The sequence below is a fragment of the Saccostrea cucullata genome, unplaced genomic scaffold (assembly GCF_032062105.1).
Source record: "Saccostrea cucullata isolate Sc308-1 unplaced genomic scaffold, CSIRO_AGI_Scuc_v1 ctg28, whole genome shotgun sequence".
NCBI classification, from domain to species: domain Eukaryota; kingdom Metazoa; phylum Mollusca; class Bivalvia; order Ostreida; family Ostreidae; genus Saccostrea; species Saccostrea cuccullata.
In genome coordinates, this window is record NW_026939565.1 from 1 (window position 1) to 58,570 (window position 58,570).

A 58,570-nucleotide genomic window follows, 5' to 3' on the forward strand; every position below is an offset into this window, starting at 1 on the left:
AACGCTAAAAATCTGTAAATATGTAAAATATGGAGATAAATATTAAATGCAGTAAACTCGAAAATTTACTGAACAGGCAGAGATGATAATCTGATAAATTTCATTAATTAAAATAGTGATCAACTTAGTAAACACGCTGAATAAAAAATCGCAGCCGAATTTTTGGCAAATGAAATGTACTAACTTCAGTACGAATATTACTTCATTCTGAAATCGTGTAAAAAATGAAAAGAGAAAAAAAAAACGGTTTGAGAAAACATAGATATTTAGCGATTTTTAAAAAATGCCCCCCCCCCTCTAGAAAGCGATACAAATCAGCTGGTTAAAACTTTATAAGAAGTCTGCAAATTTAGATCTGTGTTATGTTTTTTTTTTAAATCTTAATCTACGGGATACATGCTTATTTGTATCTGAAAAAGGGTAAATAAATTAATAAAGTACATGTAAGTTTATAATCGTTGTTGTGGTGAAACCTGAAAGATGAATTTCGCATGATATCAGTTGAGTGTGTTATATGCTTGCTGTGGTCAGAGCTAAAGAATTTGAAAGGTGTGATAAACATACGGTGCCCCTGGCCCACCGGCAGAGACCCAATATATTTTTTAAACAGGTGTGAACTCGGAACTGACCATAAGATTGTTTCAAATCACAAAAGAAATTCTTTCCGCGTAAACAGACTTTCAAGGTCACCTAGCGTCAGGGGAATTTGATTGGCAGGTGATGCACGATGATTTTGTGCGTTCAGCATATACAAAGAACGAATTGATTGCATTAAATGGGTTGAATATGAACAAAAGTTGTGGCAATTAAATAGAATTATAGAATGATTAATTGTGACCTCCAAAACTTAAATAAATCGAAAAATTAAAAAAGAAATTACTATGTTAGAAAGGGATTGTATGAGTCTCTCTCTCTCTCTCTCTCTCTCTCTCTCTGATTTGATTTGAACATATTTTATTATGTAAAATACATAATAGGATTGGGCAGCAGGCATAGCCTATTAAAGCCCTCTTCATATGTACAAGGTTAATTAATACACATATAGTAACAGGTTTATATATGACCAATAAGTTGTATACAGACACAAATTTAAATAGAACATAGGGGAAAGAAAGATACATGAGTAAAGATAGAAAAGGAAAAAAAAAAAACAACATATGAATACCGGTTTATAAATGTGGAAATGAATTGAATCGAAAAAATGAGAACTACAGCAATTTATAAACATACAATGAATGTGTATTTAACTTAAAACATAAACTGGAATAAGTATTACATTGTTACACTTCATTTATGAAACCTTTTGGTTTGTGATATATAATTGTGAACACAATCAAATAATTTCATATTTTTTGCATATGAAATACTACTATCACCAAATAATAAAAGATTAAGGGAAATAGGAATAGGATTTTGCAGGTCTATACTAGATATACAGTGAAAAAGAGTGTTTCTTTGCTCAACATAACATGGGCATTCAAAGAAAAAATGATATGCATTTTCTATATGAAAATCACAATTTTCACATTTTGAGCTATCACTTATATAATCTTTCTGTAAATCAGCATTTAAACTACTAGCATTATTTCTTAGTTGACAATGAATAATATTTTGACTACGATTTCCATGATTAAAAAGTTTATTGGGTGTTCTATAATGAGTCTTTTTAATAGCATTAATGAAAGAAGATAGTGTTGGTAAACTCCTAATATGGTACGGTAAACTATTCCATAATTTAATTGTAGAAGGGAAATAACTATTCATATATGATGTGGTCCTCGTCTGAGGAATAAGAAAAGTAAGACCGTCATTGTTTCTTAATGAATATGTGGTTTGGGGTGGAATACAAGGTCTTAGAAGATCTTGAAGGTACCGTGGTGCTAACCCATACACAATTTTGTAAAATAATATTAATTTATGTACTTTCCTTCTGTCAGACAATGTATTCCAACCCAATTCATCATATAAAAGTGATCTTGATGAGTTCACTCTCATTCCTGTAATAATTCTTGCAGCAGTAATTTGAACTTCTTCCAATAGAGATGACTCCTTTTCATTACAATTATCCCAAACAACATCACCATATTCTAAAACTGGTCTAATAAATGACATATATATTTTTATTAGCGCGTCTCGACAAAGGGAATGTTTTAACATTCGTAGAACATTTAACCGTTTACATGCTTTTTCATAAGTAATTTGTATGTGAGATTTCCAATTTGCATCACACTGAAAATTTAGTCCCAAATGTGTGTGATTTTCCGATGGCTCAATTAAGGGGCCATTTAAACCAAATTTAACATTGGGATGAGAAAACTGCTTTCTGGAAAAATTTACATTCACTGTTTTCTTGGGGTTAAAATCAACTTTCCATTGTTTTGACCACTGATCCAACTTTTCTAAATCATTTGTTAATGAGTTTGCAGCACTAACAATGTCATTATCAACAATAATGTAGAGTGAAGTATCATCAGCAAATAAGCGGACATTATTTGTTAAATTTGAAGAAATATCATTAATATATAATAAGAATAAGAAAGGACCTAGAACAGATCCTTGGGGGACACCTGCACTAATTGGTCTAAGAGTTGATGTATAACCATCAAGGACCACTCTTTGTCTTCTGTTTACTAAGTAGTTTTTGACCCAATTTAGGATTTGATCTGATATTCCAATTTCCTTTAATTTAAATATAATTCCTTCATGCCAGACCCTATCAAATGCTTTAGAAATATCACAAAACACAAACCGTACATCTCGGCCTTTATCAAGATTGGATATAATAGTATTATAGATTTCCACCAACTGATTACTGGTTGAGTCGCCAGTTTGAAAAGCAGACTGGAACTTATATAGTATATCGTTCTCAAGTATATAGTTGTGCAGATGCTTGACAATAATTTTTTCTAATAATTTGCAAACAACAGATGTTACTGATATTGGTCTATAGTTATTGACATCATCTGCATTTCCTTTATTTTTATAAACAGGAGTAACTTGGGCAATTTTCCAAATATTAGGAAGAGTTCCATTGTTTAGTGATATATTAAATAATTTTGTCAGTGGTTTGTAGATTGATTGTGCAGTAGATTTTAAAATTCGAGGTGAAACACCATCAGGACCTGATGGCTTACATGTATTGATGATTTGTAACTGGTCTAAGACTTCATTTTCTGTAATTCTAATTGTTTCCATATGATGTAAGGGGGGACCTGGTCCCTGGGGTGGTAAATCAGGCTCATCGTTAATGCAAGAGATATTTGTAAAGAATTTGTTTATAGCATTGGCCTTGTCTATGGGATGAAACAGTGTTTGGCCATCGACCTTAAGAGGAGGTGTTGGCTTATGTTTATTGTTTAGTTTGGATAATGATTTCACTATTCTCCACCATTTACCAGGTGGTATTGTTTTATTTATCTGCTCTGTAAGTTTTTTGTTATAATTTTGCCGAGAAATTCTAATTTCATCAATGACCTGATTTCGCAGGTATCTATACTTTTCCCAGTGAAGTGGATTTTTTGATTTGACAGCTTTACGATGGATTCGATTTCGTTTTCTCATCAATTTTCTAATTGTACTATTCATAAATACTTTGTCCTTTGGTCGAATTGTAATTGCTTTTTTAGGGATGTGTTTATCTATGCCTTTGGTTAATACTTTTGTAAAATTAGAGTACATTTCATCTACATCAGTAGTATTGAAAACTTCTGAATCCCAATTTATATTTTCTAAATCATTATTGAGGTTATTGTAATCAGCATTACTATAATCAAAAATTTCTCTCTTATATGCATATTGTTTGTGTATATTGAATTTCAGGTCCAGTCCAACAAGGGAATGTGAACTACAAAATGGGGCTGAAACAAATGTACTATCAACCAAAGTTGGATTGCTAGTAATTATAAGATCTATGCAAGTACCCTCAGTTTTTGTAAAATTGGTTGGACAATCGATTAAATTTGTTAAATTTAATTTTTGTAGCATTAGTTTGAAACTGCTACTTTGATTTGACAAAACATTAACATTAAAATCTCCTAGTAGGAATATTGGGAGATTACATTCAAGTGCCTTTTCCAAATTTGAGCTAAATAAGTCCCAATAGCTAGCTAGTGAAGATGGGGGCCTATAAAGTACAGCTAATAAAATTTTTTTGTTGCCATTATGTATTTCTGACCAAAGAATTTCTAATCCATCAATTAACAAATCCATTCGAAAATGGTAAGCTAATTGGTCCGAAATGTATATAGCAACACCACCGCCATGTCTATTTCTATCTTTTCGAATAGGTGGGTGAAATCCTTCTATTGAAATATTTTCATTACTTATGCTATTATCTAAATGCGTTTCACTAAGGGTAATAATATCATATGTTGATAACTCTGAAGTTATGATATCTAATTTTGGTAGTAGACTACAAACATTGTTATGGACTATACTTAAAGGTTTGCTACTATGGCTACTTTTAATAAAACTGGGGCCAGGATTGGTCTCTATGCACCCTAATATTAACAGTATATATATAATAATACGACGAAAATGTAGATTTAAACATACACAAAAATCTAACTGATAGTTTATCCATGACATCCTAAAAGTAGTTATAATCACCTTAATCATTTGTGTCAAAAATCATTATATTTGATTTGGATGGCATGGATTCACACATCGGATATGCTGTGTATAAAAGTAAAAATGAAACCGGTATGGTTGGAATAAGACAAAACGCATAAGAAATGAATACGAACTGAACAAAAAACATATATACAAAAAACACAAATTTGACTTGTAAACACAAGAGTATCAGTAAACTGAGTATGAAAACGTAAGAACACATTTACAAAAAGGTACAGTATGGGATTTGGTGTATTAAGCCATACAAAAATATAGTGTTTAGGTAAACATCTATTTATAGAAAAGTATTTACCCTAGTATGGGAAAAACCCTTACTAAAAATAATACATTTAAGATATTGCAGAATAGACTTCTGAAACTTATGAAAGATGGAGTCCAGTTATATCCAAGTGAGAAGAGAGGTATGTGTGACACAAAGTTGTCCTATATTTATTTGAACACTGCCGCAGCTGGAGTAGAGGTTTGAGGGCCGCGCATAATGTTGCCCTCTAATTTTTCGATGTCCGAATATCGCGTGATCGTCCATCTTTTCCTGCTATGGGTTTTCGCAATGATTTTTCCATCGTACGTCCACACTGACTCGACAAGTTGGTCTTTGAGCAGTTTTTTTGTGCTTATTAATTTCTCTCTCTCTCTCTCTGGTATTGCTTTTTATACACTTTACAAGAAAAGAAAAACTTATTAGTATAAAGAAAATCTTTTTAAAATAATTACTTACACCGAAAGGATTTTAAAAACATAACGTAGTGAACACTACTCTATGAAAATAATATTTGCTGTTACGTGAAATACGCTTTGAAATTATTGCATTAATTTCCTGTTTCTGCTGACGATTTTCGCATCCACATTCAGAATAATTCAAGATGAACAAAATAAATGTATTTTAATAAGGAATATACATAATAATGCTTTGATCGTACACTAGTATTGTAAATGTTAAAACCATGAACATTAATACAGCTCGGATTTTATACTACATACAGTGTATGTGACATGAATGCAACTCGACGCCATTTCGTCTTCCTTTGTTACATGAACGCATAAAATTAAATTATTCATTTAAAATAAAATTCATAATTTTGATTTTGTAACGTGAATGAATAGTTTTACTAAAATATAAATTTCTAGACACACAGTTAATTCAGATGAAAATCATTCAATTTTTTTTTTACCGATATCCAATCTCAATAATCATGCGTGCCCTTCAGAGTCCAATATCTGGGAAAATGAAAATTATTATTATACATACATAAACCCAAAGTTATAAATTGTCATAAAAATTTATTATTAAATTGTTATCAGAAACAAACGATTTTGTCTGTAATACTATTTACACGGTGCAGCTTGGAGGAGAATTTTCTGGACACGCAATGCGACACGGAGCGAAATTTATGGACACGGTGCGACACGGAGGACATTAGCTGAGATTTTTCTAGACACGGTGCGGCCCGGTGTGCCTACCTGTATATTTCAAATCCACACACACCGTGCTACACCGTGTACACGGTGTAACACAGAGCGTTTCACACGGTGCTTTTTCCACCGAGCGATGCGGAAAACTCGTGGCCTGTACTGTATAGTTTGAAACATCATTGATTGGACTTTGGTTTTCAAAGGATTTATTTGGTTACTTAGGAAACAAATTCATTATCCAGGCCCAATCAAATTTGGTCACTGGATGGGGATTTGCCCTGGCTGAGTTATGTACTTGTATTCCATACATCCTTCCATCTGGCCTCAGGATAAACATATGTATATGGAATGAAATACCCTTATTTTGTTCAATTCATAACTTTCTCATATATCTAGAGCCTAACTGTTATCTGTCTGTTTGTGAGTGATTTTAATTTTGATGGAGACTGGTATTCACCGGTACATGTAAAAAAATCAATTGTGTCATAAACTGCCCACCGTAATATGATAAGTGAAAATAGGTTATGAGCTATAAAAAAAATCTCTAACGCAAAGAGATTTTTCATTTGTAACTAATAAGGATGGATTATGATTTGGTAGTGGATGGCGCACCAACCAAAGTGACGTTAGATGAAGAAAAAATTACGTTTAAATCACATGACACCACCAGTTGTAAGTATGACTAAGAACTCATTATTTTCCTATTCAGCTATTAAAATGTTTCTTTAGCATGTCAGACTAATCTAACAGTATTTGTTATTTTAAATTCAAGCCAGATGTATTTATCTAAACTTATAGATCTATAAATATTTAAATTTACAATAAACTATTATGCACATATGGTAGGCAACGAGTGCAATAAGCAAATGGAAAAAAAAATCTGTAATCGTGTTATTAGCAAAAATAATATTAAGATGTGTTTGTGAAACACTGACGTCCCAGTATGACAGCTTATGGCTAGGTTTTAAGTTTATCAAATGCAAGTCAAACTCCAGAGGTCAAGGTCAAAATAGTTGTTACTTAAAGGAAAGTCTTAATTGGCACAAGGAACACATCTGTGAAATATGAACGCTCTATTTCTTACTGCTCCAAAGTTGTTGACAAGGATAAAGATTTATAAAAGTGGGTCAAACTCTTAAGGTAAAGGTGAAAAATATTTATACCCATTGAAAGGTCTTGTGGCAAGAAATACACAAGTGAAGTATTAAAGCCCTAGCACAAACAGTTCAAAAGTTATGGCCGAGGTTAAAGTTTGGATTTCTTTGCGTTAAAGTGAACCGTTGTTTGTTATCTCCATCCTTTTTATTCACAGGTGTATTCATTATAATTTTTAAATTTTTAAAAATATATTTATTTAATATTTACGAAAATATGAAAGAAAATGCGCCATATCAGATGATTGTATTCATTACTCATTTCCAGTCAGCTACCAGTTAAATGACGTCATTGGTTGTGATGAGATAGTGACGGGTTGGTTTAGCAAGACTGACGTAACCCGAATTTGGTTTATCGAACACGGTCCTTCAAACTATTTTCTGAAGAAGTGCAAGACAGTATGTGGGGACCAAAGAAAACGTTTCCAACAAGATTTAACAGAAAAGACAATAAAATGTAAGTTATCATGATGTCATATTGTACAAAATCATAATAATATTATGAATATGGTAAAAAAAAAAGCGAGATTTCGGTCGGACTTGTTGTGCCTTTAAAATCTATAGACACCTAAAATGGTATTTATATTATCAATTGAGGTGCATTCTCTGAAATTTTGGATAATTTATCGTGTCTAATAAAAATTCTCAGAAGGGTGGAGGTGGATGATGATGGCCCATCTATTCATCGGTCATCAGGCACCTGTGCCTTGTATCTTAATCATCATAAAAGCATTATACTACTACGCTAACGAATCAAGTATTGTTCCTTCTTAAGGGGGATGTACGGCCACCTTTAGTGCAGTGAGAGCAAAATGTAAACATTTCTTCAAATGGCTAAAATACATTATATTTTGATCAAATCTTAAGTCTTTTTGATAAAGATACAATAAATATGCATAACCGAATGCATGTTGTGCATATATAATCTATACTTTTGCAGAAAAATGCTTTTGATATGCTCCTTAGAACTGCGCAGCTACAGAATTCAGCAGAGCCTTAAAAAATCCAAAAAAATATGCAACCTGTGCATTAATGTTCTCTCTACAACCATTTGTTGAGAAAATGTCTAAATTTTGCACTTTTAAATGATAATTTCAAGTTCAAAACAAGGTACCATTGTCTTCAAAAAGGGTGTAAAGAACCATGAAAGTAGTTCATGGATAGCAGCACGTGGTCTATTTTTAGCACAGAATCTTGTTTTCCAGACCTCTTCTTAATATGGAGTGGCATAACAATCTTTAAATGTAGAAGAGAATTACAGTTGCAAAATATTTCAAATAATATGAACACTTTTAAAAGAGGAAAGGTGTTATAGTGTGGCTTGAAGTAATTTATTTAGTTTGAACATAATTTTTTTTTTCTATTTGCCCATATTTTCAAAATTACAATTGTACAAAGTAAAGAGAAAAAATAAACCTATAAACATCTTTAAAATGATGTTTGGTGGTCCTCCCAACTCAGGGAAAAATTATTGGGTCCGTATTTATAGGTGAGAAAAAAAAACTTAAAATTTAAACAGAATTGTTTACGGAAGAAAAAGAAAAAAAATATCGTGTAATGGAATGTTAAAAAAATGAATCGGGCCATTTCTAGGCAGTAAATCGGGAGAGAGGGCAACCAAATATTTTTATAACAAGTGGTATTATAAGGCTAGTACATGTTCCATCACATACTTAGTAATGCAATTTTTTTTAATCTTTGACACTATTTTGAAAAACAAACAAAGGATTTTCGGGGGAGGGGGGGGGGTTAGCACTCACTTTTTTGCGATGATAGACATAGCATATGCAATGGACCTTTCATTGCAAACATTGTGCTAGCTTCTAAATTTCATAGAAACAACTCATTATATTTTATCAAGCTTCAATGAGCGAGAGCTTACAACGTTGTCAACATAATGAGACATGATGCGTAAATTGTGTCCAAACATGACCCCATACAATGTGTGGGTCATTGCAAACATTATAGCTATTTATGTGAGGTGCCTGAAGGAAATCCTATAAATGCCTATTTTTTCTATCTAACTTATAAACAAAATAGACATATGTACCGACTTTCGAATGTAATACATGTAATTACAATCTATTTTTCATGCACTGCGTATTGTTTAACATTTTCAAATTAAATGCTAAGCATCCTCCTTGCAGTGCCCCATTTGAAAATAACTTCTATCGCCACAGAAAAAAGACCCACCGTAAACACATATGCTTAGGACATTTTTATCTTTTTTCTTGAGTTTTAAAGAAACCAACAAATTATCAAGACTTGTTCCATGAAAAATTAAATATAATCATGGTAATAAACGGATTTATCCACAGCAGATATATGCACATGCCAACCATGTGCTTAGTGGAATAATTTTAGCGAGGAATTTCGAGTTGTAAACAGAACAGTTTTTCCCGATTTGCTGGAGTGAGGTTAAAATCGCGTTTTTTCATTAATCAGACGATGCGATGCAACAAATAAAAGTAGTAAGTAATATAACCTAATGATTATTACTTAGTAATTTCTTGTCTTGGTGTTATTATGGTCGCATTTATTCTAAAATCATTGTTATTCGAATTCTGTGTGACAGAGGAATGTCGGACGAAATAAACACATGGCCTCAGGAAGACACCCATATGAAAAATCAAATTTTCAAGAATTATGGATAATGACAAGAAAAAAACGAAACAAATGGTTGTAGCCATATTATCAATGAATCAAACTAACTCCATTTTCAATGCATTTTTCATCTCATGAATGCTGTAGCTGCGCAGTTCTAACTTGATTAATTTTCTTGTAATTAAGACAAAATAAACTTAATTGTTCACTAATTTTGGTCTCTAACAGTAGATAATTAGTGCATTAGCACTTTGAGTAACTCTGGGCTAGTTTAGTAGAGTATTAAGCGCATTCTTGGTATTTCTTAGTTTACACCAGACTAGATCCAATATGGCTTGTACATCCCCCTTAATAAAAATGGTTGTTTTGACCCTTGTTTAAAATATATACGCATGTATTAAAGCAATATGATATATATTATGTGTGCGTATTTTATTCGCCCGTTCTTTTTTGTTAACTGTAGAAGACCTCATGTTTACAGACACCCCCTTCTCTTTTATTGTAATGAATGCACATTTCGCTTTTATGTTTTGGATTCTAAATAAAATGACCTTGACCTTTATATCACAAGCCACTTCTTCCATACAATATTTTTTTTGTATTTTACAGACACAAAACGCCCGAAACGTTTGTTGGTGTTGATTAACCCAATCGGTGGCAGTGGCTCAGCAAAGAAGTATTTCAGAGACATAGTGCAGCCAGTATTTAAACTTGCAGGAATATCCTTGGATGTAATTTGTAAGTCAAGACGTCAAGTCGATCACTTCTTCGAGGGTTGACCCAACAGTGATGTTTCTAAAAGAAAGATTCCTTATTTTGAAATTAAGTGCGAAGTGAGATTTGTGTATTTTCGTCATAACGTTGAAGATGCAAGCACTACATATACATGCATGTTCAGAAATCATATCATGTACTATAGTTTTATAGATTTATATTATAGTATTGATTGTGAAGTTATAATATGGAAACTGATAATGATGTCATAAACTAATGAAACGTCTCAGATCTTGAGCAATCCGTTAAGTACTGATTACAACTGAATTTCTTTCCTTTTCAGTTACTGAACATGCGGGACATATGATTGATATTGCGAAAACTTATGACTTTTCCAATACCAGTGGGTAATATACATAAAGGAAATCATCTTTCATGGTAGAAAAGGTTTAAAATATTTCAGTTTGGGCCATCTGAAAGAGAAAAAACTACAGATTTTTATAAGAGTTATCTGTTTTATTTAATAAATCCAGTAGTCTCTAGCTAAAAAAAATATTGTATATTTAAGGAATCACTGTCTAGTTAGTATACTATATTAATATAAATGTAAGGCTAAATAGTGACAATCTAGAAAATCCGCGTAATTTTCTACCCGCGGATTAAACAGAAATTGAGATTCCGCGGAATTATGACCCCGTGGAAAAAAGTACATCTACAGCAGTATGCCAAGGCATCAACAATAGTGGGAAACATGGGATAATTTGCATAATTTGCGAAGCCCGTTATGCATAAATTATCCCATGTTTCCCACTATTGTTGATGTCCCTTGCATACTATACTAACTAGACAGTGATTCCTTATATTTCCATTTCATTGTGAAATAAATTTGTAGATTTAGACTTTAAAAATGCTGATATAGATTTAAATTGCACAATGATTCCCATCCCAATTTCAATAGTCCTCGCCCACTGACGTCAAACACAACGGCAGCCACACGAGATTTTCATGCATATTTGGCCTCCTTAGCGTCAGACTCAGAGACAGATACGCACGAGATTTGCATGAATATTAGACCTCCTTAGCTCCTGACCTATTGACCTGCCTAATTTACATTCCGGTAGAATTATCAAGAAATTAACTCCTCTAACTTTCAAAGCGTTATCATAGAGAGAACAACAAAGTTCGGAAAAAGCTATTTTTAACGTTAAGGTCATAGTCAAGGTCACAAGTACCAAATATGAAATCTCAATCTCTCATGGTTCAAACGTTATAGTAAGGGTTCAAAAAAGCTATTTTTAGCATATAGGTCACATTCAAGGTCAGAAGGTCATTCATCATTATATCATTGGAAAGAGCTTAATTAGTAGAGTATGGATACCAAATATGAAGTCTCCATCTTTCATGGTTCAAAAGCTATGAAGAAGGTAAAAGTTTGCAGAAAAAAGCTATTTTTAGCATATACGCCACAGTTAAGGTCACAAGGTCATTGACCTTGGTGTCTTTTGAAAGACCTTAATTAGTGAAGTATGCATACCAAATATGAAGTCTCTATCTTTCATGGTTCAAAAGTTATGGTGAAGGTTAAAGTTCGAGACAAACAAACAAACAGACAGACAGACAGGACAAAAACAATATACGCCCTGGATCTATCGATCCGGGCACATAAAAATTAGAAATGGAAATATTAAAAAAATGACTCTAGGGTAGCACTCCTTGGAGGAGACGGGTCGTATCATGAAGTGGTCAACGTGTTGATGAGAAGGAGACAAGAGGAACAAGGCGTGGATATCAACGATCAAAATGCAACGCTGTCTCCCGTGGACATTCCTATAACATTGATACCAACGGGTAACCGTCTTTAGCTAATCGCTGACTTTACTGGCAACAGTATGTTTACTCTATAAGGATAAATTTATATTTGTCTCATTTCAGGAACTGGATGTGGGTTAACAGAATACAATACAGGGTGTAAAGATATTTTGACTTCTTGTCTTCATGTAATAAAAGGTAAGATTTTTAAAAAAGCTGATTATTCGATTTCGTGAGAAAAAAATCTTTCTTGCAAGGTGATACTTTTCTTGATAACCAAATGCTCCACAAATAGCCATCTATAAAGTTGCTTTATTTGTAAATATATAGACATTATAATTAACCAAATGAATTGATAATGTATACTTCTAGGAAGGACTGTTCCGTGTCATTTACTGGCTCTATACAGCAGTGGTAAACTCCTGGGATTTGGCGGAACAGGATGTTCATACGGATTCATGACAGATAACCTGTACTACTCCGATAGAATGTTCCGCTGGCTCGGACGAATCCGCTACTTTGGTACATATATAAACAACCAACACTCTTGAATATTATTATTATTTTGATTTTTTATGAATACTCTAAAATGTAAACGTTTTTGGTTTTTGCGTTATTGAAAATTTCCCTGTTGTAGTTGTGCCAATTTGGCTGTTCCTTTTCAAATCTCAGAAGAATCGACCATTCGATGCCAAGGTCATGTGTTACGCATCGTAGGTATACTTAATTCTATAATGTGTGAAGGGGGGGGGGGGTTCCAATGACAGTATAGGCATCCAATAAAATTTACAATGCCATAGAGTCATTTATTGTTTTTTTTTTCTTTATGATCACTCTAAAATGTATCCAATCGTTCATCCCGTTTTTTTTCCCACATATCAGAGTCACAGAGCGACTTAACAGTGAAAACAACAAGACAGAGATCTTTGTCGAAGATAAAAAGCTATTGGGACATCACTCTTATACTTCTGATACAGGTAAAACCTTTACTAAAGCAGGCTTAACTGAAATTTTCATGACACCAGTAAAAAATTCGAGCCACCGATAATTTTTGAATGAATATCTCTTTACAGTGACCTTCAAGCGGAAGTTGTGGAACCTGATGGTCTTTAACATTAATGCCATGATAGATGGCAAAGTCGTGTTCGATGTCCCCGGAATGTATGTTCCAAAACCCGACACGTGTACCTCCTTCTTTTTCTACGGCGATGTATCGGCTCGTGCCATGTTCAGATTTCTTAAAAATATAGTTACCCGGGCACCTATGGTAAGACTGAAATGGTTTGCTTGCTAATTTGACGAGCAAGTAAGGCAAAAAAGCTCTTTAATAAGTGAATACATGTACTTGAAATACATGTTTAGCATTTAATTTTTTAATTATGTAGAAAAATTAGCAAAAATGCATTATAAATATATAAACCCTTTAAAACTGTGTTTCAAAGGATGTAACAAATAATGAACTGGAGGCAATAAATATCCAAGGGCTAAAGACGGAAGTGACAGACAGTTGTGACAGGCAGGAACGGGAAATGACGTTGCTAAAGCGACTCGTTCAACTGGATGGTGAAATGTATCAGCTGGATTCTCCATCGTTTCAGTTATGGTTCGGATATAACAATCTCTTTTAAAGCTCATTAATTGAAACCCATTATTTTGCCATAATTTCATTCTAGCTTTTATTTGTAATGCTTTTTTTTGTTTCAGGCACAAACTGAACGTTTTGCAGTTCTTTTCAAGTTATCGGTGAACAGTAAAGAAAGAAGAAATCCCATCATTTTTGTTTTTGGAATAAATGTACCTCAAAATCAAAGAATCTTTGATGTTTTCTTATTTATTACAAGGAACACCTGGCATTTCCTAAAACTATGTATACATTAAAATCTATGTTCAATATAATAAATTAAAAATGGTTGCTTTGAGTTTCATTATACATGTATATTATCTATTACTGCTCCTTTCTAAATGTATGAACAGTTTTAAATGTACACACAGTCTTGACTTCCATTTAGCCATGTTTTCTTTCCAAGTTGGAGAGATTTTAGAGTTTCTAATAATAGGAACAATATCCAGTAGGATAAGGTTCCAAACAATTTCATTTTTTTTAATTTGGAAATATTTAAAATAATTTATATCATTCATTTTGTTAAAACCCCTTAATTCTATATTTTTAAAAGTCTTGTGCTTTAAATTTCTTTTCAGAGTTTAATTTTATAAAATATTGAAAAGAAAACTAACAAAGTCTACATAATTTTTAATCAAATTTACAAAAAATAGACGAAAGAAAAACTGAAACAGTATATTCTTGAGAATAGCTGGTTGGATTTCTTACAATATCTGAAATGTTTTTGTGTCAGCACATACTGCCACACAGGACCTCGCTTTATACGGTCTCATCCAAAGGACCGGTCTCCACACGTCACACAGTGGGATTCGAACCCTAGATATAAGGATCAACTCCTTACTTCGCGACCCTAGAACAGACGCTCAAACCACTGCGCCACGCGTGCGACATGCAGATATCACACAGAAAACAAATAGAAATGGAAACATTCAACTATCAATTGCATGGGTGTTCATTTCTCCCGTTATTTTTGGTCTAAGAGAGTGCTCTGATTATGATCAATATATAAATTGGCTACTGACAAATAAAATAATCTTACCAGTATTTCAACAATCTCAGCATATTGAGTAAATTCTTCAACCGTTATTATGATCTTGTTAGTAAAAACAAACTATCTAAGATCGTATTTTGTCAGAAATTACATGAACTTTATGTTTTATTAATTGTTTAAAATTATTATTGTCTTCACCTATTTTATATAGATTAGATGATCATGACGTAAATATTTTAGAAGTCCCATACACGCAGCAGTACTGTAATGAATGATGTCTATTGAGATCATCATGTGGACTTATTTCTGACTTTATACACTAGCAAAACTCTTTGAATTAAAGATGGTGTATAATTTGGTTGTGGATGGTTCTGAGGCTACCGTGACTCTTTCTGGAGATAGAATAACGTTTAAATCAAGTGGCATAACAGACCGTAAGTCTAACGCAAATGTATCCATCCTTACTCCAATAACTAATTTTATTTACAGATCTTTGTATCGATGTATATAATATCCTTGTAAAACATGACTTCTAGCATAAATTTGAAATAAAAACATATACTTCTCTGCATCTAACATGTTATACTAATGTAAAAACATATATGGTTAACCATGTGCGACAAATTACAGATCTGTAATTTGTCATAACCCACGTATTATCTGATATAAACAATATGTGTTTTTGAAACACTGATGACCCCGTTTGGCAGCTCTAATCGAGGGTTGAAGATTCTAAAATACAAGTCAAAATCAAAGGTCAAAGAGAAAAGGTTAAAATTGTTGATACCAAAGGAAGTTCGTGTCACAGGGAATACACATGTAAAGTATGAACGCCATAGTACTAACGGTTTAAAAGTTATGTACAAGCTTAAATATATTTTGGATATTTTTGGTTAAAGGTCAAACTCCAATGTCAAGGTCACTAGGTCATATTTGGTGGTATCCCAAAAAAGGTTTTGTCAAAAGCAATACACCTGTAACATATTAAAGACATAGCTCCGCCCACTGGAAAGTTATGGCAAGGTTATAATTTTTGCGGACAGACAGATAGGACGAAAACTATATACACCCGAATCTTCGATTAAGGGCATAAAAATTCAAAGGATACTCTCACCCAGTATATTGTGGTTTGTTCATTAAACATTGATGCTTGTTTTTCTATTTTTCAGTCAGTTACCAGTTAGATGATGTCATAGGATGTGATGAGGTACTGATTGGGTGGTTTTACAAGACAGAAGTAACGCAAGTGTGGCTTATCGAACATGCTCCTTCAAACTTGCTGCTAAAAAAGTGCAAAATTATTTCTGGAGACCAAAGAAAACAATTTCAACACGATCTGACAGAAAAAATAACATGCAGTAAGAAACTTTTTTCCCATAAACTCCAAAAAAAGCTCTGAAATTAAGGTGATAAAATTGTTTTAAGATTCAAAATTTAGATATTTTGCTGAGTATACAAGTACTTGGTACCCCAGTAATAATGTGATTTGATACACAAGAGCATTTGAAGACATCATTCTTCAGGTTTTTGGTCGACACAATGACCTTATCATTAAATACAACGTATCCTTGTGTTAAAATTTAATGCTGACTGGCGTTTTTCATTCTAATTGATAGTCCATTTGAAACACAATACATAACACAATTACTTAGTAAAACTTTTGAGTAGAAAGTCGCAGGTTTCTCAGATGAGACCATGTGCCTCGATAGGCGTTAGTACAGTAAAGATTCCTCCTTGTTAAATGGTTTTGATTGCCAAAATAAAAGGGACAAATTTGAAGTCTGTCACCGGTATATATAGTGAAGTCCTGGTACAAGTGATTTTTTTTAAATTTAGGCGGAAAACCTCATACAATAGATGAAAAGATGACGATACCGAATAGTGATTATCAATCACTGAATCAACTTTTAATGTCCTTGTAGGTACAAAACGTCCCAAAAGAGTATTGGTGATGATTAACCCTAAAGGTGGAAATGGTACAGCAAAGAAGGACTTCATGGATATCGTACAGCCGGTTTTGAGACTCTCGGGAATATCTATGGATATAATTTGTGAATATAATCCTTTTTAAAGTAGAAATTGATCATGGCAAAAACTTTGGACATTATGTTTTAGTAAACTTGATGCATTTTTCTCATTATTTCAGTTACTGAGCGGCCTGGACATATGACGGATGTTGCAAAAACCTATGATTTTTGTAATACTGATGGGTAATGATTCAATTATATATATGTATTTTCAATATACATAAAGAAACTTAATTTACAAATGTATTTAACATAATTATGCCGTTTGGTTTAGTTGATGTTTGATATTTCTATTCTTTATTATCAATAAATTGCTCTATATATTGACCTTAGAATAGTTCTACTTGGAGGAGATGGGTCGTATCATGAAGTGGTCAACGTGTTGATGAGAAGGAGACAAGAGGAACAAGGCTTGGACGTCAACGATCAAAATGCAGCGTTGTCCCCTTTGAACATTCCCATAGCCATGATACCAACAGGTATCATGGTATTTGTTTTCCTTAAATGATCACAATATCGCTTACTCTGTTAACCAGCTTCTAAATTGTTCTTGTCATTTTAGGTACTGCTTGTGGGGTGACAGAATGTAACACTGGAACCACTGATGTCCTTACGGCTGTTCTTCACGTTATCAAAGGTAGGTTTCAGCATATGAACAGCAGTTTATTCATGAAAGGACAGTCCCAAACTTGATGTTATACTATGAAATATATATATAAACCAAATGAAAAGGGGCTTGCTTTCTGTGGTCTGTTAGATATTGATATAATTTTGAGAATATGTTAATAATGTACGCACAGGTAGGACAGTTTCCTCTCACCTGCTAGCACTCTACAGTAATAACAAACTCCTAGGATTCGGCGGGACAGACTGTGGTTATGGAGTCTTGACAGATCTCTTGTACTACTCCGACAGAAAGTTCCGCTGGCTTGGGCGATCCCGATACTTCTGTATGTTAAAACAACACTATCTCATTTTATATATTTCATTTTTTGGAATATAGTTGTATTCTTATTTTAATTATCATCTCAAGTGATCTTTCAATGGTTGGAAGTTGTATTTTTAGTTGTTCCAATATGGATGTTTTTATTCAAATCTCAGACGAATCGAAAGTTTGAAGCCAGTGTCACCTATTACACATCGTAAGTAGCTTATGGTGGTTAGAATCTTTGAAAGTCTACATTTTCTAATTTCTATGGTCGTTTTATGACCTTATTAAGTTATTATCAAAGATGATCTATCGTTTGATAGGAGATTCCCCATTCGAATTCGTATTTTATTAAATTTATTAATCACTGACCTACATTGTATTTAAAAAAAACATTGTTCATACATCAACTTCCTAATAGGTTGTAGTGTATGATAAAACCTGATGCATTAGAGTGAAGCTCTATTTTTTGAAACATGTTTATTTCTGATATGTATTTGTTTTTTTTTGTTTGTTTATCAAAGTTTAAGTTATGTATTTTACAAATCAGAGTCAATGAGCGAAAAAACAGTAACAACGGTGGGCGGGAGGTCTTTGTTGGAGACAAGAGACTATCAGGATATAGTTCTTATACCTCTGATACAGGTAAAACGTATTCCTTAAGAGTTCGTAATTATAGCGTAAGGATTTTGAGTTCCCTTGTTTTGACGATTTTAAAATCATTTCCATTAACTTTTCACGTAAGATGAAAAAGAAGAATTTAGTTCTTCTGTAATTTTGTAAGTATTTATTTGTTATAGGCGAATAGTGCATAATAAAAAAAAAACATCTCAGTTTCTGAAGGACAGTGTTTTTAAACATCACCTTGTCTTAGAAAGAAACTACTTTTAACACTGATCTTCTATTGCAGTGACCTTCAATCGCACACTTTGGAACATAATGACCGTAAATGGTAACTTCATCTCTGGTAATCAAGTCGTGTTCGATGTTCCCAGAGCATTTGTACCCAAACCCACCACGTGCTCTTCCTTTCTATTTTATGGCGATCCTTCTGCTGGGGTCATGAACAAATTCTTCAAACATATTGGTGACAGAACTCCTATGGTAAGACGGAAAATACTGATGTTCAAGCTTAAAACATAAGTTCAAATTATGTCATAAATAGTCCAGATATTGAGATAAACAAGATAACACTCACTTCAATATACATAATGATTTTCTTCGAATGAACCCCAACATGAAGAGAAAAATATCAAAGGCATTATTCAAATATCGTTTCTTTAAAAGGAATTTTCAGACAAGGAGTTGGAGGTTGTGAATGCCCGAGGGTTCACGGTGGAACTAAGGGACAGTCTGGATAGCAAGGACCCGGAAATGGCGACGTTAAAGCGACTTATACATCTAGACGGGGAGATATATCAACTTGAATCCCCTTCATTCCAGTTGTGGTATCGATAGACGATAGATTGATTTCTTTTAAAATAAATTAAGGAATAAGCGTTTGAACACATAAAAAAAACTATACACCAAAAAGTTATTTTTAATTAATCGAGTGTTAAAAATCTTTAGTTTATCTTCCATGGAATTTATGATGGCAAGAAATGTCCTTCTAATGTAAAATTTTAGCATTACGTTTAATTTAAAAAACGTTGATGAATGAATGATGTATACGAGTATGCCAAAATAAAAGTTTTAAATTCTAAAAAGATAAAATGGAAAACCTTATTATTAAATCTCAGAAATTGTTTTTTTTTTTTTTCTTTTTTTTTTTCAGAAATTCAGTTTACTATTACCCTGAATTACAATGTGTTTATGATTTTATTTTTCCTGTTTATATTTTTTTTCAGGTACAAATTGGACGTTGTACAGATCTTTTCGAGTTATCTGTAGAATAATCATCTTTGGGAAGATTTTATACTTGCACGACAGACACTCGAAAAAGTTAATGCAACAATAAAAGCATGATTTGTAATATGCATCCTAAGCTTAGAACTGCATGTTTGCAAATATGATTTAGGTAGGACCTATTTTCAAAAGATGGGTGATCAATCATTTCGCAAAAGAAATCTAACTTGTAATTTTAATCTTTATTTGTATATCATTGTTTGCAAACGATGTGATTTTCAGTATAATTTTAAGATTGTATGTATATTAAATGTACATTTTATTTGAGAATAAAGCTGTGTTGAAGGATTTTGACTTTTATTAAAATAAAAAAAAATGTTGCATCTGTACATGTTCATCTGCAATCTTATCATCAGTTATCCTTTGCAGTCAGAATAAAATGACTAAAAACCCATGTATTCAAAGACTTCTTTATTATAACAATTTTATATCAGAGCCCATGGGAAACCTTAGGGTATAACATGCAATCATTCAGAAATTTTCATCAAATATATACATGTACTCCCTACCTGGTAATTGTCAAGTGCGTGAAAACCCGTCCATTAATAGACAAGGAAATACATGCAATGTCTTAAGCATATATGATCTATGTTTCATTTTTTGCAGATAACAGAAATCAATATATAACCACTTCAAAACTGGTCATCCATTTGAAGCATTTCTTTGAAATAAAATGCATATCAAGAGTTGCAATGAGAAAAAGTATGAGCACCTGATACTTCTGTAAAAAAAAAAGATAATGATATTTATTTCATAATTGCATTTTTATGTATAAAAAAATGAGAAAATCAATAATAAAGACACAGTGAGGCATATGTATTTGAGATGTCACAAACAGACAGCTGTACTTTGAAGAATGATGTCAATTTAGGACATGCATTGGGCTTGGTCAAGTTGTTGCTTTTTTCCTGATTTCATACGTTTTGCAAAAAAATCCTTGTGAATGATGGGATACGACTTGATTGTGGATGGTTTGCAGACGAAAGTGACTGTATACGACGATAAGTTAACGTTTGAATCAAGTGGCAAAACAGAGAGTGAGTTTATTTGTTGTGTATACATATTTTAACCCTTTTTTGAGAGGTCGTTTTGGCATAAAAAATGAATTATAAGATATTTTACTCTTTTAATGGTGTTGCATATAGTTATGAGTTGGATAAGGTAAGAATGTTTTCTTAACTCGGTAACTGTGTTATGTAAACACGGGTATGGAGACCAAACTGTGTCATAAAACCACAGTCAAGAAATACATTTTGAAATTTTGTAAGAATTCTGAGGAGTACCTATGGTATGATGTGATTTTCTTAATTTTTTTCTGATTTCATGTCAGATATAGTCTTCTTTTTATAAAATTGAATTTCTCGTATGAAAGTTAACAAGAGGCCCAGGGGCCACATTGCTCACCTGAGCAAATCAGCTAGGAAAAAGCACAAATAAGATCAGAACTGAAAAGTTTACTGCAAGGGGGGGGGGGGGGGGGGGTTGAATTTAATACTACCTGAGAATGCCTTCATATTAATACAGCATATAACCTTGACGTTCTTGATAAAAAGATTTTTTTAAACATTTCCTTCCTATATATAACTTCATAAAAATTTGAATATAATTCCCCATTGTTTCCCTCCCTACCCCAAAGGGCCATGAAATGAATGAATTTAAATCAGGATTTGAACAAACTTAATTCTACACTACCCAAAAATGCTTCAATATAAATACTAGTATCACTAATCATGGCTTTGCTATTCTTGAGAAAAAGAGTTTAAATATGTATTTTAGTGTAAAACTTGGATCTCCCATTGTGACCCCACTCTATCCCTGTGGGTTATAATTTGAACAAACTATAATCTAAATTACCTGAGAATGATTCCATATAAATATCACTAATGATGGCTTTGAAGTACTTGAGAAGACGATTTTTAAAGATTTCCCTATCTAGTCCTATGTAAAACTTTGATCTGCAATTTTGGCCCCATCCTACCCCTGGGGGTCATGACTTGATCAAGCTTGAATCTATACTACCTTGAGGATGATTTCACATGAGTTTCATCTTTCCTGGCCCAGTGGTTCTTGAGAAGAAAATTTTTAAAGATTTTTCCTATATATTCCTATGTAAAACTTTGATTGGCCATTGTGGCCCCACCCTACCCCCGGGGGTCATGATTTGAACAAATTTGAATCTACACTACTTGAGGATGCTTCCACATGAGTTTCATCTTTCCTGGCCCAGTGGTTCTTGAGAAGAATATTTTTAAAAGATGCCATTAATTTTTCATTAATTCATAATTATCTCCCCTTGGAAGAGGGCATGGCCCTTCATTTGAACAAACTTGAATGCCCTTCACCTAAGGATAGTTTGTGGCAAGATTGGTTGAAATTGGCCCAGTGGTTCTTGCGGAGAAGATGAAAATGTGAAAAGTTTACGACGACGACGACGCCGACAACAACGACTACAACGACGACAGACAACGGACAAATTTTGATCAGAAAAGCTCACTTGAGCCTTCGGCTCAGGTGAGCTAAAAATGTTAGAGTAAAAATCTCTGAAATAATACTCTCCGGTTAAAATACATAAAACAGAACTGGTATATATTACTGACTTGCAGTATTATATTATACAGATTCACTAAGCCTTGTCTAATTAGGCTTTAAATAACATAAAATGGTAAAAATACAACGACGGCTTCATTTTTTTTTTCGATGAAGACTTCTATAGTTGCATTTACAATCTTGATCATGATTGTTATCGATATTATTGAAAAAAAGTTTTATAAGAATAAGAAAGTTCAACTTTAATCACCATGTACCAGAAAATTAAAGAAAGATTTGTTAAGGTATTAGATGTATAATGAAAGGATTTTGCATAACTTTCAATAATTTCAAATTATAGTTAAAAACGCATGTCTAGATAACGATAATAGTGAAATGAACCAAACTTACAAAACTGATAACATGTAAGGAGACAGTCATTTTGCACATTAACAGTTTTTGAAGTCTTAGAGTTATCTGCCCTTGGTGAAAGTAGTAAAATTTTCATTTCTCACAATTTCTGCGGTAAATAATTCTTTTTATTTCATAATTTAATAAAGAGGGAGCTTATGCGTAATTCCACGAAGAGATTTGTTTGAAATTCAAATTACTTTTAACAATATCTTATAAAAACATGTGCTGCCGAAAGACTTCAATGTAAAATTCAAGGTGCAATTAATTGGACAATAATCAAAATTTTGTAAATTCCTTTGGTGGAGCATTTTTATTTGATAACATCTTCATTATGCTACCATGATTAAAAATAACACACCATTCATTTATTAGGTACAAAATATGGACGTTATACATTGAATATCTTAAATAAAGTTTATATTTTTACTTTTAACCTTTCCGTTCATGCATCAGCTATGAGATATTTTTGTGAAAGAAATTTTGGTTTGTGCCCCAACTGGATTCAATTTTCATTCATTATCAGAATGAAAGAATTCTGATAAGTTAGTGCATCAATTAATGATAAATAAATGAAATTTAAACAAAGAACAACTATCCTTAAAAGAAGATATAATCTCCGAAGTATAAAGAGTAAGTGGTTGATGTGTGCTGTTTGTTACTTCCAGTCAGTTACCAGTTAAATGACGTCATCGGTTGTGATGAAGCAGTAAAGGGATGGTTTACCAAAACCGAGTTTACTCGAGTATGGCTGATCGAAAACGGTGCTTCAAATACGCTGCTGAAAAAATGCAAAATAATAACTGGGGATCAAAGAAAAGATTTTCAACAAGATTTGACAAAAAGAATAGCAAATGGTATATTATCATATGTTGTCTTAGCATTTCTTGATTCTTAATTATTGCTTACCTAAACTACATGTATAGAATAAAGTACAATTATTTTATTTCAAATTTTGCAGGAACAAAACGTCCCAAGAAAGTTTTGATTATGATAAACCCTATTGGCGGCAATGGCACAGCCAGAAAGGATTTCAGGAAAATTGTGGAACCAGTTTTTAAACTTTCGGGAATATCAATGGATATACTATGTAAATATAGTCCATTTTTGGACAAAATTCTAACAAATGAAGCATTTTTCAATTGTTTAATTGCATGTACATGTATCTTCTAATCCATTTCAGTTTCTGAACGTGCAGGACATATGATAGATGTGGCAAAAACCTACGACATTTCTAAAATTGATGGGTAATGCTTTATATTTGTTAACTTGAATGTTGCTCGTAAATTGAAATTTCTATAGGACAAGTTCATTTTCTACGAATTTTTACCAGAATAGTTCTCCTCGGAGGAGACGGGTCATATCATGAAGTGGTCAACGTGTTGATGAGAAGGAGACAAGAGGAACAAGGCGTGGATATCAACGATCAAAATGCTCAGCTGTCCCCTTTGACCATTCCCATAGCCATGATACCAACTGGTAAATTTGTTATCTATCATATATATATGTTCTGCATTTTCAGAGTAGAATGACGCCATAAGTAATAAGGTTTGAAAAATAATGATTGGACCATTATTTACCCTCAGGAACTGGTTGTGGGGTGACGGAAAATAACACTGGCTGCAAAGACGTCCTTACCGCTGCTCTTCATGTTGTTAAAGGTAAAGTACATTGGACATAGTACATACTTTTATTTTTAAAATGAGCAAAATTCTTCAATGTTGTAAAATTATTGTATGTTGTGTAACATTCATCGAAACTCTGGTGAGATTCAATTCTATTTTAGGTAGCCTAGTTTACTTTTTGAAAAGATGTTTGAATTCTTTGAAAATGATAAGCTTTTCTTTATTAGGAAGAACTGTGTCGTCGCACCTGCTAGCTCTGTACAACAATGGTAAACTCCTCGGATTCGGGGGAACGGCGTGTACTTACGGAGTATTGACAGATCTACTGTACTACTCCGACAGGAAGTTTCGATGGCTCGGGCGATCGCGATATTTTAGTAAGATGAAGGAAAATTCAAAAAATATATTCATCATCATGTTATCACAGAGTTTTCTGGAGCAAGTACTCATGCCATTTTGTTTTGTTGAATTTATAGTTGTTCCCATGTGGATGTTCCTTTTCAAATCTCAAACAAATCGCGTTTTCACAGCCAAGGTCACCTATTTTACATCGTAAGTTTGTTATATTAAGATTTATTGAATTAATCATTATTTGTTTAAAGGGGAAGTGGATACATCGTTACATGTATTCCAAGAATTTTTTAGTGTAATTGAAAATATGCATGCGAATATATCCATAAAATTTGAATTGATTTATGCGATGACTTTCTGAAAAAATTATCCTGCGTTTTTCGGCATGTAACAGAGTTACTGAAAGACGCAATAGTGACAGCAATGAGACGGAGATCTTGGTTGAAGACAAAAAGCTTTCAGGATACAGTTCTTATACTTCTGATACAGGTAAATATAAAGGTTTCTTGTAAAACGTTTCCGTGTAAAACTTTCATATATGTAATTTGGCATTCTTAGATTAAAACTAGTATACATGAATGAATAAAATTTACTAAGGTACTACATGTAGTAACTGTAAAAATATTCCTACAGTGATCTTCGACCGGAAGTTGTGGAACATGATGACCTTGAATGGTAACGTCATCTTTGACGGTCAGGTGATTTTTGACGTCCCTAGAATGTTTGTACCTAAACCCACCACGCTTTCCACATTTCATTTTTATGATGAATTTTCTGCTGGGGTTATGTTCCGGTTTTTCAAACACGTTGCTAGGAGGACACCGATGGTAAGATGGGTGTTGAGGGTGAGGTTTTTAAAAAAAAATATTCTCAGAAAAATCTTCAGTGGCTAAAAAATTTTGATATCATTGGACAATGAAATAATGTTTTAGTTATAGCCAACTTTTGTACAAGACTTGGTATGATTGCTTTCTTTCAAAGTTGAATTGATGAATGTTTTTCAAACATCATTCTGTTGGTCTGTTAAACTGTTTTGACTTCTATTCAATAGAAAATACGATCAAATTATAAATAAATATTTTTAAAACAGTAAGAGGACTTTAATAAATCAAAGTGATAAAATAAGGAATTAAACATATAGCTTAGAATTTTTTGTATCAAAATCATCCCAAACCCTGTACCACTGATCTAGGGTGAGGCAACAACAGAGTGTTAAAACTTGACTTGGAAAAGCAGTAAGGAAGAAAGGATGAACAAATAGTACAATTTAAACCATACCAGTAATGCTATGTAGTTGTCGAAATAATTTTTCATTAAAGACATTTTATTTTGAAAAATTGACCAATATTAAAATAGATCTAATTAATGTTTTAAAGGAAGTCTCGAACAGTGATTTGGAGGCATTAAATGTCCGAGGATTCACGGTTGAAATGAAGGACAGTTTTGAGAACGAAGATCCGGAACTGACATTATTGAGGCGGCTTATTCAATTGGATGGGGAGATGTATGAGCTGGAATCTCCATCATTTCAATTATGGTAGGAAAAATGGATGCAAATTCAGCTACATTTATAAACAACTTCATAGCATGTTAAATACATTGATCACCAAACATTTCCTGAACACGTTTGTACACTTTTTTTACGAGAGTCGGGAAAAATGGATTAAATGAAACCACCGGTCGGTATATTTTTCATCAAGATTCAGAAACTTTGAAAAGAAATTGTTTATATGAAAAAACAAACAAACAAATACAAAGATTCTTACAAAAGAAATGAAACAAGTGTATGTAGATAATAATGATGGGAACATTTTGATCATCGAAAACTTTAATTTCGATTATTTCCGGGATGTGATCTTTTTTCCCATTCTCGTGAAGTTTTTTTTTCTTTTTTATTTTCAGGTACAAGCTAGACGTTGTACAGATCTTCTCCAGTTATCTTTGAATCACTAAGATACACAACCTTATCAAGATGTGATTGTTGTATGCCTTAATATTAATTTCAAATTTTTGAACATATCAAGGACTTTTTTTGTACACGCAAAAATAAGCTTGACTATATTTTCAGTTGATAATCTAAGATAATAAATTAATAATGTAAAAGATTTGAAGATAACGAAAAGTGATCGCTCTTTGAAAATTCTTCAAAAAAAAATTATAAGTGGAGGGCACAAAACAAGGAGCCCTGGAAATTTCAAAGGTGTGATCAGGTGCGTGTCTCTAATAACCTTGAATTACTAGTGCAATTTACAAATAAAAATAAAGCAATCAAATCCTTTACTTCAGTTTATAAATCATAAACTATTTATTTACGCAAACTACACAAGTATGTTCAACTGATTTTTTGTATATTTGAGTTGCCTGAGCTAGTTATTTTATGGTGCTTTCTTTTTTTCCTTGCCACAGTCTTTGTATTTCATAAAACTGTATTTTATGTTGTAATATAAGTTGTATATTTTTTTAATGGCATAATTACCTCCCATTTACATGTATATGCTATTTAAAAATACAGTGTATGTTATGAATAATAAATAAATATATATTTCATTTTTTATTGTTTGCTGGACATGTAAATCACCAGGGCAAATTAGTATGTTTTGCTGAACCCTAATGTAATAACTTGATCAACCCAATTGCAATTAATAAATTATATCAAATATGAAGATAACAAAAAAGAATCAGGCTAAATAATTAAGTTATTTAATAATATTTCCATTTCTAAATTTTTTCTATATGATAACCCTTTGAAAGTAAGCGGAGTTGATTTCCTGATAATTCTGCCGGAATGTAAATTAGGCAGGTCGATAGGTCAGGAGCTATGGAGGCCTAGTATGCATGAAAATCTCGTGCGCATCTGTCTCTGAGTCTGACGCTAAGGAGGCTAAATATGCATGAAAATTCCATGCGGCTGCTGTTGTGTTCGGAGAGGCCTACTAAAATTGGGATGGGAATCCTCGTGTAATTTAAATCTATGTCTGCATTTTTAAAGTCTAAATCAACAATTTTATTTCACAATGAAATGGAAATATAAGGAATCACTGTCTAGTTTTGAGAGTATGCCAGGGACATCAACAATAGTGGGAAACATGGGATAATTTTAGCATAACGGGCTTCGCCCGTTATGCAAATTATCCCATGCAGTGATTCCTTAATTATACAATACAAGTCATGGTCAGAGCAAACACGGAACTCTAAAAACACCAGAGGTTTGATCAGGTCTCATGGAGGATTGAGCATCCCGTGCAGACCGGTCACACCCGCCGTATGTTCCTTGTCATGATCGATAAAACGGATTATCTGTGGACAATTATTCAATGTGGGCTGACAACTAGTATAAAAACCGTCTGTCAGCATTCGACCTGATTGTTCTTGCTGACCAAATATCAACTTGTGTTTGTCAATAACTTACCTCATTTTAGACATTGTCCGTACGTTAATCATGTTCTTGGGTATCGAATTAATTGCTAGACATTAATCCCATTTGCAGGTGCTATGGGTATATTGCTACATTTATAGGAGTAGTTGATAATTGAAAACTTTTTTTCATCATATTTGAAAGTATTTTAACAAATTCTGCTTCATAGGAATATAAAAATACGTGTGCTAATAACTGGACGCAATTGGCACCCACTGGAATTCCGACAGATTGTTGGAAGATGTTATCTATAAAAACCATATAGATATTGTCAATAAGAAACTTAAACTTCTTTTAAATGTTAACTTCAGAATACCTGTGTGTACAATTAGAATGTTTAACCAAATAATTTTGCAAATAACTAATGACAAGGTATGTAACTTACGAGTTCCATTTTATTGAAAAAGCAGCTGTTAGATGTAAAAAGTCTTCAGTGGTTTAAGGGGCTAAATAAAGTGTTGAAAAGTCGAATGTTTTTATGCTATTGATTTAGGTAAAATTATATGGTTTCAATTCTTTTGATTTTGAATGTTTAATAGAGTTTAGATTAACCCTGATTAACACCACGTCTCCAATACATGTACATTTGTACATGTATATTGTTGTTCGGTATTCCTGACGTTTTTTCATCATGTATATATGCCACCCAAAGTGAAAATATGACAGAAGCAAAACAATTCCTCATCCCCCCTAACCCCCCCCCCCCCCCGCCTTACGGCGATTCCAAGAAAACAGAATCTTTCATTTTCTTTGAGGATGAAAACAAAATATTTTGGAGGAATATTCGACTTTAATTCTACCAACTAGGGATAATTCAACTACGACGGGCCAAATTATACTCATAATTTCACATCGCTCACCTGCATGAGCACATGGGCTTGCTAAAAACACAAATCAGCTCAGTATTGAAAAGTTTACTTGTTGGGGGAGGTGAGATTTGAATTTTCTATTACTTGAGAACGTCACTAAATCAATAAATCATACATGTATAACTTTGCCATACTTGAAAAGAAGAATTTTAAAAAGTTTTCCAACATCTTACTTGATCTCCCATTGTGACCCCCCCCCCGGGGGGGGGGCATTATTTGAATAAATTTAAATCTTCACTAATTGCAGATGCTTACATGCCAATTTGACTAAAGAAAACTTTTCAGTTCTGGAGAAGATCTTTTCTTGTGTATTCTTATGCAAATCTTTGATCCCTCATTCTGGCCCCATCCTAACCCATAATTCATAATTTGAACAAACCTGAATCTAAACCACAAGAGGATGCTTCCATTAGTTCATTAGTTTTATACAAAAAAAAATTACTTATCATGGAATTGGTGTTCTCCAGAAAATATTTAAATACATTTTAGTATACTAAGTATATTCCTATGTAAATATTGATCCCATATTATGTCCCCACCCTACCCCCAAAAATTCTGATTTGAACACTCTTGAAACTACACTGACACATGCATGCCCGAATCACAATATTCGAAGCAAAGTAATTGTGACGTCATAATCAACAAACTCATTGTAACGTCACAAATAGTTTGTGTGTTTTTAGATGCAGTCATTGCCTTTGGGTTTTGTAAAGATCATGGGTCTGTTTCAGAGTTGCTTTGCCAAAAATAACAAAGTGGGCGTAATGACGGAAGAGATGGAGGCATACGAAAAAGTACGACGAACAATGGTTACAGAGGAAGTAACAAAAAAGAAAGGCGGTGTGGCCTTTGATCTCACCTTCGTTTCAGAGGAAACCCCAAAGATGCCTCCACCCAGATTGCTTGAAAACAAAAAAGAGGATTTTGAGAAATGGAGAGGTAGGTGTACAGGTATATTCATTCAATGAGGTTATATCGACTAAAACTTTTTTGCCCAATGTATACTAGGTATCAGTTTGCTCCAATTATTGGGAATGCAAATGTTTTTGACTAGGAAAAAGTATCAGTATCTGTACCAATTTGAAATTTAAAAATTTTATATGTATTTGATTATCTTTATGTTTGACAGAATCTCAGGAAAAAGCCCAGATCGAGAAACAGGAGCGGGCACAGCAGAACAGAGAGGAAGCCCGTATCCAGAAAGAGATTGAAGTGGCTCACAAGGAGATGGAGAGGCTGGAGAAAAATGTCAACATCGATATCACTCCCGAATAAATTGGACTCTTGTTCATTGACTAAATTTTTAATTTACACAATGCTTTAATCTGTAATTTTGAACATTGGAACCAAAGAGGGGACACCCGAGCTCTTTATTTGCTCTGATTGGCTTTTAATTTCACATTTTTCGTTTTTGGCTTCATGATGTTATAAAATTTTCAATTCGCAATGTGAGCCTTGGAGACAGATCTGAGACTAGCATTGTGATACAAAATTTAACTATTCCAAAATGTTCACGTCTTTCGGAACTTTGGCCCTACAAATACCCATTCCGTCAGGGATCAGGAATGGGTATTACGTTGGAACACCCATCCCGTCAGTGATCAGGGATGGGGGTTCCTCGTCAAAAATTTTTAAATTATAAATGAAACATCCATTTAGAGATCTCCAAAAGCTCCGTTGTCCTCTCTTTTCAAAAAACTGGTATTCAAAGGTTTAATAAACCATTTATTTGCAAACATATTAATCGTGTTTTCTTATTTTTGTGAACAAAATGTGTATACATGATTGTACACTTTTTGCACTAAACTGAAGCATAAATGGGACAGAAAACGTTATAATGTGTTATTTTTTAGCAGTACTGAGGTACTTATGCTATGGCTTGCAAAATCAATCGTTTTCCTAGCTTTTGAAGAACTACTCTATTCAAATAAATACAAAATCATCAAGTGTGTTGAATCTTTTAATGATATAAATTTTATATTAATTTTATATTTCCACACTCTTTGTAAAAAAAAGGTACTGATCCAAAAATAAAATACTGAGTATTTGGAGGCAACGTAAACAAATCAAATCTCTACATCTAATATATTTTAAAAATCGTCAAAAAATCAGGTACCTCTTTGAATGAGAAGAGATGGGGCTTTCATATTTCACATGAACATTATCTGTGGCAATACCTTTCCAAATATGTTATGATTTTTAACCCCGTGACCTTGACGTTTGACCCACTTTCAAACATTTTAACATTACTTCAAAATCATAACTTTTGAAAGAAAAATTAATAGTAGGGTTTTTATATTGTACATGTATATTACCTGTGAAGGGCCTTTCTAATATGTTGTTCATTGGCGGATCCAGAGGGGGGGTTCCGGGGGTTGGAACCCCCCCTTTATTTTTTGCCAAGACGTGGAGAGAGAGAGAGAGAGAGAGAGAGAGAGAGAGAGAGAGAGAGAGAGAGAGAGAGAGAGAGAGAGAGAGAGAGAAAGAAGGGGGATAAAACGTTTTCCGAGAATAAATATTTGTACGTCTAACTTAAATATGTATTTAATAGATAGATTCTCACACATTTAGTTTTTCCATTCACCTTCACTATTACTTTTTATGAGTGAATGGTAGAAAATATTCTACTTATTTTTATATATCTTATATGATATGTAAAATGCGAGGTTAAATTTGATATTAGATTCCCGCGATCTTAATTTGGCTGTACCGTTTTTTAATTAAATCTTTGGAAGGAACTAAACATTTAATTCTTTCTTTTATACCCACCCCCAAAAACATTTTCAAATTTTTAAAGAAAATTCATTGTACTCTTCGGAAATGCTGCAAATCCATTCAATTTTAAGGCTTCAGTAGTTCAGTAGTGTTAATTTTTTTTATTCGGACTGAGGGTACCTTTTCAAAGAAAAAAGGATCGACCTAGAACAAAGATATTATTTTCCACAATCTTATATTTTTCCATACGTGTGTGTGTGAATCTTTGCTTGAGAGTGTGTAGGGGGGGGGGGGGTTAGAGGGAAACAACCCTGGAACCCCCCTTTCAAAAATTGCTGGATCCGCCCCTGTTGTTTTTCCATATAACTTTTGGTTGAGAAAAGATAAGGTTTTCACATTTTTGAAAATTGCACTACATATGACAAGATGTTTCCGAACCGGCTATGAATTTTGGCCCCCCTACCTTCATATCTGACCTAATTTTCAAAGATTTAACTTTGGTGATTAGTTTTGAATGACAAATGATAGGACATTCAGATTTGACAATATATGTCATCAAGGACCTATATACTAATACACATACATGTATAGGTCCCTGATGTCATAAATAATCATGGTATCTCACCCATTGAGATACCAAAAGCGCGGGGGGGGGCACGATTCTTTATTATTTCCATATATTTTGTTTCATAACAGTCAAGGACAGATTATTTTAATATTTTCATAATTATCAAGCCTAGCATTATTTTTCATTTTTCCGGAAATTTAAGTATTGCAATAAATCATTTTATTATTATGTGGCGTAAATGCACTTCCTGTTGTTTTGACACAGATAAAACTTGCTGGATCTGGAAGTGCGTATTGGACTATTTAGTTTGTGAAGACCTTGATCCATTACGTTTGAATTTTAAAATTTTTGTGTTTCTTCACAAAATTTGCGCTATTGCAAAAAGATGCGCCGCTCTGTGTTCAGACTACAGAAACTGAAGCCTCAAAAAGCGGTTAACTCAAATGTCCTTGGACATCATGTTTGCAGCTTTCACACTTCATGTACACGCCAAAGGGTTTTAACTCTGGATACCATGAATCCGTATGTCAAAAATATGGAGTATGCTGTCCGAGGACCCATTGTAATACGGGCAGGAGAAATCGAGGCGGAGTTAAAAAGTGTAAATATTGAAATGTTGCATAACCATAAAAGAAGAGACGAAACTTCAAAAAGATTCTATTATCACCTAAAACTAACCCTTTTTTTTTTGAAAAAGAAAGATTAAGTAAACTCTGACTGGTCTCGTGTATTTTTCTATGCTTAGATATTTCCATCCCAGTTTAAGCTGTCTAAATATACATTGCTTTCCTGTTATCTGAACACCTCTAAGTTATTTTCCTTTTATAATGCACTCTTTATCATTTTTCAGATCTTTATAATAAATCAATATTGTATGTACAATCAAAAAACACAACACTTAAATATATAACATTATCACTAAATATTTTGTTGTTGAAAATATGCTGGTACTTTTTTTTTAAATGAAAAATTTACTAAATCTTTTCATAATCTTGCATTTCAGGGTGTCATAAAGGATTTCAAGGATGTTATAAGGGCAAATATTGGGGATTGTCATGCAACTGGTCAAAGGCCATTAACTTTCCTTAGGCAGGTAATTCATTGTTTAATTACATAGATTGTTTTTTGTGTGTGTTTGTGTGTTTTTTTTTTGCAACTTAAAGGAAGATTATGATCTGCTACAAAAAGTTCATTTTTTGGCTACATTTCTTAGAATCTAATAAAATTTTTCCTCTACAAGATGATCATTGTAATGCTTTGCAGGTTGTAGCCCTGTGTACAGACCCTGACCATTTGATGAGGAACCCAGAGTACCCAGATGATGCTAAGGAGAGGGCTAGAAGAATCTTAAATGACTGTGGGGGAAACAGCATAGGTAATCTCTTTATTGATCACAAAATTATTTTTAATTCAACAAGAAAAAGTGGGGGAAAAATCATGTTGATGAATAGAACTTAGAAGAATGGGAAAAAATTGTTTTAATGTAAAAGTGTAAATGTTTAGGTGCCTACAGTGACAGTGCTGGTGTGAGGGTGATTCGAGAAGACATTGCTAAATACATCAAAGAGAGAGATGGACACCCCTCTAATCCTGATGACATTTTCTTATGTACAGGAGCAAGTGATGGCATAAAGGTTTGCAGTATTAGGTTTTGTATAGAAATGCAAGGTTAAAAATAGTGACAGGGAATATGAAAAGGCGAGTGCTTATTAAATATCATTTATTGTTGATAAGTTTTGAAGAACAAAAAAACCCCAAGATATTTCTTTGTTTTTTGATCATTTGTTTACCTTCCAAGTAAGACAATAGGTGTCAATGCTGTATAGTCTTTTTCGTAAAAAAAAAATCACCAGGTACTTTGAAGTAATATTGCAATTCCTCTAATTCTAGACAATAATGAAACTATTGATGACTGGGAAAGATGGAGCAGAGAGGGCAGGAGTTATGATTCCTATCCCTCAGTATCCACTATATACTGCCACAATAGCTGAATATAATGCCTATCCAGTAAGTATTCATTGCACACTGCCACAATAGCAGAATAATGAGTGTCTACTAAGTAGGTAACTTAAACATATTACAATCCCTAGAGTTAAGTAGCTGCTATATTGTACAACATTTTTCAAAAGATGTCATAAAAATAGATAGAAAATTAGTTTGAATTCTTAATTTTCAACATTTCCTTGACTGAACTAATTAAAACCTACATTGAATGTCTCTTTATATTAACTGTTTTGTTTCCTTCTGTTTTAGATCAATTATTACCTAGATGAAGATAATGCTTGGTCATTACATGCATCAGAACTCAGAAGATCTCTTAACGAGGCTCGTAAACACTGTATACCAAGAGCACTAGTCATCATCAACCCAGGCAACCCTACTGGTAGGCTGATAATAAATACAGTAAAACCTCACTATCTCTAACACCTATTTCTTGAATATCAAGAGGTTTTGAAGTCCCAGGCTTTTCTTGAGTATTTTACCCTGGATATCTGGAATCCTCAGATACACACCTCCATCAAATTTGAGATAATGAGGTTTGATTGCTTATATATATGTACTATCAGGATGAACTATGAAGTTATAAAAGAACAAAAAAAACCCTTGTGTTGTTTAATGCATTATTTATTTGTGCTTAATATTGGTATATTTGTGTAAATTTGACTACAGGTCAAGTTTTATCCAGAGCAAATATTGAAGAAATTATCAAGTTTGCCAAGGAGGAGAATCTCTTTTTGATGGCCGATGAGGTATATAATTTCCCAGACTAACTGAAAGATATCAACAGCTACTTTTATCATACATTGTAAAAGCACTTAAAATCAAAAAATGGGAGTTCATTTGATCAGAATGTTAAAAAATGAAAAAAAAATTTTAAGGGGATGAAAATATAAAATGTTCTATTTTCTTTCACTGTACCAGTAAATTTCTATCAGGAGCATTTAATAATGTATGTAAAAATAAAGAAAAAGCAAGTTTTTAAGACACTTTGACATTTTTCCAGGTATACCAGCACAATGTGTATGCAGAAGAGTCAACTTTCCACTCGTTTAAGAAAGTCCTGATGGAGATGGGGCCAGAATACAAGGACATGGAGCTGGCCTCCTTCATGTCCACCTCTAAAGGTTTCATGGGAGAGTAAGTTGTCAATAGTAAAAATTAAAAAAAGATACACTGTAAATGTATATTCATTGATGTATTAAAAATGTCATTTTTCAAAATAGTTCAAAATTAAATTTTAAAAATTCACAATCTGTGATGCATTATTATGTCATTTTCCCACATCTCTAAATACCCTTATTTACAAGAGTAAGTATGTGTAATAGATTTACATGTATATGCTTTTCATATTCTTCTGATTACAGATATTAATCTGTAAGATTTACATCTTTATTCCATTATTTTTCTTTTACACCTAATTTCATTGATTACTATTATATTTTACACACAAACAATCATCTATCATGTATACATTTAATGGTCAGCATTTCATTTCAGATGTGGATTCAGGGGAGGTTACTGTGAGGTCATTAATCTGGAGCCTCCAGTCAAGGCCATGCAGGTCAAGTCCATCTCAGCTAAACTCTGCTCCTCGGTGTCAGGCCAGGTATAACAGGGTTCTGAAATTTAGATGCACAGATATATGACATGTAAATAATTATAAAATAAATATTATAAAAAAAGACATATTTCTTCTTCATTAGATTACAATTCGTTAAGGCAACTGGGTGGACATAATGTTTTTATTAACTTTACACTGAAAAATAAGTTTTAATAGTAAGTTGGCATGGAATGTTCAAATTTTAGAACTCATTTTTTCCATCAAACAAGATCCAAATCACATAAAGTGATTTTTAATTCCTCCAGGTTGCCATGGATGTAGTAGTGAACCCCCCAAAACCAGGAGAGCCATCTTATGACCTTTTCATGAAGGTTAGTCCCAAAATCTATCATTCTATCAAAGCAGGGCAGATTTTTATCATACTGGTTATATTGTGACTCAGCAAGCCATTATCCAATTAAGTTCACCTATGCAATTTTAACAGGAGAAGAACCTTGTGTTGGGTCAGTTAAAACAGAAGGCTGGACTGGTGGCTGAGACCTTTAACTCTATGGAGAGGCTGTCTTGTAACCCAGTACAGGGGGCTATGTATGCCTTCCCCCAGATTTACATGCCAGAAGCGGCCAAAGAGGCCGCAAAGGTAAGACTTCCATGTATAATAGAGATTAGGCTCTGGGACCCATAAAAGTTAGACAAGCTCACTTTTGACCTCAGTCTCACTTTTCCACTATTCATTCCTTTGGTAAAAGTTAGACTGAAATCTAAAGTGAGATCATCTTAGTTTGATGGTCCCCTGGCCAGAGGTGAGGTCAAGGTCAGAGAACTTAAAATTATTGATTTAGGGTGAGGTAATGACAACAATGATGGCAAAGGGATCTGAAATGTACATTGATCCTGATTTCCTCCTTGGTTTTGTTGTAATTACAATAATATAAAAGATAAACACCTTTCAAAGATTCTGAGATTAATGAATTGTTTAAAAAGTAGGGACAGAGTTGTGGAATAGATTTACACCTGTAATTTCACATAATTCTGTTTTTTTCTGACAATATATTTTTTTTTTTTTGTAGAAAAGAGGAATATCCCCTGATGCCTTGTACTGTTTTGACTTGTTGGAAAGCACAGGAATCTGTGTTGTACCTGGATCAGGATTTGGACAAAAACCAGGAACCTTTCACTTCAGGTAATTTTCAGAATTTGAAAAATGAAGATGCTATGCTGGATAGAATTCTTAAAATAATAAGTTCTGAATCTTTTTGCATCATTACTGTACTCATAACTTTACTTACTTATTTACATGTAGTTCCTAGAATTGAAGTTTTGTTCTTTATTTCCACCCTGGTGTCACCATTACTTGAATATTTTACTTCTGATATATTTCAGGACAACCATACTTCCTCCTGTTGACAAACTTAAAGAAATGATGGAACGTTTCAAGAAATTCCATACTGGTTTTATGCAGAAGTATAAATAAGAGTTACAAATAAAAGATTGCCCTGTGTGATGTTCATAAGATATCAGTCAGTAAAATTCTAAGGTCTGCTATGATTGTCACAGCTGTTAAAGAATGCATTTGTAATTTTCTATATATTTGTGCATGTGTCATGCAGAGTACTGTAAAATATTTTATAGAAATAAGTCTTTAACATTGATGCTTTATTTTGTATTAAATGTTATGGAAATGTTATCAGTGTGAAATGTGTGAATTATCTGATATATGGTATAAATATTGGGGATAATGTGAATCTCTTTACCAGATTTTTTTTTTTTTTAATTATACAAAAGTTATCCTCATAATATCAGTCTTGATTTTTTTTCTTTATGTAAATTTCACCATTTTTTATTCAAATATTAGTGCTGTTTAATACTAAATTATATTGTTTAATTCTACAAGTATACATACTTACCGGTACATTTTTAAAGTAACAAATATACATTGTAGTTACAATGACAGTCATCTTAAAAAATTGTTTGGTAACCCTCTCCTGACCGACTGGCTAAAAATGGTCCGACTTGAAACGTTTTAACCTCCTTGAAACAATTTTTTTTATGTACTCTGGAAAATATATTTTAAAAATTTAGCATTAGAATTGAAATTTTCTGAGAAAAATGGTTTTCTCACCTTTCTACTGACCTTATTTTATTATCCTGAGTCAGAAGAGGGCAAGCAAACATTATTTTAAAGCTGGCCTTACCTTTTTATTCTTAAATGTACAATCCTTGCCAACATAATAAAATATATGTATGTGGCCTAAATATAGTCAGATTTATATTAAGTGGATTAAAAAAAACATGACAATGAAGACATTACACTTATTGAAGTAATTTTGATGCTCTTGAACCATGTTCAGTCATTGTTATTATTTGTATTCTAGTTTATAGAAAATAAAAAAAAAATGGCAAAAAATGGCTTTTTGTCGTAAACAGAATTTGCATAATGTATTTTTTATATTAAATGCATAATTTATTGTGTGATAAAAAATAATAAAAAAGATTGTGTATGTCATTTGCTAAAAAATAATTGTAGGGAATGTACAAGGATTGTGTATCATTTTATTATGTATTTTTTTTGTTGCCACTTTTGAGGATTGCAAAGCTTTCTCACATTTATGATATCTTAGACTAGTGAATTCCCATGTGTATTAAATATGCAGATAATATTTGCCTAGTCATACAGATATCACTTGGCCTCACGAGTCTGCCACACATTTTAAGCACATTGTCTTTTGTGGAAACTTCTAATAAACGCTGATAAATTTGATTTTTTTGTTGTTGTAGTTTTTATACCCCCCCAAACGAAGTTTGGGGGGGTATATAGGAATCACCTTGTCCGTCTGTCTGTCCATCTGTCCGTCCGTCTTTCTAGCTGTCTGTCCGTCTGTCTGTGCAATCGTGTCCGGTCCATATCTTTCTTACAGAGGGACATTAGAATCTACTACTCCACACAAAGATTGCCCATGACCGAAGGGTGTGTCATGACCTTGACCCAAGGTCATTTTGGGAACTTCAAGGTCACTGGAAGAAAAATTTCATAATTCGTGTCCAATCTATATCTTTTTTATGGATAAACTTGGTAGGTTCTCATTTCACTTAAAGATTGCCCATGACCCAAGGGCGTGTCTTGACCTTGACCCAAGGTCATTTGTGGAAGTTCAAGGTCACTGGAAGAAAAATTTCATAATTCGTGTCTGGTCCATATCTTTCTTATGGATAAACTTGGTAGGTTCTCATTTCACACAAAGATTGCCCATGACCTAGGGGTGTGTCATGACCTTGACCCAAGGTCATTTGGGGAAGTTCAAGGTCACTGGAAGTAAAAATTCATAATTCATGTCCAATCCATATCTTTCTTATGGATAAACTTGGTAAGTTTTCATTTCACACAAAGATTGCCCATGACCCAAGGGTGTGTCATGACCTTGACCCAAGGTCATTTGTGGAAGTTAAAGGTCACTGGAAGAAAAATTTCATAATTCGTGTCTGGTCCATATCTTTCTTATGGATAAACTTGGTAGGTTCTCTTTTCACACAAAGATTGCCCATGACCTAAGGGTGTGTCATGACCTTGACCCAAGGTCATTTGGGGAAGTTCAATGTCACTGGAAGTAAAAGTCTTAATTTGTGTCCGGTCCATATCTTTCTTATGGATAAACTTGGTAGGTTCTCATTTCACACAGAGATTGCCCATGACCCAAGGGTGTGTCATGACCTTGACCCAAGGTCATTTGGGGAGTTCAAGGTCACTGGAAGTAAAATTCATAATTTGTGTCTGGTCCATATCTTTCTTATGGATAAACTTGGTAGGTTCTCATTTCACACAAAGATTGCCCATGGCCCAAGGGTGTGTCATGACTTTGACCCCAGGTCATTTGGGAAACTTCAAGGTCACTGGAAGAAAAATTTCATAATTCATGTTTGATACATATCTTTATTAAGGAAAAACTTACTTCTGAAAAACCAAGCGGGGGTATTTTGTCCAGTTTGGACAGATCTAGTTTTGCTCAAAATTTGTTGAATGAAAGTAAATTGACTGGGTAAAAAATTTTTATTTTTTTTATCTAGCCTTATTGGTGATGAAAGAGAGTCTTGAATTTCATTAATTCCACTGATCTACGTACTCTTTCACAAGCACAAATCATTTATGAATAAATGATGGAACATATGCTACGTATATGTATTTTTATATTGATTATCTGAGATAAAGAAAAAAAATTCTCTCCCTGTGTCCGACAAAGGGTTCGACTAGACTGGTGTCTGTATGTGTATGTTGAGTCTGTGTTTGGGGACCTTGTCCCCTCCTCTTTTCATCTAAATTGCTAGACCTGCAGGCCTATCTACGATATCATTTTTTAAAAACAATGAAATGACGTGTAAACGGACTCCTAACGTTCACAAACGGAAGCGGTAGTCACAGCAGATTTGGATTTCCACTTTGGGCGCGAACATTTCGGAAAAATATTTTCCGGAAGTCGGACGAAAGCAGTAAAAAAGCAAAATGGAAGGTAAGTTGACTGTTGAGTAGATAGAATGTTCTATCGTTAAAATGATATTGTCCTACGGACCCGGTTTAACGATAGAATTCGTTCCGTGTATTCGTAATGTAGCAGAAAGAAACACGGGCGATAACTCGCATAGTGCATTTACTATGAACAACCTAGAGAGTTCCGAATGTAAACATGGAGGTAATTTGAATCGAGAGAAAAACGTTGAGAAAATGAATTGGATTTTCGTATTTATATGGATTATTTTTTTGGGATAAAAGGCATAAGCAATCTCAAAAAGGTTTGTTATGATTAATTTGCAAGTTATTTTCAGTGCAAATCCGTTTGTATCCTTCAAAATCGTTTCGGTGCGATTCTGCAATTTTTTGCTACATTACGAGTATATGGGTGGTATTCTAACTGTGGTGAGGGCTTGTACCGAGACACAGTTAGATTATTCTAACTAACTGTTGAGTTGCTGAATCTGAATCGTTTTTCGTGATTCTTGCAGAGACCGTTGAATATTCATGTGTTCTTATAGTATATGTACCTTTAAGCAGGGGAATTGAATAAATACACAATATGTTTTGCTGTAATTACATGTTTGTCTTTGTACAGAACCGAGAAGAAATTAATGAGATAAGATCAGAAACGTTAGGGAAAAAAATCGAGATTAACAAATAAAGGCACTATAAATGTTATGCCTTGAAAATCCACAGCTATTTGGGTGAATATTAACAAATATGTATGAACATATTTTTAAAATATCAATTGGTTGACACATATTCGCAAACCATGACCCCCATACCTGTGAGAAAACATGGATAGTAGGGCCTACCATATTCATATGATTTGATTTCTAGCCGTTTCGGCCTGTTTTAAGTTCAGGTTTTAATGGCAGGTTCATCTATAATTACACTATACAGTAAAACTAACACATATATAGGAAATTCATTGATATAGCGAAGTTTTTGCAGGGTCCCCCATAGATAGAACGTTCTATCGTTAAAATGATATTGTCCTACAGACCCGGTTTAACGATAGAATTCGTTCCGTGTATTCGTAATGTAGCAAAAGAAACACGGGCGATAACTCGTACTCAGTGCTTGACTACAAACAATCTAGAGGGTTCCGAATGTAAACATGGCAGGTAAATTTGAAGCGAGAGAAAAACGTTGAGAAAATTAATTGGATTTTCGTATTTATATGGATTATTTTTGGGGATAAAAGGCATAAGCAATCTCAAAAAGGTTTGTTTTGATTAATTTGGTAGTTATTTCCAGTGCAAATCCTTTTATATTCTTCAAAATCGTTTCGGAGCGGATCCGCTCTGATTTGCTACATTGCAAGTATATGGGACGTATTCTAACTGTGGTGAGGGCTTGTACCGAGACACAGTTAGATTATTCTAACTAGGTCCCCCGCAAAATTCTTAACAAATCTTTGTAAAATCTTACAGTGATAACGAATTTACGAATATAGCGAATTGATTTTTATTCCTGTGGAGGTAAAATATAATGAAAGAAGAAGGTACGGTTTTAGCTTTATTGTGCCCTAAAAATGTAATGTCATCAAAAAGTTTTAAAACTAGCTTAAAGACGTACAACACACTGGGGGAGATAACTCTTGCGATTTCAATTGAACGTTTGACGTGACGTCAAATTTAACGTCAAAAATAAAGCGTCAAAACGACGAGTAAAACAATCCCGATGTAAATCAATCATGAAAGAAAACTGGGACATGGCCTTGGCTGTGATTGTGCGAACCATACTCAATCAATAAGTATTTTTAGGTCACCTGAGTAAACTCAGGTGACCTATTGCTATCCGTTTTCGTCCGTCGTCGTCCGTCGTGTGTCGTGTGTCGTGTGTTGTGTGTCGTGTGTCGTGTGTTAACATTTGAACATTTTCAGCTTCTTCTCTGCAACCACTGAACCAATTTCAACCAAATTTGGCACAAAGCATCTATGGGTGAAGGGGAACAAAAATTGTGAATTTCATGATCCCTGCCCCCCTGGGGTCTGAGGGGTGGGGCCAAAACCACTAAAATTAATGCAATCTTTAAAAATCTTCTTCTTTACTCCTGGACATCAAGCAGTCAAACTATTTGCATGATTGTAATCAGCATTGAGTCCTCTGCCAAAATTGTGAAATTCATGGCCCTGGGGTCAGGGGTTCTAGTGCTAGGGCGGGGCTAAATAAGGATATAGTGAAAATGCATTATTTCTTTGAAAATCTTCTTCTCTGCTCCTGGGTATTAAATAAACCAACTAAGTACCTAGTTATGATGAACAAGAGTGCCTCTACCAAAATTGTGAATTTTATGGCCCCAGGGTCAGGGGTTCTGGTGTTAGGGTGGGGCTCTATTGATTATATAGTAAAAATACATGATTTCTTTGAAAATCTTCTCCTCTGCCCCTGGGTATTAAATAAACCAAGTAAGTAAATAATTATGATAAGCAAGAGTGCCTCTACAAAAATTGTGAATTTTATGGCCCCAGGGTCAAGGGTTCTGGTGTGTGTGTGGGGGGGGGGGCTCTATTGATTATATAGTGAAAATATGTGAATTCCTTGAAAATCTTCTTCTCTGCTCCTAGGTATTAAATAAACTAACTAAGTGCATAGTGATGATGAGCAAGAGTGCCTCAACCAAAATTGTTAATTTTATGGCCCCAGGTGCAAGGGTTATGGTGTTGGGGGGGGGGGCTCTATTGATCATATGGTGAAAATACATGAATTCTTTGAAAATCTTCTTCTCTGCTCCAAGGTATTAAATAAACTAAGTAAGTGCATAGTTATGATGAGCAAGAGTGCCTCTACAAAAATTGTGAATTTTATGGCCCCAGCGTCAATGGTTCTGGTGGGGGGGGGGGGGGGGCTTTATTGATTATATAGTGAAAATACATGAATTCTTTCAAAATCTTCTTCTCTGCTCCTAGGTATTAAATAAACTAAGTAAGTGCATAGTTATGATGAGCAAGAATGCCTCTTCTAAAATTATGAATTTCATTGCCCCAGGGTCTGGGGTTCTGGTGTTAGGGTGGGGCTCTATTGATTATATTGTGAAAATACATTGTACATTTAATCTTTGAAAAATTTCTTCTCTGTCTCTGGGTATGAAGCAGATGAACTACCTATATAGTAATGATGAACAAGGGCCCTAATCTTGCAGAATTGTGAATTTCAAGGCCCCAGGGTCAGGGGTGGGGGGGGGCTCTACTTATATACTGAAAATGAATTAATTGTTTGAAATCTGGTCCTTTGTATTTATAAAACATTTATTTACTTTTTGATAGGCAATTTTAAGGGTGCCTTTTAAAAATTTGTGCAACCTAGGGTCAGGGGTGTATGTGAGAGTGTTAGGGGCACTACTGATTATTGATTAATATTACTGATTAGTTGGAGTGCATTTTTGTTCCCCTACCCTGCTTATGGGTATTCAGTAACCAAGCTAAGCAACTGCTAAGTTTATTGTTATGATGATCAATGGTGCCCTTTCAAAATTGTGAATGCCATATAGCATCTGGCTTAAAACATGAATTGAATTCAATACACTGTAACTGGAAAGTTGTTGCATAATGCTCAGGTGACCTATAAGGCCCGTGGGCCTCTTGTTTAATCAACCCGATTAAACTCCGTAAAAAGCCAGACATAAAATACCATCCGTTAATGTTTATTTCATTTCATTTCATATACAATAAATTTTATTTTTGATCAAAGCGCAGCATTTTTTTTTATTCTGAAAATTTTATTTAACATTGCCGAAATTCTCATTATGTACAATTGGCTATATAACATTCCGATTAATGGTCTTCATTACAATTTGTGCATTTACGATTTAAATATTGTTTTTCTTCTTTAATTAAATAAAACAACAATAAATAAACAAAAAACCTTTTTACAATGTAAAGTCGATGTTGTTCTCAGACCCTTACTGATCAAAGAGGAACAACTCTGAAAATGTAGGAGATGTTTATTTTCCTCCCTTTATTCACGGTTTTCCACAGAATCAGATACATTTACAGCAAGACCTGATAAATCCGAGAACTGAATACTATAGACCTCATATACACAATGTAAGTATAGAATTGAAAAGAATTGTTCACTTGTACTGAAATTATCTGCATTTATGAATATCCTATTGCAGCAAATAGTTTGACTTTCTGTCAACAATGTCGGTTCGCATTTCCTCGAATCAAAACAAAACATAGCCTATAAGATTTTAAAAAATATCAAAGTGCGATTTGATATCAATTGAAATAGATGAAGAGTTTAATGTTTGATATTTTGAAGTTAATGTGGACGAATACGGAATTTTCATTTTAACTTTAGAAGCGACGACATTGAAAGAAATGCGTACAATATCATGAGGGGTGTACATCTATGCAAATGTCGATGTATCCCCACGTCCACATACTCTCGTTTGAAATAATGACATGAAAGAAACTACAATTATTCCATTTATATCACAGGAGAGTTGAACATACACCATTTTTTAATGAATAAAATTAAAGAAATAAAATTAAAAATCAACAAATTCAAGTTCAACAAAATTTGAATTCGTATCCAGGTTTCATGTGATATGGAATGCATAAAGCATACTTATATGGACTAAACACTAAAATCCTTCAGTAATTTTTTCCTGATACATATAAAAAGAGTAGTCAATATTTATTCTGCATTCATGAATTTAAAAACTAATGCATACCTCCGGGATTCAAATGACGAAATACCAGTATATTTGCACTGTAAACGACATTTCGTCAAACACTAATATGGTCTGTGACGCAAAAAAGGAAGGGGTGGGGGTGATAGGGTTATTCAAAAATTGCCTAAAAATCTACATTTAAATACGCTTAACATATGAGAACTTTTAAATTTGTAAGTTCATATATTTTTGAAGCAAAAGGAATATTCCAATTTAATTTTTTTAATGTGTATTTGTAGATTCATATAACAAAGTGATCGACCCCCGTCTGAAAGACGCGCTGGAACGTGATTTATTGAGAAAGGGGGAGGGGGTAATTTTCCGCTATCAAATCAAAACTGGTCGTACAAAAATTATACAAAAAATTATGCAGATTATTTTTACCACCAGTTACCTAAAGAAAGTTTTTTACCAAAATTAAACGACAGCTTTTTTCACAAAAAAATTTTGAATTTGAAAAATACGCAATTTTCAAGGCTTAGATAATCCATAGTTTTTCAGTTTAAGGTCTTTAAAAATTATTTTGATGATATGTATATCAAAAAGATAACTATGTTTTTGTGTTAAATGGTTAAAGGAATAAGCCAATGAAATCTGACATTTATATCTAACCTGGCTTTTTTGAAAATCAAGGTTTAAGTAGTTCATTGATTAAAAATTTTCTCTCCTTGTAAACAAGTAAAGGGGGGTAACTTTTGGAATTTCCTGTTCAAAAACCACTCGAACGATTTTGTCCAAAATGTGCATACATGCAGTAGATATAGTTATGTACTAAATATACAAAAATAACGAAAATTAAACGACAGGAATTTTTTGGGGTAGGTGTGTTGTACATCCTTAAATATTAGTAAAGTATATGACTGTGATAAATCAGGAAAGAATATGGCATGAAGGTTTACCATTCTGCAAATATGACGTCATTTATGTAATGTATTTCTCTATTTTAAACAGAAAAAGCCTCAAAATGTCCCTTTTCAAGGGTAATTTTCCTTTAGAAAATAGTGTCCACAGCCATTGCCCACATTAATTTTTTGATATGTTGTGCAAAAGTCGATAAAAAATCACATATATCTCAAAATCTTTGTGAGAGATGCCTGTGGACAATATTATCTGAAAGAAAATTCCTTTGAAAATTGCTGTCGTCTGGAACTCTTTGAGAAAATACGGGAAAATGCACATGTTTATGACGTCACAATTAACATTTAAAAGCACATTTGAGAAAAATGATTTGTATGATTTTTCTGCATTGAATTTCAGTTATTCAGAAACATGAGTTTTCGTCTTTTACACGAGTTTCATTTTTTTTAGAAAATCACAGGGCAAATTTTTTATGGAAATCATACCTTGTTCTTTACTTCTTTTATAACGAATTTTCAAAGATCTCAAAATTTCATAAATTGAACTGACTTTATTTTCATTAAGTATCTGTATACAAAATTCAATTCATATTAAAACTTAAGTTATCCCAGGTATCCAAAGTATGTTTTGTAATAATAATTCCTTTCTAACAAATTTGGTAGTAATACTTGAAGGAAAACATACATATTGCGAATTTGCTATATATAGTTATAAAAATTAGTGATATGGATATAACCAATTACAGATATAGAGTAGGGCTGGGTAATAATATCGATATTTCAATATATTGCGATACAATGACAAAAAATATCGTATCGCAATACGATTTTGTAATATCGATATATTGGCAATATGCTTAGATTAAGGAATGTTGTTATTAAATATAGAAATGGACTTATGAAAGTTTGTTATTTAGCCAAACAGGAAGACAGAAGTTGTTTTGTGGGAACATTTCAGAGCATAACTTAGATGAAATCAACAAGATTTTTTTTCCGTATTTGCTACTTATCATAGTTATGTACATTCTGCATGTAAATTACAGTAAATTTAGTAAGAAAATGCCATTTAAATTACATTGAACATATTGCAATACATATCGCAATACAGTTAAAAATATCGCAATATATCGCAATACAAAATCTCGGGCCAATACCCAGCCCTAATATAGGGAATTAAATCCACAGGTCCCCAGGTTTTTGCTATAGCCAAGTTTTACTGTATGTTTTGTGTACTCTGTATAATTTTACATTTGTCATCTCTTAGGGACAGTGTGGTGTTGGTCTATGAGGGGTCACTTCTGTATATGCCTTGTAGTCCTAAACTGTTTGTCTCCAAGTTACAAATTATTCTGATTAGTTTATTTTTTTGGCTGAGTCTGCATTTGATTTCATTTGAGTTTGTACAGGCAATGAATTTGAAAAGGTTTTTAAAATGCATTTCCATTCATGTCACGAGAAAAATCCTCATATTTCTATTTCATGATTGATGTATTTTTTTGTTGTCTCAGCATACAAGCATTGCAAACACCTAAAAATCTAACATGATCTGAAAATATTTAGTCTTATCTACCTATCATTCATTAAAAATTAACAAAGGATTAAAAATTACCTAGATATACATAATGTCATATTGATTAGGTCTCTTCCTCACTTTACAATCTTGTGCAAACCTGTGCCATTTAAGGGGCCCCCATTTAAGCAAAGCTTTAATTTTATTGTTTGGAGTTAGTTTATGTTTAATTTTGAACTCAACTAAAAATTTTCATCCAACAAGGGTAATGGGAAAAGATGACTGCTTTTGCTCTGCTGGATTATTTATTTTCACACAACTTATTTATAATAATATACCATTGTGAAGTAAAGTATACATGTACATTCAGAATGATAAGTGTCAGACAAAGGTGTTCTAGTTTGTCAAGGGAAGATTGATCTTAATTGATTCTCTGTACAAGTGTTATTTGGGCAAATATCTTGCTACTCCAATTTGAAGAAGACTAGGATCTCTTTTTAATCAGATATTACACAGAAATTCAGTCATCAAAAGAAAAAAATTAATGTCCGCATCCCTACAAAGTATGTTTCAGGTTCAAAGATAAGCCCACAATGGTGATTTTCATTCTAACTACCATTAGTCCTGACGTTCCTGTTTGAGGATTGTTGCTTCAGGAGTTATTTATGATCTCCAAGTATTTATTTTTGCAAGTTTGACATCTGAAAATTTGCAATAATTGCTTAAAGTTGTCAAATTTTATGATTCTCATTGTCAAAGTCAGAAGCACATGATAAATGCATGCAATAACTGTGGTTGTATATAGTGCTGATTGGATAAAAATTGGATTAGCAAATTAAAATTCTTTTCCTTTGTGGAAAATTTCTTGGTGTGATCAAATTTGGCTTAATTACATTTAGGAGCAGGTTGAATGGAATTATGAACTGTTGATTTCGATTTTAAAGGAGACTTTTTTCTCTGTTAAACTTAAAAGGTTGTGTAAAATGGATCACTAGTTTGACCCAGCAGTGCAAGTTTGGAATTCCAGATTATATAGATTTCTTATCCATGCAGTTACACGGCTTATTCTATTAACACGCAATTGAACAGGTTACAGCACTAGATATATTAAAAGTGATTAGTCCAATATGACTTTTAATCCTGTAATGTACTGATTTAAATACCAGGGAAGGGGTGATTAGGAATTGTTAGGTCAGTTTATATAGCTGCTGGCGGTCTTATCTGTGTGTATTGCCAGATTGGAGAGACATTTTTGTGTCATGCTTGATAAGCCAAGTGTGAAGGGGATAAAGAGAAATATGTAATCTAATGTTATGGATGGATTTATCAATGGACAGGGCTAGGTAAATTTGCAGTATAGCTTTGGGTAAGAATGTGTAATTTTCAGATTTGAAATTTTATTTGATGTGTTGTAAATTAATATCTTATTGGAGTCAGCATTAATTAAGAAATTATGATTACACTTTTGTCAACCTGACCATGAAAATCTGATCTAAAAATTTTATACTGCGGTATGAAACATTTTGGAACAAAATGTACATCTACATGTCTGTGATAAAGAATATACCTTTTTATGAAATGTTTGTTGCTTAACATCCTTCTTTTCTTAAGAATTTTTCACTCATTTGGAGACCCCACCACTTGCTGGTGGAGAGCTGCACATTTTGAGCATGCAGTGAGGGATCTTTTTCCTGTCAGCGTCTACTAAGATTCAGGATTTTGGTTTTTATGGTCTCATCCAAAGAACTGGTTTCTGCATCCCACAATGGGATTTGAACCCGCAACATAAGGTTCAACTCCTTACTTTGCAACTCTAGAGCAGAAGCTCTTGGTAACCACTGCACCATGCAGGCAACTTTCAAGAGAAGTATATCTGACATGGTTATGAAATAAATAAATTAAACATTTTGGAACATGCTGCTGATGCCCTAATCAATATGAGAATATTTTTAAAGAGTACATAACATTCCACACATTGTTTAGTTGCATAAGAAATAAGGGGTAGGCAAAAAAGAATAATTTATTTTTTGGTTTGCTTTAATTAATACCTAATTTCGGTATAGGCATAACTTGTGTTTTTCTTTTATGGAATATAATATATTCCACTTCTTCAATTGTGTACCACCCATGTGTGTTCAGTAGACATTTAAAATGTTAATTCTGAGTACCTAAAGTAGCTGTATGCATAATTTTCCATAGCATCTATGGTATGTTTTGGCACATGGTGTACATTCCTAATTAAGATAAATGGAGAAATGATAGAGTTGTGTCCCTTGTTAGAGCTCTGGGCAGTGTGGTGATTGATCACTAGACTGTGTTGTCACTACACTGTACAGAAGTGTCGGGAGATTGTTTAAGGTTGTCTGTGTGTGTACAAGGTCTACCACAGTGTAATTACTGGAGGTAAGAGTGGTTCATTAAGACGAATGAACAGTTTACTCAATTTGAATGTGACATACCCGGAAACTAGGGTTTTTTTTGCAAAACATCAATGTGTGAAGATCTCTAAAATTTAGTCAGTTAACAACTAAGAAGATGTGCAAGTCATAAATTTTTATTATGAACATTAATTGCCACTATATTTTTTTTAGAAAGAGAAAAATTATTTTAACTATCTGAATTTTAACATGTGAATGTTTTCGGAGCATGATGTTGCAGGAAATACCAGAAATTTAATTTCATTGTTTCCTGATTTGCCTCAGGTGCATATGAACAAACTACATCATATTTGCTCTTATTTCAACCAATCAATACAAACTAGAGATTTTTATCAGAAACTTCTGGTTTCATGTCTATTTGTTTTTTATCTTTTAAAAAAATTGTCTTGTAATTTTGTTCTTTTTAAATGTGATGAATGCTAGCAGGACACAAGGACACAATTAAATCCTCTGGGTTAATTTGGCCTCTTTTTGAATGTTCTCAAAACTCTAATATTGCTTTCTTTAGTTATTTCTTTGTCATGAATTATTTAAACACAGTCATAAGATTTAGAGATAGCACAGACTTTCATTTCCTTACTTTCTACCTTAATTAAATCATGAAAATCAGTCTTCAGGGTCTACAAATCTATATAAAGATTCCAGTCTATGTATCTGTCAATCACATCTTAATAAGACTGCATAAACTTTCTAAATCCTAGAAAATATCCTGAGATATAATTTATATTTTTTGTATAATAACTATTCATGATTACACAATTCAGCATAAAATGAAATTGGATTTTGCCTGCAGACCAATGTAATTTTGTCTCTTTACAGGTTTAAGAGAGATGTCTTGAATGCTTCCGATCCGAGGAGAAAATCCACATGTCGTGGTCATTAGTATGCTGTTATGTCACAGAGTACCTCACCTGACCAGGTAAGACAGGTAAAAATTACAGGTGTGTCTCCAGGTTACATAGCATGGTAAAAACATGAACACTTTGAAATATTGTCTGGTAGATTAACCTGGAGATTAATGTTGAAATCTCCACTGTAGGTTATATACATACATACTATAGTACTAAAGAAAGATCTTGTATATTCAGTATATAATTTAAGTATGATTTAGTAAAGCAGTATTAACAAACAGAATAGAGACTTCATATTCAGTGTAAAATATAAGATAAAATAGTATAAATACAATTGTTTTCGCAAAAATATGCTTGAAATTACATATATTCCATGAAATGTTTGAAAAATTGAAAATTAAAATTTTATAAATCATAAATGAGTGTCTTGGTTCTCCTAGGGACACAATTTAGCAATAGTCAACTAAAGATTTATTCAGAAGGATTAAATTCTGTAATTACACTTACTCTCTAATTGTGCAATGGTTAGAAAGAAAAATGTCAGGATTTCTGTTAATTCAATAAATCAATATTACCGGTACCAAATTTAAATAGTGTAGATTTTAACATATCATTTCTATTTCCTTTGCAAACTACTGGCAAATAAAAGGTTTCTCTGTGAAATATTTGCTGGAAGGCGTATTATATAGGGACTACGTAAATATTGACTGAGAGCAATACTCTATAGTTATCTTACAGGAATCCCCCTAGATCTATGTCCTATCGTTTTATCTAACACTCTGTGTGGGGCCTTCTGTTTATATGGCATCAGATGTACCTGTTCTGTTGGAGTCTAGTCATTGGATATTAATGTGTCAAAGTGGTCTAAGATATTTGCATTAATTGAGATGCAAAAACTACAGTAATTTTTATTTATGGAGCTTTAAAATACTGTACTGAATTCTGATGTTGGGATTTAAAAATTAAATATACAGTGTACATTTATAATAATGGAGCTATCTGAATATTAAAGGATGGATGTTAAGGTTTGTATTTGTAATTATTTAATTATTCTTCATCACATAATCAGTGAAAAATATTTTAACTTAATGGATGGAATGTTTCACTTTGCTATTAAAAAGTTTGATTTTAAAAATGTCAAGAACTTTTTGCAAGCAATTTAAAAGTAAGTGTCAACAGATACTTTCAACTGACGAAAATCGATATAAAATTGAAAGCTAACTTAGAGCAAGGTCAGATTTTGAATTAAAAAATTCCATTCCTAATCCAAGAGTCCTTTAAATCAGATGTAAAACTAATTTATTTTTCTACATTGATATAACAGATAAGTATGTGTCAACTGCAAAAAGATCTAGAACAAGACAGAATATTTCTACTTGAAAATCTCAAGTGTGTCATGTACAGTACATTAAACACTGATAAACAGTTTATATCTTTACATTTGTACACCGATTGTCCATAAAGTTTTTATGGCCCATTTTAGCTCATTAATGTTGAAGACTGGTATTCTGATGTTTTAAGTGTATACTAAAAATTATCTGGTGTATCAAACATTACAAGATAGATTTACGATGCTAAAACTGATTTTCAGATCCATGTAGATCTTTTAACACACTGACACCTATCAGGCACATCTGTCAGCATATCAAATGCAATAGGAAACTGCGGAAGGATTCTTCTTTTGAAGTTTGCTCTCCTCATCTCTACAAAGGTTGTTAATAGGAAATATCCTGAGAGTTTGTGTTGGTGGAATCTGTCTGTACAAACATTTCAGTGACAGGTATATATTGTTTTGCCTGTCTGTGTGGGTCATAGCCCAGTTACTATGGAGTTTGATATACATCTGACTATAAATAGAATGGTCGACCCTCTGTTGTCTCATCAATGCACTCTAAATCTATGACAGACATGGGGAGAAACATGCATTAATGGCTTAATTAAATGAATTTGTACCATTGTCGAGTGGTGTCATGTATTTGTTGTTGAAATGACCAAGTGCATGCTCTGACATTATTGACATGATTTAATGCACTGACAGCTTAGTCAACAGATTTTATTCCATTTGTTCAATAGTGGTTGGCATTACTTCAGTGATTTTGAAAATGAAAGACAAAAAGAGCAGGAAGCATGAAAAAGCATTCATGACTGGTCTTTAATTCATACACTGTAAAACAATATAAACTTCACTTTTGTTTTCTCAATTGCAGTATTTACCAAGGTAAACATGCTTAAACAAATATCTGCATAGTTTTTAAGCAATGCGTATATCATTTACCAGAAAGGTTTGGTCAAACAAAAAAAATGATTTTCCAATCATTAAACATGCAAAAGGATGATATTTCTTTCACTAAACACAGAAATCCCAAGATATCTAAAATCCTGTGAAATGTTCAGTGCAATTACATCACCAGCAAGAGAAGAGGTTGTCATTACACCATATGATTTGCCTTTCAACCATGGTTTAACTTATATGCTGGAAGTTATCTGAAAACCAAAAAACTTCGTGAGCTAGAGAAAACATTTACAAAGGAAACTTTTTATGGAATACTGTTGTGATAAATGAAGCATTAGTTTATACTGAGGAACTCAATGGCTAATGTACCTGTGGCCCTGATAGAGGCTGTGAACAGTGCCCTCCAAGAGGGGAAGTCCCTAACCTGGAGGATCCACGGAGGGGAGGATAAGATCATGATGAACATCATGTGGACTCGGACCTCCGTCAAAAAATCCCTCACCGTTAGACCAGTCAAACCACTGACAGTGGTATGGCATTATGTTGACTAGAACTGCAATACGATGTGAAAGCCTTATGTCTGTTTAAGATTAAGATATTTCAAAAGTGGAAGTGAATGCTTACAAATGCTTGGCAATGTCCATTGAGGATGTGTTATTTAATGATATACTTAAATGAAAATGCACTTAGCTAAAATAATTTCATTCCTTTTTTTCCAGGCGTCTTCTTCCACTGACTCTAAGTCTGATGATAGCTTTAGTATAAAGGATCCTTCCACTGTTTCTGTTCCTAAAGAAGGGCGTCGCCAGCTTCCACCAATACCCAGTCCCGACACACAGCTAGCCATGGCATCAGAAATTAAACAGAGGCAGAATGCCATGCCAAAAAGTGGTGGATCTAATGGGCATGGACAGCTGTTTACTGAGTACAAACTTATGGCTGAATAGTAAGTGTACTTCTGAAATGCCATCTATTAAAAAAGTAAACAATTTCCTGGGACTGAAAATTAAATATGCTTATGAATTTGTTTTTATCTACCAATCAAATATGCATATTATATATGGCTAGGTATTTGATTCTAGTTTCTAGTATTTTGTGTACGTTATTTATACGTCTTTTACAGTAATTTGCTGATGTCACACAAAGTTCCTGGCTGCTATGCCATACCCTCTGCCTTGACACCACTGAGTAAATATTCACATTTTAATTTGTAACGTTACAACTTAATATTATTCTTCAGTATTAATGATGTACTGGTGTACGGTATATTAATGGAGGATAAATATTGTTAATAAGTGTAATTATGGAGAAAAATTTTTGGTCACTATATACAAATTGTTAACTTTACAAACATACCTGTATTTAGGATGACAAATGATATCTATAAATATTCTGTATTCATTATACTTTTCACTTTCAGTTTGGCATGGGGTGTTGTTCATCAGGCAGGGAATGTATCAAGAAGGGGTTTTTAGATTTATTCTGACCATTCCTGAGAATTTCCCTGATGGAGATTGTCCTGTAAGTTTTTCAACACCGTGGGAGCAATGTTTTCCCTTTTACTATTCTTCTGGCCTGCTTAGTCTTGATTTATATAAAGTGTATTGGTATTAAATCTGTTTAAACAGTCTGTTGGAAAAATGATAAATTCACAGACAAGTATACAATATATAAATATTAAATATTTTTTTTTCAGCTTAGCATATTTTTTTTATACAAATTAAAACTATACCTATGTGATATGTGATTGTTTTCATTTCTAACTTTTCAGAGTCTAGTCTTTTCATTCCCAGTCTTTCATCCTTTAGTGGACCTAACCACTGGAGAGTTGGATGTCAAACGAGCATTTCCCAAGTGGAGGTAACTCATTTGTTACAGAGAGCTCAGTACCCACATTATGAATTTTATTTTAGAATGAAAATCAACACTTTTGAGAACATATGGAGATTTTGAGGTTTTGGAACATTTCATTATGTATCTCAATGTTCCTTAAAGAATTGTGGGTTCCAAAAATTATATATAATTTATTATATTTTTTCTTTCAGAAAAAGTACAAACCATATATGGCAGGTCCTGCTTTATGCACGTCGCATTTTCTACAAAATAGATACCAAACTTCCCTGGAACAAAGAAGCTGCCTCACTGTATGTATCAGTGTGGGTGAGAAATGATCTGTGTGGTTATAGTGAAGATAGAATATGATTTATGTGTATTTATAATATGTATGTATATTCTTGTCAAAATGCTCCTATTTTTTTCAAACTGGAAAGATACCATTTTGAATAAATAAATCAGTTACCACTACATAATTTGGGAAGTAAACTAGTCCCCTATTACAATGATAAAAAATTATCATTATGATAAAAATTAGCCACCCTTTTCGTATTGTCACTATTGATGCTAGGAGAAAGGGGAGGAGGGATTTGTGTGTGTGTGGAGGGGGTGGGGGTGGGGGTTGGGGTATCAGGATTAGTAATATAAGAATGAGTGAAAGAGCTGCTGTGTGATTCTTGTAACTGTAAAGGGTACATGTTAATTTTAAGGTATGACAATGAGCCAGATGCCTTTCGAAAAGAAGTCTTGAAAACGGTGAATACCAGTAAAGAGAAAATAGAGGAACCAGTTAAATCAGATGACCCACATATACTCAGGTATAGCAGCAAAAGTTTAAAAAGACAATTTGGATCTCACACACTGATAACAGTAAATGGTAAAAGATACAAGCTAATTTTCTTTAGTCTCTTGAAAATTTGTCCATTCAGTTGCTTGTTGGTTATCAGATGTAAATTGCATACAAGTAGATTCTTGGTTAACACCTCATGTGTTACATTGAATCAAAATTTTAATCCTTGAAATAAAAAAAATATTTTTATTTTTGATGTTTGTGTTAAAGGTACACATTGTATTCTTAATGACAAAAGAAATACGACCTATTTCATGTCTAAGTAATCTTGTAGGTTCACTCCTCTTGACCCAAGTGTTCATGAAGAAGTTCGAAAGCAGATGATGAGTATGCAGGTAAATTGCACAGGTAATCTTGGCTTGGTGTGTGGTCTGTTAACACCTACCTTTTTACTTACTTCTTACTTACAATTAGAATCTAATGATATTTTTCTGTGCTTTAACCTATGTATATTATATGTGTTTACAATAATATTATATGTAATCTGTATAGTATGTAATTGTATCTTAGACTGACTTTTTTATATGCACTTTGTAGATTTTTTTGTAGCAAAAACATACTTTTACATATATTTGCACCCATTCTTGATTATCAATTTATGTTTTTCTCTGTCCATATTTTATGCTTATAAATATCTTTGCTTGATAATTTGTATGAATTGTTTGAAAAACTTAACTGTAAATTGACTGCATTAGAATTTCTCCATCAAATCCACTGTCAAAAAGCAGAGTGTCTACTTTTAAGGAATATTGGTTTGTGACTTGCATGCATATGGGAAGAGATTTAGATTTGCATGCAATGCTAGAAACGTTGGTTGCTATTATGGTAATTAGGATTTAAAGACCCCTCCCCTACCAGTAGATTTGCAAAACATTTCTCGAATGACCTGGAAGCAGAGAGCTGCAGTATAAAATTCTTTTGATAAAAATTTTGATTTAAATTACTGAAATTAAGAAAAAGTTATATACATTGATTATAATGCTTTCTACTTTGAAAAAGAAAAAGAGTTTGTTAAAAACAAAAGAGCTTTTATCAGTGATCATGTATATTATCAATACTTTTTTAGTTGTTGAAATCTTTATACTCATAGTAATGAAAGAGGAATGCATGTACTTTGCTGAATACTGTATCAGTTAATTTACAAGAGTGTACTATGATAAAATAATGCCAGTTATTAATTATAAAATTTTTCCATTCATCAGGTCAGCCAAAGTGACCCAGGGGGAGTTAAGCCAGGTCTGTCATGGATGAAACCAGGAAGTGTTCAGATTTTCACCAGAGAAGATTCTGCCTTAGCATAATTTGACCTTGTTTCCTTTTGTCTTGGTGGAAGCGGACTCTTAAACAGAGTGAATGTGATTTCTAAGAATCATGCAAAATTCCTAACTCTTGGTGTGGGTTGAGCCATATATTCATCCCAAAATGGTGCTCATTGCGTTTGTTTGTTTGTTTTCTTTGTCAATGAAACACACGCACAGTTGAAAATGGATATTTAATGGAATGTTTTATTGATATAGTGAAGCACTTACCATGAAAATAATCTATGCATGTATATCTCTGTATTTTCATGTTAACAATTCATTTTTTTTTTTTAAAGAAAATATTTTAATATTTTTCTTTGACAAACTGGAGATAGTAATTTATCAAACTTTTATTTTTTGAATTAATTTTGTTTCAAAAATGTGTATTTTTCAGATTATTATAAACTTGATAAATATACTGTTTTAATTACAGTGAGAATATGTATTATTATTAAAGCATTCACAGTATATATTTTTAATTTTCTGTCTTTCATATACATGTATTTGAAAAAATTGATAAAAAAATTAAAAAAGATTTAGATGAAAAGATTTCTGTGCAATTGTGTATGGTATTTTCCATTAAAATTGATATTATAGACTTGTAATAATAAATCCCTGAAGATTTGCAGGCTGTACATGTATTTATATGTTGTGTGTTTTCTGTCTCTATAAATCTTATTTTCTTGGGTGATCTGTGTTGAAGCAATGTCATCTGGTGAGAGGACAAAACCATACACAGTTCTGTGCCAAACCTACGTTGTTTTTTTTTTCTTTGCACATAGCAAGGAACTTCAAAGAGATGAAATGCTATGACTTAAAATCATTAATATATCATTAATAACTTAATATTTTGTTCTCTGCAAATGGGATTGTGTATATGTTAACTAAGTATTTTCTTGTTACATTGTACTTGTAATATTAATTTTGTCACTCTCATCTGAAATGTTGTGCATGTGTATTTTACTCAGTATGGTACTTTATTGAAACATATCATATGGTTGTATTATCACTGAATAAGTTTTTATGAAAATCAAAACAATAAAATTGATATATTTATATAATTTACACCTTGTTTACTCAGACTGGAAAGGACACAGTTCTTAATTCTTCATTTCCATTTTGTAATTTTATATCAGCAAGCATCCTGAGAATATTACATTACTTATCCCCTAGTGGCAAATGCAATGCAAATTTAAGACAAGAATTATTATGTTGGTATACTTTTGCAAGTGAAAATTCAAAGGCAAAATGGAAGATGTATTACTATTTCTGAAGTTCGTATATTCATTGTGCTGCAAGAAACGTTATGTATGTGATTGAAAGAAAGGTATTGTTATTAAAAGTCATGGGATTATTACCAACAATTGCAGTATAGTGTTGTAGGGTAATCTGTACTCTGTTAGAAGTTACTAGTATCCTTTTCGCTAATCATGTGTGGTAATTATTCACGGTAAATAATGTAACTGAATTAAAAATAAGAATATTCCCTTCCCTGGAAATATGAATAAATAAAAAAGTGTAATGAATTGATTTTAAAATGCTGAAATAGTTTTAAAAAAGAAACAATTTTAAAGTAGCTTGTGTTTGCAATATTAAAAAAATCTTATTGTCTTCAAGATTTCATAAGCCACGTAACTCCTGAGACTTGATAATAATAAAGAAAATAGTG

At 33.0% G+C, this 58,570-nt stretch overlaps 5 protein-coding genes across 10 annotated transcripts; all 5 read left to right on the plus strand.

Moving 5' to 3' along the window:
• Nucleotides 1-6,543: 6,543 nt before the first annotated feature.
• LOC134253266 (uncharacterized) lies at nt 6,544-27,216 on the plus strand. 4 transcript variants are annotated; one of them, XM_062735782.1, is made up of 12 exons: nt 6,544-6,717; nt 7,468-7,656; nt 10,413-10,541; nt 10,861-10,924; nt 12,220-12,365; nt 12,450-12,524; nt 12,699-12,848; nt 12,964-13,039; nt 13,209-13,303; nt 13,400-13,593; nt 13,769-13,929; nt 26,614-27,216. In XM_062735782.1, exons 1-12 carry the CDS (start codon nt 6,627-6,629, stop codon nt 26,654-26,656), a joined length of 1,413 nt encoding a protein of 470 aa, XP_062591766.1. In that variant the 5' UTR covers nt 6,544-6,626; the 3' UTR covers nt 26,657-27,216. The 4 variants fall into 4 exon arrangements, with proteins under 4 accessions (XP_062591766.1, XP_062591765.1, XP_062591767.1 ...); XM_062735781.1 differs by lacking the exon at nt 26,614-27,216 and adding an exon at nt 14,031-14,201; XM_062735780.1 differs by lacking the exons at nt 6,544-6,717; nt 7,468-7,656; nt 10,413-10,541; ... (6 more) ...; nt 13,400-13,593; nt 13,769-13,929 and adding exons at nt 20,632-20,835; nt 23,404-23,592; nt 23,697-23,825; ... (6 more) ...; nt 25,345-25,538; nt 26,088-26,248 and having other exon boundaries at nt 26,614-27,208.
• LOC134253267 (uncharacterized) lies at nt 15,244-19,949 on the plus strand. Its single transcript, XM_062735784.1, has 12 exons — nt 15,244-15,372; nt 16,108-16,296; nt 16,861-16,989; nt 17,085-17,148; nt 17,299-17,444; nt 17,528-17,602; nt 17,766-17,915; nt 18,032-18,107; nt 18,444-18,538; nt 18,804-18,997; nt 19,181-19,341; nt 19,741-19,949. Exons 1-12 carry the CDS (start codon nt 15,282-15,284, stop codon nt 19,781-19,783), a joined length of 1,413 nt encoding a protein of 470 aa, XP_062591768.1. The 5' UTR covers nt 15,244-15,281; the 3' UTR covers nt 19,784-19,949.
• Nucleotides 27,217-29,695: 2,479 nt separating the features above from the next.
• LOC134253236 (uncharacterized) lies at nt 29,696-30,765 on the plus strand. Its single transcript, XM_062735753.1, has 2 exons — nt 29,696-29,934; nt 30,125-30,765. The coding sequence occupies exons 1-2, from the start codon at nt 29,712-29,714 to the stop codon at nt 30,268-30,270; spliced, it is 369 nt and encodes a 122-aa protein (XP_062591737.1). The 5' UTR covers nt 29,696-29,711; the 3' UTR covers nt 30,271-30,765.
• A 1,749-nt stretch (nt 30,766-32,514) lies between these two features.
• Nucleotides 32,515-38,601, plus strand: LOC134253274 (alanine aminotransferase 1-like). Its single transcript, XM_062735789.1, has 13 exons — nt 32,515-32,879; nt 33,282-33,371; nt 33,542-33,653; nt 33,782-33,912; nt 34,169-34,285; nt 34,532-34,661; nt 34,949-35,028; nt 35,283-35,416; nt 35,777-35,885; nt 36,146-36,211; nt 36,325-36,480; nt 36,911-37,023; nt 37,224-38,601. The coding sequence occupies exons 1-13, from the start codon at nt 32,664-32,666 to the stop codon at nt 37,312-37,314; spliced, it is 1,545 nt and encodes a 514-aa protein (XP_062591773.1). The 5' UTR covers nt 32,515-32,663; the 3' UTR covers nt 37,315-38,601.
• Nucleotides 38,602-40,320: 1,719 nt separating this feature from the next.
• Nucleotides 40,321-57,932, plus strand: LOC134253259 (AKT-interacting protein-like). 3 transcript variants are annotated; one of them, XM_062735771.1, is made up of 10 exons: nt 40,321-40,342; nt 50,653-50,752; nt 53,637-53,863; nt 54,041-54,105; nt 54,338-54,438; nt 54,689-54,777; nt 54,963-55,061; nt 55,461-55,568; nt 55,875-55,935; nt 56,803-57,929. In XM_062735771.1, exons 2-10 carry the CDS (start codon nt 50,726-50,728, stop codon nt 56,899-56,901), a joined length of 876 nt encoding a protein of 291 aa, XP_062591755.1. In that variant the 5' UTR covers nt 40,321-40,342; nt 50,653-50,725; the 3' UTR covers nt 56,902-57,929. The 3 variants fall into 3 exon arrangements, with proteins under 3 accessions (XP_062591755.1, XP_062591754.1, XP_062591756.1); XM_062735770.1 differs by lacking the exon at nt 40,321-40,342 and adding an exon at nt 48,552-48,761; XM_062735772.1 differs by lacking the exons at nt 40,321-40,342; nt 50,653-50,752 and adding an exon at nt 53,259-53,447 and having other exon boundaries at nt 56,803-57,932.
• Nucleotides 57,933-58,570: the final 638 nt, after the last annotated feature.

Bases quoted from the DNA above. Each gene is read 5' to 3' on its own strand.
- LOC134253259 (XM_062735772.1), top strand. From the start codon at position 53,274: ATGGCTAATGTACCTGTGGCCCTGATAGAGGCTGTGAACAGTGCCCTC. The intron at 55,062-55,460 runs GTATGTATCAGT...GTTAATTTTAAG, and splicing joins AACAAAGAAGCTGCCTCACT to GTATGACAATGAGCCAGATG. The intron at 55,936-56,802 runs GTAAATTGCACA...TCCATTCATCAG, and splicing joins AGCAGATGATGAGTATGCAG to GTCAGCCAAAGTGACCCAGG.
- LOC134253274 (XM_062735789.1), top strand. From the start codon at position 32,664: ATGCGCCGCTCTGTGTTCAGACTACAGAAACTGAAGCCTCAAAAAGCG. The intron at 33,913-34,168 runs GTTTGCAGTATT...CTCTAATTCTAG, and splicing joins GAGCAAGTGATGGCATAAAG to ACAATAATGAAACTATTGAT. The intron at 35,417-35,776 runs GTAAGTTGTCAA...ATTTCATTTCAG, and splicing joins TCTAAAGGTTTCATGGGAGA to ATGTGGATTCAGGGGAGGTT.
- LOC134253266 (XM_062735780.1), top strand. From the start codon at position 20,742: ATGATGGGATACGACTTGATTGTGGATGGTTTGCAGACGAAAGTGACT. The intron at 24,397-24,587 runs GTAAAGTACATT...TTTCTTTATTAG, and splicing joins TGCTCTTCATGTTGTTAAAG to GAAGAACTGTGTCGTCGCAC. The intron at 26,249-26,613 runs GTAGGAAAAATG...TTTTATTTTCAG, and splicing joins TCTCCATCATTTCAATTATG to GTACAAGCTAGACGTTGTAC.
- LOC134253236 (XM_062735753.1), top strand. From the start codon at position 29,712: ATGGGTCTGTTTCAGAGTTGCTTTGCCAAAAATAACAAAGTGGGCGTA. The intron at 29,935-30,124 runs GTAGGTGTACAG...TATGTTTGACAG, and splicing joins GGATTTTGAGAAATGGAGAG to AATCTCAGGAAAAAGCCCAG.
- LOC134253267 (XM_062735784.1), top strand. From the start codon at position 15,282: ATGGTGTATAATTTGGTTGTGGATGGTTCTGAGGCTACCGTGACTCTT. The intron at 16,297-16,860 runs GTAAGAAACTTT...ATGTCCTTGTAG, and splicing joins GACAGAAAAAATAACATGCA to GTACAAAACGTCCCAAAAGA. The intron at 16,990-17,084 runs GTGAATATAATC...TCATTATTTCAG, and splicing joins AATATCTATGGATATAATTT to TTACTGAGCGGCCTGGACAT.